The sequence below is a fragment of the Ictidomys tridecemlineatus genome, chromosome 6 (genome assembly GCF_052094955.1).
Source record: "Ictidomys tridecemlineatus isolate mIctTri1 chromosome 6, mIctTri1.hap1, whole genome shotgun sequence".
Lineage (NCBI taxonomy): Eukaryota > Metazoa > Chordata > Mammalia > Rodentia > Sciuridae > Ictidomys > Ictidomys tridecemlineatus.
Genome location: NC_135482.1, coordinates 3,960,884 through 4,028,769, shown reverse-complemented (window position 1 = coordinate 4,028,769; position 67,886 = coordinate 3,960,884). Strand labels below are relative to the sequence as shown.

General features: G+C 58.0%; 2 protein-coding genes and 1 long non-coding RNA gene across 4 annotated transcripts in view; 2 read left to right on the top strand and 1 right to left on the bottom strand.

Annotated features, from left to right (window-relative positions):
* Prr5 (proline rich 5) overlaps positions 1–6,111 on the top strand; it is a 9,113-nt gene extending 3,002 nt beyond the window's left edge. Inside the window, exons 3-6 of the mRNA XM_078052559.1 lie at positions 2,073–2,164; positions 2,486–2,626; positions 3,904–4,039; positions 5,321–6,111. Of these exons, the coding sequence (XP_077908685.1) occupies positions 2,073–2,164; positions 2,486–2,626; positions 3,904–4,039; positions 5,321–5,787 (836 nt within the window). The 3' untranslated portion in view covers positions 5,788–6,111. The remainder of the gene's footprint in view (positions 1–2,072; positions 2,165–2,485; positions 2,627–3,903; positions 4,040–5,320) is intronic.
* Positions 6,112–11,470: 5,359 nt separating this feature from the next.
* On the bottom strand, positions 11,471–16,152 carry LOC144378469 (uncharacterized). Its single transcript, XR_013440159.1, has 2 exons — positions 14,749–16,152; positions 11,471–13,408 (listed from the first exon to the last, which is right to left on the bottom strand). It is a non-coding gene; the product is annotated as an uncharacterized LOC144378469 (long non-coding RNA).
* Arhgap8 (Rho GTPase activating protein 8) lies at positions 15,305–66,988 on the top strand. Of its 2 annotated transcripts, none has more exons than XM_078052558.1 (8): positions 15,305–15,371; positions 32,631–32,770; positions 39,695–39,782; positions 44,333–44,464; positions 45,183–45,269; positions 55,452–55,550; positions 56,353–56,463; positions 66,180–66,987. In XM_078052558.1, the coding sequence occupies exons 2-8, from the start codon at positions 32,692–32,694 to the stop codon at positions 66,427–66,429; spliced, it is 846 nt and encodes a 281-aa protein (XP_077908684.1). In that variant the 5' UTR covers positions 15,305–15,371; positions 32,631–32,691; the 3' UTR covers positions 66,430–66,987. The 2 variants fall into 2 exon arrangements, with proteins under 2 accessions (XP_077908684.1, XP_077908683.1); XM_078052557.1 differs by lacking the exon at positions 15,305–15,371 and adding an exon at positions 15,420–15,736 and having other exon boundaries at positions 66,180–66,988.
* Positions 66,989–67,886: the final 898 nt, after the last annotated feature.

Here is a 67,886-nt window from a genome sequence, read left to right as displayed (position 1 = left end):
GGCCGAGGGCTGCTTCCCAGGATGGGAGGTGGCCGAGGCCCAGGCTGTCCAGCAGGAGCCCCGGGAGGCCTTGTGCCCACAGGGCGCCACCAGCAGCCCCGCATCCTTGGCCATGCTCCTGGGCTCTGGCCACACCCCGCCAGGCGTCCCTGTCCCTGCGTCCTGCTGCTCTCTGGTCACTGCCCTCTGGCCTTCATCATCCCTGTGGTCTCCAGGGTGTGGCTGGGAGCCCTGAGCTGGACCGGCCAGGTTCACTCCTGTCCCTGGGCTGCACGATGGCTCTCAGCACCCTTGAGCTGAGGAAGGACCTACCCGGGTGGCAGCCCTCATGGAGCCTGGCTGCCCCTGGGCCCAACAGCCCTCCCTGCACTGCTGACCCCGGATCCTGGGGTCTTGCCAGAGCAGACGCTCAGCTGCCTGTCCCCGCGACCCCATGGGGTGTTCTTCAGCCCACTGCACAGAGGGCACCCCTGAGGGCTGCTGAGGAGCTTCCTGGGCCACACAGCAAGGCGCAGAGCAGCCCCTGACCGCCCCACAGCCCCCAGGTGCCCCACTCAGCGGCAGCCCCAGTGTGATCCTGGCCCAGGACAAGGCTCCCCTCCCGGGCTGTCAGCCTGCGGCCTGGCGGGGGCCTGGGTTCTGTGTTTTACAACATCTGCTTTCCGCAGCGTTTCCGCCCCGTGGGCTGGAGAATGGCCTGAGCTCAGCGGAATACTGGCCTGGCCGGCGCCCAGGGCTGCCCCACGGCCAGCCCCGGGGACTGAGCGGCCTTTCTTCCTGCACGACACAGGGAACTGAGGGACTTTGTGTGTGGGCAGAGCTCTGCTGCGGAGCAGGCATCCGCCCATCCTGGCCTCCCTGCTGGCCGCCTGGCCCTGGCAGCCAGGTACGGGCCACCCAGGAGGTGAGAGCTGGCCTCCTAGAGAGCAGCGGGCAGCCACTCGGGAGGCAGGGCCTGCTCATGGGGCTGCCCTTGGTGCCCTGCACCTACCCGGTCCTGGGGGCTCGGGGTGAGGGTACAGGGCCCCAGGAAAGTAAGGCGAGCCGGACGAAGGCCCTTGGCTGGCCACCGCGTTCCCATGGAAACCCAGAGCTGGGCCGCCTGGCAGTGTGGCCTGGGAGGAGGCTGGCCACGTTCAGGGGCTCGCCCCCCTTCACTTAGACCCAAACACAGAGTCCCTCCAAGCAGCAGGGGCGGGGACACATGCTGGGGCCTGCTCCTTCCTGCACCCCACAGCCCAGGGCCCAGCTGTCTGCTGACTCCAGGCCCAGAGGCCAGCGCCCTGCAAGCTGTGTCTTCTGTAGGCGCCCAGAGCCAGCTTGGGGCACCTCAGCTGCCCTGTTCCTGGAGAGCCACCCAACCCGCTGGACAGTGCCACTCTGCCCCAGGCCAGCAAAATGCCCACAGAGCTTGCGGGAATGCCTGCTCACACACACCTGCTTTGGGTGTTCATGTACCAAGATCGCCCCCTTCTTTGGCAGCGACCCCCTGAACCTGGTGTGGATGTCACCTCCTCAGGAGCCCTCCCTGCTGACCTGGGCACGCTCCCCCTGGTGAAGTGGGCTTTCTGGCTTCACAAGCAGATGGGCAGCATGGCCAGGCCCTGCGGGGAGACCTGACACTGCAGCCCAGGTCACTGACCATTAATGTCCAGTGTCTTCTGGGCCCAGCTCCCTGCCATTAATGGGTCCTGATGTCCAGCATCGGGCCTGGCTTGGGCACGCGTTCGGCTGGCAAGAGGACAACTCCTCACCCGCCTGGCAGGGTCTTGCGGGGGTGGGGAGCCTGAGCTGCAGCTCCCGCGGGCACACCTGTGTGGCGGGCACAGGACTGGCCGCCTGGCACTGGACTGTGTGCTGAGCTCCTGGGCTTAGTCTCATGGGGTCCCACTGGCTCTGGCCTGTCGTGCTCCTGTTTTGTAGGTGGCAGCCTGGGCACAGAGGGCAGGCGGTGTCACCTGGGCAGGCAGCCCCAGGGCTTGGCTTGGGCCCTCAGCTCCTCACGCTGGGTGGGCAGAAGGATCCACTGGCGTCTGTCCAGGGCAGGCAGTGACAGCTCCTTGTGCCCACAGGACAGAAGCTGCTGGACTCCCTGGCAGAGACCTGGGACTTCTTCTTCAGTGACGTGCTGCCCACGCTGCAGGCCATCTTCTACCCAGTGCAGGTGCCCTGCCACGAGGGACAGGGTGGTGACGCGCTCCTGCCCTGGCCTTCCTACGCTTCTCGGGACCGGCCCCGGAGAGGCAGATCAGGAGGACCCTCCGAGCCCTGCAGAGCTGAGCAGCAGGCACCTGGCCCCGAGTGCAGGACTGTCCCTGCCAGGGGAGCCGGGAGGGCCCTGGGCTCTGTGGGAGGGGTCTTCTGGGAGGACAGGAGGTACAGGGGCCCTGAGGGTCAGTGGCCCGTTCCCGTGTCCTGACCTGTAACCGGGGTGGGCGGGGTGGAGGCCTCTTGGCGGCAGATGGGTGCAGCGCCCTGTCCGCAGGGCAAGGAGCCCTCTGTGCGCCAGCTGGCCCTGCTGCTGTTCCGGAACACCATCACTCTCAGCGTGAAGCTGGAGGACGCACTGGCCCGTGCCCATGCCCGCGTGCCGCCCGCCATTGTGCAGATGCTGCTGGTGCTGCAGGTGGGTAGCGGGGCCGCAGCCGGGCCACTGGGTGGGGCCTGGTGGGCACAGGCCGTGGGGGCACCAGAGGTGGAGCTGAAGGCCAGGGTTCCGGACCTGTGACTGGGGAGAGGGAATCTGTGAGGGACGGACAGACGAGGCCAGGAGAGGCTGCAGGTGCCCGGGAGGGAGTGGGCCAGGGCTGTCCTCCTGGGCGGACGCTGTGCTTACCTCCTGTGCTGGGGGCCCACACACGGGCAGGGACCTCAGCGTCCTCCCGTTGGAGCTCACCAGCCAGCACGGCCTGGCCCGCAGCAGGGCGGGACCCTGTCCAGAGGGCGGCGCCGGGCAGCTGGGCCTGGCGCTCCCCACGGCCTGCCATCACCACGGGAGGCAGCAGGCACTGGCAGCCCACCTCACAGGCAGGGAAAGAGCCTTGCCCGCAAGCCTGACCTCACGCTGCTCTTGGGCTGCCAACCCCTGCTCCTTGTTCTCAACCCCCCGGGCGCATGGAGTCCCTTTAAAGTTAGGGTCTGTCGGTCGGCCTGGGGGCAGGGGCTGGAAGGTGAGGTTGGTAGGGTCGAGAGTGGCGCTGGGCCGGAGGCCTGAGGTTGTCCTGGCTGCCGAGCTGGATGCCCACCATGGTTGGCGCTTCTAGCTGTCGGGCTGGGAGCTCCCAGGACCTCTCTGGGCCTGTTCCTCGTCTCTGTGATGGAAAAGGGGGTCAGGCCCCGCAGGGCAGGTGTGAGGGCCACCTTCTGTGGTGCTGGGAGCAGCAGGCAGCACAGGGCTGGGCTGTAGATGCCCCAGGGAACTCCAGGGAGGGAGGCGGCCATGGCCTGGGCGGCGCTGCCCCCTGGTGGCCGCCACGCCTCCTGCAGCCCTCAGATGGTCCCCACCTCCCCCAGGGCCACCCCTCCCACAGGCCTCTGCCTTGCCCCGCCTGTCGCCTCTCCTCTCACCTTGAGAGACCTTGTCCTAGTCTCTTGCTGAACTTGTCACCAGCCTTGTCTTGGTCCCCAACTGAACCTGGCCCCTGCTGTTTCTAGCCTTGGGTGGATCTGAGGTCATAGCTGCTGGCCAGCATGTGTGGAGGGCCTCTGCTGTGTGTCCCTGAGCCCCCAGGATCACACCTTCCCTGGGCCCCAGGGATGGGGTCTGAGTGTGTCCGCTCGCTGCCTGTGCCGGGGCAGCAGAACGGTGTGAACCCGCAGCTCGTCCCCCGCCACCCTCCGCAGGCAGAGACTGGGCATCAGGTGCTCGCTGCCTGTTCCTGTGTGACCTTCACTCTCTTGCAGGGGGTGCATGAGCCCAGGGGCGTCACGGAGGACTACCTGCGTCTGGAGGCGCTGATCCAGAAGGTGGTGTCACCGTACCTGGGCACCTGTGGCCTCTTCTCCAGCGAGGGCCCCTCCTCCCACTCCTGCATCCTGGGTAGGGGTCACCTGGGCCCTGGGCTGGGGCTGGGGTGACCACTGCCCCCGTTCTCCTGTGGACAGACAGGAAGTCCAGGGCCATAGCCCTGTTGGCCCTGCCGTGTGGGACGGGGACACACAGAGACCCGGGGGTGGGAGTGGCACCAGGCAGGGGCAGGGATCCCCGCAGAACCCCAGGGCCCACCCACGCTGTCTTGGGATGGGAGGCCGCCAGGCGTCAGCCCAGAGCACATGCCTGGAGCTGGGCGAGCCCTGGGCAGGTATTTGGTTGGGGGGGAGGGGAGCTGGGGCCACCTGGCAGGCAGCAGGAGCCGGCCACCGTGCTGCCCTGGTCCTTTCAGTCCATGGCCCGGCCCCACCCTCATGGGCTCTGATCCAGCGGGAAAGGGAGACCAGTGAGTCCCCACAGAGACTCTGGGCTGATAGGTGGCAAGTGTCCTGGGCTGAGGGGACAGTAGTGGTACAAGGGCCACTTTGGACTCCCCTCACATCTAGAGTGGCAGCCCCATGCCCATGGCCAGCTGCATCTCACTCAGGCAGAGACAGCACTAGGCACTGCCTGGAGCCTGGACAGGGGGACCCCAGCCCTGCTGAGGAGGGTCCTTCAGCCTCCGTGTCCAGGCAAGGCCCCGGACCACTCAGCCCTGCACCTGGTGGTCACGAGGGGACGGCAGGATGAGACCTTCCCTCCCCTGCCCGCCTTGTGCACAGAAGGCCAAGTTGTCCCCCTTTGCCCTCGCCCCATCCAGTCTGCTGCCCAGCACACGGTGGTCCGCAGCGGCCATCTGTGACAGGCTTTCCCCAGCTCCAAACAGCCTGACCCCCTGGCAGGGCCTTCGTCACAGCTCCAGCCACCCTGTGACTGCGTGCGCTTGTCCTCCCCTGCCCCGGCATGCCAGCCTCGGGTGGGCGGGAGCCAGGTGGCCCAGGAATGCACTGGCACCTAAGATTCTAGACTTGGACGGTGGCGAGGCCAAGGCCCAAGGTCACTGTCTGGCAGGTTCTTGACACCGTCACAGTCCAGGTGAAGGCCTGCAGCTGGGCAGCTTGCTGGAGGTGCTGCTGACTGCTCAGGCTGAGGCTGGGAACACAGGTGTCCCACACCCCTCCTGGCACGGGGGACTGAGAAGCGTGGCCGGAGCCCACGTGGCCCTTCCTGCAGGGTTAGTGCTGGGCTGGCAGCGTCTGCCCAGCAGAAGGGCCCTAGAGCACGTGGGGTCCAGGTGCTGGGGGCAAAGGCCAGGGGCCACGAGGCCTGAAACCCTGTGTCTCCCTCCAGAGAAGCGCCTGCTGCGCTCCCGCTCCGGGGACGTCCTGGCCAAGAACCCCGTGGTGCGCTCCAAGAGCTACAACACGCCGCTGCTGAACCCTGTGGCCGAGCACGAGGCGGAGGGTGCGGCGGCCGCCGGCCCGGGCATCCGCAGGCACTCGGTGTCGGAGATGACGTCCTGCCCCGAGCCCCAGGGCTTCACCGGCTCCCCTGGCCAGGGCCCCACGGGCACCTTCAGGGCCTCCCCGTCGCCCCACTTGGGTCCCTGTGCCAGCAGACTGTACCCCCCGGCCCAGCCGCCGGCGCCGGGCCCTGCCCGCGGCTCCCCACCCTCCTCCAGCCCCGAGACCCTGGTGGACCAGACGCTGGAGTCCGCAGACTCCGACTCCGAAGGGATTTTCATTGACTTTGGCCGGGGCGGCGGCTCGGGGGTGTCCGGCTTCGAGGGGGCGGGGGGCCGGCAGAGCGTGGTGTGAGGCCAGCACTGCGTGTCCGTGTCCGGGGGACCTGAGAGACTTTCCGCCCCAGCCTCACTAGCCCCTTTCGACCTTGTCACTGCCTCAGTCACTTTATCCCCTGGTCTGCGGGAAAGCCTTCCTGCCGCTCTGCCAGGTCCACGGGGGCGTCCCAGTGGGCGCCACCCAGGTGCCCAGCCGGCCTTGCCCAGGGAGGACACGGTGGCTGCCCCGCCCACCCTGAGTGCCAGGGTGCAGCAGACCCACCCTGCCCACACTGGGGCCACCGCCAGGCCCCCTGGGTGGCTGCCGGACAGGGAGGGGAGGAATAAACTTGTCTGCCCACCCCGGGCTCCTCTCTGCCCCCTCTCCCCCCAGGCTCCTGGTCCTCAGCCCTCCCCTGCTGCAGGGCACTCCCGGCCCAAGGCCCCGTCCATCCAGTTCCGGTCTCTGTCCATCCTGATGGACAGCCCGGGACAGGCCTGGAGCTGCTGAAGCCTGGGAGGAGGTCCGGACAGCTCTTCTCCGTCCCCCCGGGCTGAGCATGGGGTGGCCTGCTGAAGGACGCCTGGCCTGGGAGGGACTAGCTGTCCCTGCCCCACCGTCCCAGCAGGTTTTCCTCAAGGCCTCAGGTGGCCAGGTCTCCCTGCTGGCAGAAGCTGGGAAGGGGCCACTCCTGCCCCGAGGGAGAGCTGGGGGTGGTGCAGGGCCTGGCCGCGCAGTCACTCCGAGTGGGCCTCTCTGGGCCCCTTTCGAGGGCCAGAGGTTGGTGGGGGCCGTTCTGTACCTCGTCCACCCTGGTACCTTCAGAGCTCCCGGGAGGACTTTTTGCTGTGGGTGGGGAGGGAATGGCCTCCGAGTGGGTGAGGGACAGCCCAGGTCACAGGGTGGGGCGGGCCACCTATGAGATGCTGGAACATCTCGTAGAAACCCTGGTCCCCTGGCCCAGGGTGGGACTGCTGGGGCTCTCCAGACTCCTGGCCCAGGTGGCCTCCACATTGTCATCGTGACAGGGGCACATGCTGACCCCAGGGCTCTGGGGACAGGTGCAGTGGGGCCACAGGCCTAACCCTGAGGAGCCCTCAGCCCAGCCGAGGTCCCCAGCTAAGCCCCATCACCCTGTCCCCCACCCAGCCTGGGGTCCCTGATCCCTACACCAGGTGCCCATGTCCCCACGTCCTCTCTTCAGTGTGCCACACTGAGTTTCAGAGACAGAAGGGGGATCACAGGCAGGAAGGAGACCCCCGAGTCCAGCAGCAGCACCTGCACCCCTCGCTGTGGTCCCCTCTGGCCTTGGAAGAGACTGAGCTAGGTGGGACGTGGGGGTCCCGGCCACCCACCACAGTCCGTCTCCAGCCCCAGGAGGCCCCTCTGTCCCTCTCCCACCGTGTCCCAGCCCTGGAAGGACCCTGAGGTCCAGGGCTTGCCCAGGAGTGGGACGGCAGGTGGGCTGGTGCCGGGAGCTCATGAGCGTCACCTGGGCGCGGACAGCGGGCCGTTTGCTCTGCCTCTTAGGACGGGGTCCCAGGAACTTGTCCTGTGTCCTCTGTGCTGTGGGTGCCGCTGGGGTCTCGGGAGCCCCTGCCCCATCTGCTCCACCTCATTTCAGCCATGTGCTGGGGGTCCCCATGAGCAGCCCTGGGATGCCACCAGCCACCCTGTCGCCTTGGGGACAGATGCACCAAAAGCTGTCTAAAATGAAAAGTCCTGCTGAGAGCCACATCGGCAGCACGTGCGGTCCCCGGGGACGCCCCTTCCCACAGCAGGGGGGCCGCCCCCTCCACCTTCGACCCCGTTTCGGCTTCCTTCTGTGAAGGCCCGTCTCCACCCAGGGCAGGGCTTCAAGGCAGGACGGGGGACGCAGCCACTGCACTTGGGGTGACCCTCTAGGCCCACCCTGAGAGCTGGAGGAGGGTTATGGGGACCAGTGACCCACCCAGGTCACACGAGCCTTGTCCCAGTGTGGCAGGGGCCGCTGGGCGGGTCACTCAGGGAGCCAGGAGGCCTTGCCTACAAGCCCCCTTCTGAGAGTGGACATCTGCTCCGAGTGCGTGGGGACGGGAGAGCCTGTGAGAAATGTCCACCAGAAACCCCAAAGAGCAAGCCAGGGGCGGAGGCCATCTGTGACTTCCCACTCAACCATGCACAGAGGTGCACGCCTGCGATCCCAGCACTGGGGGGCTCAGGCTGGAAGATCACAAGTTCAAGGCCAGCCTCAGCAACTCTGCAACACCCGGTCTAAAAACAGAATGTAAAGTGGGCTGTGGGTGTATGTTGCTCGGTGGGTAAGCACCCTGGGTTCTGTGGAAAGGAGGGGGCACAGATTCTGGGAGTGCACCCAAAGGAATTGAAGCAAGGCCCAGAGGTGTTTACATCCGGGTTCATAGCATCCTTCTAGAGTCAAAGGCAGAGAACAGCTGAGTGGGTAAACAGAAGGTGGTATGTCCATACAATGGAATATTATTTAGTCTGAAAAAGGAAGAAAATTCTGATTATAGTAAAATTGGGTGAGTCTTAAGGACATTATACTAAGTAAGACAAGCCAATCACAACCACATGATACTGTGTGATTCCACCATATGAAGTACCAAGAGGAGTCGGAGTCATAGAGACCCAGTAGCAGTGGTTACTGGGGAGGGGATTAGAATTTCAGTTTTGCAAGATGGAATTCTGGAGATTACTTGGGCCGTTGAGCCACATCTCCAGATAGGGTCTCGCTAAGTTGCTTAGAGCCTCACTGACTTGCCAAGGCTGGCCTCAAACTTGTGATCCTCCTGCCTCAGCCTCCCCAGTTGCTGGGATTCCAGGTGTGCACCACTGCACTCAACAACCATGCGAACGTATTTAACACCACAGAACTGTACCTATCAGGAGGGGACAGGGCCTCGCTGCACTGCCCGGGCTGGTCTCCACCTCCTGGGCTCAAGCCAGCCTCCCAAGTAGCTGGGGCTACCATGTGGGCCCCCTGCTGGGCCTGAGCGGTGGACTTAAGAGGGTCAGAGTGGTGTACACTTTCATCCCAAATTCTTTTTTAAAAACGTGGACGGGAGGGAGGGGAGAGAGCCTTCCTCCCTGCCGATTCTCCAGGGCTGCTTCCCTGCCGGGCTCTGGGCTGCCCCAACCCTCGGCCCTCTGCTGCAGGGGCCCCGGGCAGTGCCCTAGAGGCCATGAGAAGGGCGAGGCTGCCAGGCGCCCACTGGAGATGGGCCACCAACAATGGTCCCTGCCTCCCCGCAGAGGCCTGTGCTTCCCAGGACCCTTGGGGTGGGAGGGGACGTGACCAGCTCTGACCAGCGAGTTCTGGCTGGAAGGGACAAGGGCCCTGGAGCCGGAGCATTGTCTGTGGACAGAGCCCTTCCTGGGCTCCGCCCCTCGGAGGGTGTGGGGACCGGCACGCTCCAGTGCTCCCGTGTGGCTGGCAGCCCTGGGGGCGCTCATCACGCGGCACCACCTGGCCAGACCCCGCCACACCGCCTCTTCCCGGCTCTAGAGGCCGGTGGTCCTCGAATGGGGAGGCCAGTGTGGGGCGTGGCCTTCTGTGTGCTGTGCACGTCGCAGGGCCGCCAGCACGATTCCGAGTTGGTCTCCGTGTGAGCCTGAGGAGGTCACCGTCTCAGTTCGTCCCTCCATAACAGGGACCTTTCCAGATGCCAAATTCTGGGCCGGGGAGATGGCCTTGCCCCTCCTCGTGCCATGGACGTCAGAGCCCGAGGACGGCTGTGCACAGATGGCGAGGCGCACAGCAGACCTGTGCTCCCTGGGTTCTGTGGCTCAGCAGTGGACTGAGGGTGTCCCCGGAGGCCCGCTGGGTGACCGCTGGTGCAGAGCTGCCCGCCAGCCGTGAGACCTAAGTGGTCTGCAGGAGTGTCGCCCGCCCTTCCCCTCACAGGACACTCCCAGCTGTGTGGGTGGAGGGGACAGCAGGTGGCATGACGTGGGGCTGAGGCAGAGGAGGAGCCGCATGGTGGGAGCCGGATGGTGGGAGGAACAGTGCCCCCCAGGGACAGTCCACAGGGACAGCAGCCACCCCAGGGGGAGTGTCCCATAAGACAGGTGCCCTGCTGCATCGGGGTGCCCCCACTGCCCGGGTGCCTCGCCAAGGGCGCCTTCATGGGCGGCACCAGACCCACAGCAGCCACCACCACAGTGACCAGTGTCCAGGGTCCTTGGCCTGCATCCTGTGGCCTCCCACCGCCCAAGCTGGACATGCCAGGACGTCCCCTCTCAGGGTGGACACCACAGTGGTGGAGCCAGTCACTGCCTGGGTCCTGGTGGCCAAGGGGGTGGTTGAACCTGTTGTCTCCCACCTTAGGACAGTGAAATTGGTAAGGAGGGGAATTCTAGTGACACAAGGGCATTTGAAAGGTGGCACCTAAAGGTGAAGGGGCGTTGAGAGCAGGGCTTGCTCAGCTGCCCATCACTGGGTGCCAGTCCCGGTGTCTCAGGAGGCTGAGGCAGGAGGATTGCAAGTTCAAACCAGCCTCAGCAGAAACAAGGCACCAAGCAACTCAATGAGACTCTTGTCTCTAAACAAAATGCAAAATAGGGCTGGGGGTGTGGCTCAGTGGTGGAGTGTCCCCCCCACACAAAGGAATTCAGTCATCAGGCCCAAGGGTCCCAGAAATCCACTGGAGAAACACACACACACACACCACACACACCCCTCTGCTGTCAGCTCTAGAATAAAGGGTCCGGGGGTTGGGTCTGAGCTTGGCCACCCAGCCGTGAAGCCAGCCCTGAACACACCGGCCCGTGTCCTGGCACACGGAGGAGAGGGCTGGAAGTCGGCCGTGGTCTCCTCTGGGTCAAGCTGGCTGCCACCCACGCATCACCTGGGAAATGTCCGCTCCGTGGTTTAATCAGGTCGGGACAGGCCGAGAGTCCGTGGGAGCCGCTGGCGGGCGAGCTATTTGGGGGAGAATAAAGGGGTTGCCAGGACCCTGGAGGCGGCCTGTCTTTCCTGTCTGCCACTCTTCACCCCCAGCGCTTGTCAGTGTGGAGTTTGCTGGGGGGGAACCAACTCCGACTTCACAGACATTTGTAAGAGCAAATTTAATAAAGCTGGGAGTAATGCTGCTCAGATGCAATTCTTCCTTTTTGCATCATTAGTCTTTCTTTTCTATTGCAAAGCATTTGAAATGCCAGGAGTTATTGTTATAGCAACAAAGGAAATGACTGACTGGTTGATGACTGATGAGAGGCGCTGGGGACCCAAGGAAGGCTCTAAGGGAGCGCCGGGCTGACTCCTTTTCTGTTTCCCTTTCCTTTTCTTGTGAACGGCGGCCTCGCCTGCATTCCTGGCCCCACAATCACTCTGCATCTGCTTTATTGCATGTATGTTAATATCACGAAGCCAGGGTTGTGGGATTTGTATGAGACTTTTCACAAAACACAGATGCAAGGAGGGAAGTGGCCTAACATCTCTTGATGTCATGAAATTAAACCGCCAGCCGACACTGACTGGGTGCCGGAGGGGGTTTCTCTTATTTTTGTCCAAAGTTGACTTTTTTTTTTTTTTAAAGAGAGAGAGAGAATTTTTAATATTTATTTTTTAGTTCTCAGCGGACACAACATCTTTGTTGGTATGTGGTGCTGAGGATCGAACCCGGGCCGCACGCATGCCAGGCGAGCGCGCTACCGCTTGAGCCACATCCCCAGCCCTAATTTTTTTTTTTAAAGAGAGAGAGAGGGGGGGACACAGAGAGAGAGAACTTTAACATTTATTTATTTTTTTTCTTAGTTCTCGGCGGACACAACATCTTTGTTTGTATGTGGTGCTGAGGATTGAACCCGGGCCGCACGCATGCCAGGCGAGCGCGCTACCGCTGGAGCCACATCCCCAGCCCCCAAAGTTGACTTTTAAAACACAAAACCTGAAAATCGTCTTTCTTCCCCAAAGGACCAATCTGACCATAGTGATTCTTAAAATTGATGTTCACAGGACTGGGGTGCAGCTCAGCGGAGAGCACCTGCCAAGCAGGCCCAGGCCAGGGTTGGAGCCCCAGCACCTCAAAAAAAAAAAAAAGGGTTTTGTATCAAGAGAGGAAAAGAGGAATCAACACAAAGCACTGAATGAAATGCTTCTCTGGGATAAGACATCTCCGTTTCCTTGTCATGTTTTGAGAGGAACAAATGTGCCACCTCGCTGGAGCTCAGACGCACTTGCTAATCAGACGTCACTGCTGAGCACAGGGGCGCACACCTGTCACCCCAGCAGCTGGGGAGGGGACCGTAAATCCAGCAATTTAGCAAGGCCCTCGGTGATCCAGCAGTTTCGGGAACAGCAGGTGAGGATGGTGAGGACGGAAGAATAATTCTGTAAAACGGCCCCTGGGCTCGCCCCTCAGGCTTTCTTTTCCAGGAAGCAATTTACCGGCCACCCTGCCTGGCCTAGGGGGACAGGACAGGTCACATTCCTCAGCAAACTACCTGTTGGCTGAGGGAGAAACGTAGGCCCCAAATGGTGTGGGTAAGAGAAACCCTACTCGGTGACTCCCCTGAAGGACGACACTTTTGGGACCAGATCCTGAAACTCTGGGAGATAAGAATCCTTCTTCCTGACCGTAAAGTCTGTGAGAACGGACGGTTAAGAACCCAGGTAGAGGGGCCGGGCCGGGGCTCGGCGGCAGAGCGCTGCCTGGCACGCGGGAGGCGCTGGGCTCGACCCTCAGCTCCACACACAAATAAATACCTAAATAAAGGAGAAAGGAAAAAAGAGTCCAATTGGGGGCCAAGGGGACCTAAAGTTGCGTGACAGTGGGGACTTGAAAGTGTGATGTCACCTGCTGTCAGTCAAAACTCAAGAGGGAAGGACTCTCTGGAACCTTCTCTGGGATCCCCAATAAAACTGGAGTGCAGGAGAGGCACCTTGTCCCTCCCTTCTCTGAGAGGACCCGGTCTCTCCCTGGAGAGTGTCCCTTTTCCTGCCCCTTCAAGGCTCTCCTGCCTGTTACTCGGAGCGACAAAATAAAACAAAAAAGTGGGGGAGGGCTGGGGACGTGGCTCCGTGGTTAGGTGCCCCTGGGTTCCATCCTGGTCCAAAAAAGGAAAAAAAAGAACAGAACCAGCCGTCACCGCACTTCCCTTTGCCCTGTCACACTCGCGTCCACCCCACATCCACCCTGGTCCTCTGGGTGGACGAGTGTAGAACCACCAGCCCACGCTGGGTCCTGACAGGCCACGGGAAGAGGTGGCAGCCGGGCGCTGAGAGGATGTGGCCAGGGCGTCCATCAGCCCGTCACCCATGTGGACGGAGGTGGTGCCCGCTGTGGAGGGCTGGCCCCAGGCACTGTCAGTCCCCACGAGGACTCTCTTATTTCATTGTTACCTTTAGCCAGTGGGGAGGACCGGCTGTCCTGACTCTGGGGAGGACAGCGTCTTGGGCTGTCTGACTTCCTCGCGCCCCCAGTGGTTGTGTATCTCAGGAACAACAAATTAGAGGTCTTCTGGGGTTTTCTTCTGCTGGTGTTGCCAGATCATTCGGCAATTTGGCCAAAAAGTGTAAGAATATTCTGTTAGAGGATGCCTTGACCCCGAGGAATGGAAAAGGCACAGTGGCTTCAACAATCGGAGAGTTGTTTTTGTGCACTTAGCTGAAGTCCAGGGGTCGGCCAAGCTTCAGGGTAGGTTTGATCCAGGAACTCTGAAATGTCACCAAAGGTATTCCTTGTCATTTTTGCTTCATCCTAAGCCTAGATCCCTTAGTGGTCACAGGATGGCTTCCTAGTGAAGGAGACAGGACATACTACCCCAAAAAACCCGCACCGTGGCATTTGAGAAAAAAGAAGCAGGAAGGTCCCTCTCAAGAGCCTTCCCATTTCCCTTCTTCCCTGATCATCTGGGAGGTGCCCGCTTACACCCAGAGGAAAGTGACATCCTTATCTCCCAAGACCCAGGGACACAGAGAGGAATCTGACTAGACCGGCAGGCCGACTGCCGAATCACAGTCCCGTTCCCCACCACCTCCTGCTCCGCACCCAACCTGAGCATCTTCATCTTCATCTCCTAGGAAGGCTCCGCATCACACACACACACATAGTTTGTACCCCGCGCTTTTGTTAATCTGCCTTTTGTTTTAGGGACACAGCCGTGAGCCCAGGGAAGGATGAGTAGGAGACTCTTGTCCCCAGGGCTCGGGCTCTCAGGGTGCCAAACTTCCTCATCCGGGTCGGGGGAGGGGCAGCCAGCAGGGTCTTCTCTTTCCCCACCCCCGCAGGCCATGTCCAGCAGGACACTCTGCCACAGTGGCCAGGGAAGGCCTGTGCTGGTGGGCTTAGCCCTGAAGCAGTGGCTGTGGCAGGGGCTATTTATGCCCATGGTCCCCTGCAGTCAGATCACCCCACTAGAGGGGCTGTAGGCCAATCACCCCAACTGTCTCGGCTGATGTGTGCTGGCTACCAGGGACCAGGAGATCCTGGAGCTGCCCACAGCCATGGGGGACAGCGGGGGACTGTGGAGCTGCCCCAGCAGCGTGAGGGATGGGGAGGATCCTCAGGAAGGGCCCCTGGCTGCTGTGCTGAAGCAGACGCTGGGAGGGGCCTGGCCGGGGGCTGGGTGAGGGGCGTGGTGGCACCTGAGGCCTTTGGAAGGAGGAGCCACCAGGGCTTCACCCTGGCCCACAGGTGGGTGCCAAGGGTTTGGAGGGGCCCATGGAAGAAGGAGATGGGAAGGCAGGAGAGGGACCCTGGAGCCCCTGAGCTGCTGGCCCAGACCTCCAGGCCCAGGTGTCCTGCAGGCTGGTAGAAGCAGGAGCCTGGGGAGGGGGAGGGGCCAGTAAGGGGTCATCAGGGTGCAGGCAGCAGCGGCTGGGTGAGATCTGCGCCCCTGGTGGACAAATGTGGGTGGAAGGAGGCAGGACCCTGGATGGATGTGGATCTTCAGAGGCCAGGGAGACCAGGATCAGGCCACTAGGAGGCACAGGCAGTGCAGCTAGAGAGGTGGGCAGCGGACAGGGCCCTGGCACACCCACCCTCCGAGCCCCACCTTGTGGAGCTGCACGGGAAATATCACAGGACATCGGGAGAGTCCTCTGCTGAGCCCCGGAGGGACAAGGCACCTCCGAGTGTTCTGAGTCCCCGGCTGGGGTCTCGGGATTAAGTCTCCCCAGTCAAGATCAAGTCCCCAGCATTCGACTCTCAGGATGGGGGCAGTGACGTGCCCATGGGCAGGAGGCGAACCTCCCTGCCCCTCAGTCTGGTTTAGGGCTGCCTCTGGGACCACCCAGCCCCTGTCGCCACAAGGACCCCTCAGCACCCGGGGTAGTGCGCTGGGCGCCAGGCCCAGAAGGCGCTTCTCGGGCTCCTGGGTGGTTTCCCCTCGAGTGCGCGCAGATCGCACCCTGGGCTCTTCGGATGGCGCATCCTTGACCTGGGCGGCGAGGAAGGCGCGCGGGTGCGATGCGGGAGGGACGCGCGAGGCGGAGGTCGGGTGCCAGCTGCAGGTCGGAGCTGGCCGGGAGGAGCCACCGGCGGCGGCGCAAGGCGGGTGCCAGGCCCAGGACGCGCGGCGAGGGCGAGAGCGAGGGGCGGGGTGAGGGCAAGGGGCGGGGCCTGCCCGGGAGCCGCGTCCGGGGCGTGGTCAGTGAGCCTGGGACGCGCGGAGGCCAGGTGAGTCGCGACGCGCTCGCTGAGCCCCCGGGGGACCGGCCCGCGAGGGGACGCGTGGCGCGCACGGCCTCCGGCGGCCCTGGGCGCGCTGCCCTCGCCTCTGCCCGCCCCCTCCGGCGCCCGGGCGTCCACCCCCTCCCGCCGTGTCCGTCCCCCCATCGTCCTCCCGTCGCCGCTCTTCCCGGACGAGGGGCGCTCAGATGCGCGGCTATCGCGCTGCACGGGCCCTCGGCTCCGCGCCCGAACCTGCCAGCTGGTGTCACCGCTCCCGCTTCGCAGATGAGGCGGCCGAGCGCGCGGAGTCAAACCGGGGCCAGGCCCGGCCGCCAGCGCCGCCGCACACCGCGGCCAAACCCGAGCCAGAGGTGCAGACCCATCGGCGGCCTCGGGGGCGCCCAGGGGGAGCCAGCGCTGGCTACTTTCGCTTTCCCTGAGCCCTGGCGCGGAGTGTCCCGCCTCTAGGGAGCTTTGGGGCCCCTGCAGGAGGACCACGGAGGCCGCTGGGGGAGGGGTGGAATTCCTGAGTCCTCCTTAGGCCCCAGTGGGGACCGCCTGGCTGCCTGGTGGCTGCCCACTTAGGTTCTGTGGCAGAGGCTGTGAATTCTCCGCTTCCTTCTGTCGGTGAGACGCAGTGTCCAAGTGAGAGCTCAGAACTTCACTGACTCAGCCATCTGGAAGCAGAGGTCCCCCTAGCTGGCCTCCGCGCGGGGGTTTCAGGACCGTGTTGTGAGGTCCTTGTGGATTGCCTTGGCTGACCCTTCCCCCTACCGCTGCCAGCAGGGGAGGGGCACCTGGGCTGAGCCCAGCCTGGTCCCTGGTCTCCGGGTTCAGCCCGGTGATAGAAGTCAGAGGCTGGGGAGGCCAGGGAGAGCCTCCTGCAGGAGGAGGCCTTCCGGCGGAACTGAGCAGGCAGAGGTGTCTAGATGGCCAGGAGGGTTCAAGGTGTGGTGGGGACAGAAGTGCCTTCGGCTACCTGACAGTGGGGTGGGGGTCCGTGATCAGTATCACAGAGTCATTGAAATGTGGAAGGCCAAGGCTGTGCATCCCTGGCAAAGTCCCGCTGCCCCAGGGGTGCAGATGGTCAGGGTGCAGTTCAAGAGGGGACGCAAAGAGCTCTGGTCACCTGGAGGTCGTGTTGTTCTCTTTCCCTCAGTGGAAGCCCACTCGTCCCCCAATTTTACCCTCATCTCACTGCTGGGGAAACCGAGGCACAGGCAGCTGGCAGGTGGGGGATGCGGAGGAGTCAGGAAGCACCCTGCTGGCCAGCCGGTCATCCCCTGCTCACCCTGCCTCCCGAGGCTGGTCTTTTCTCTGTCACGTTCACAGATGAGGAGAGGGCTAGTCACACTGTGGTGGGTGGAAAGCCAGGCTTGGGAGCCAGCTGTGGTGTGGTGACAGGGTCCCCACCCTCCCCACTGCCCCAGGTGGGAGCTGGCAGGCTGGTGTAAGGGAGACCCTGGAAGGCTGCAGGTGTCTGCCTTGGGGGTTCCCCGAGGACAGTGGGCCTGGCCAAGGGGCTTTCACTTGGTCACATCTCTGGGCATGTGTCTCCCCTCTCAGGAGCATCCTAAGCCAGCAGGCTGTTGTGGTCCCTGCCAGGCTGTGTGATCTGAAGTCAGCTGCCAGCCTCTCTGTCTGGGGACAGGGTTCTTACTCACAGGGTTACCGGGATGTTCAACAAGCGGGTAGCCCAAGGCACCTGCACAGGGCAGACTCCATTCTGAGTCTTTGTGTTACTGGCCGTGGGAGCAGCTCTTAGGGAGATGAGGAGCTGCGGGCAGCTGGTCCCTTCCCCGCAGGCCATATATGTGGTTCTGTCTGTAGAGCAAGAAGTGAAATGTCCATTTGAGGGGAGGAAGGAACTGGTCTGGCTGGTCGGGATTCCAGAACCTCCTGGGAGCGCCCCTCCCCCCTCCCCCGCCCCGCCTGGTCATAACCAGGGAACCCTGAAGGACACGGGCCGGCCGCCTGGGCCTGGCTGCCGGTTTGTGGTCTGCAGAGGACTGAGCCTGGGCCCCAGGAGCTGCCCAGTTCCTCCCGCCTGGGCCCTGTGCTGTCTGGGACCCCAGCCCTGCAGCAGGCTCCTGCCGTCCCTCCAGCCCCGGTGCCCACCCTGGAGGATACGCTGCGTTAATATAGAAGGTTTATTGATTCAGGTTTTCCTTTTAACTTATGGAGAATTTCTGATATTCAGAGGCAGCAGGATGAGGAGGGCCCTGGGCTGGGCACCTGCCTTTGCCCACTCCTGCCCACTCCTGCCCCTAGGTCATTTGCAAGTAGTTCCCAGACCTCAGGCTCCATAAATATCGTAGTGAGAATCGTCGTTTTTAAAAAATTATTTCTCCCAGCTTTATAAGGTGTAACTGATGAGTGCAAATCATCCGTATTCACGGGGCTCACCGTGAGGTTTTTAGACACGATGCGTGGCGAAATGGCGAGATCAAGCTCAAACGCGTCTTTTAAACTTGACTGCGATACTTTTATGCTTAAAACAATTAGCAAGAAGCCCTCCTCCCCTCCCGTGCCCACTCGGCCTGCAAACTCCCGGTCCCTTCAAGTATCACAGTTTCTTTTCGTTTTTTTGTAAAATCAGGATCCAAACGAGGCCCATGCGTTGTAGTCGCCCTTTCCGACCCCTGGAGCCCAAGCCTCTGCTCCCCGGGGACCCCCTCCACTTCCACACCCCCGAGAACGGGCACCTGAGACGAGCGCCCTGAGCTGGCCTCCTGGGGGGCCGTCACTGGCCAGTCCTCCTGGGAGCCGCCTGGTGTTTGCAGGTGGGGCTGACAGGTGAGGAGGCAGCGTCTGAGCAGGTGCCACTCATCGGGGTGACACCCTGAGCCCGCTGCTTACCCACAGCAGCCAGCTCAGGAGCCAGGGGCCTCCACCCAGAGGTCTGGGGTGGTGGGACTTGGTCACAGAGGACTCAGACTTGCCTTGAAGTGCCCGGAACCCGCTGCATTGAGGGGCGGCATTTGACCTGGCCCACCTGTAGCCAGGGCTTTCTGTGAAGCGGCATCTGCAGGTCAGGGTGAGTCTGGGGGGGCCCGGGCCCCTCTTTAGTTTCTGAGGAGGCTAGTGTCAGCTGTCCTTGAATTCAGACAGAATGACTGTCCTGCACCTTGGCAACCATGTCAGCAGGAGCCACCTCTGGATCACGGGTCTCTCCTCTGTGCAGGGGCCAGTGTTTCAGGTGCAAAGGCCCTGGGGCCGGAGCAGCTCAGTGTGTGGGAAGAGCAGTCCGGAGGCGTGTGGCTAGCGCAGAGGAGGGCCTGCCTGATGGGCCAGGTGAGAGGGTCCTCCGGACTCTGGCAGGGGTTTGGCTCTAGGAAGCCCTTGACCTGAAGAGGGCTACTTGGAGGACTTCTTAGGCCTTGGGAGGGTCAAGTTTGGAGTCAGGGGACAGGTGGGAGCCTGGGGTGTGGCTTGGGATGGAGAGCACAGGGCGGAGCGCCCCTCAGGGCAGAGGTGGGGTCCAGGATCCGTCCCCAGGCCTGAGTATGAGCCCCCAGCCGCCCCCAACTCGGGAACAGAGCGAGCAGGGCAGGAGGTGGGGGTGGCCCTCAGCAGAGGGTCCAGGGGCCCCCGGGGGTGGTGGTCAGGCCCCAGCAAGGTGGGGAAGCAGGTCCGCTCGTTGGATGTCCTGCCCGGTTCTAGGGCCTCATCCCCCAACTGGACAGTGGTGGGCACGGGCCACCTGCCTGCCAGCAGCAGGAGGCCCTGAGGTGGGTGGTCCGAGTGGTCAGTGGGGTCTGGTCCACAGATTAGTGGCACCGCGGACACAAAAGGGAGAAAATTGCTCGTCGTGGGTGCTGCAGCGCCTTCGCCTCCCAGAATCCGATTTCAGCACCTGAGACTGGTGTGACCCTGTGACCCTTTCTCCCTGGGCCTGGGGGTGAGGCCCTGGTGACCGTGGCCCTCCCGTTGTCCCTCCGGAGCCCTCTGTGAGACTGCTTGTCCCCTAGGAGAGCCGAGCTTCCTCTGTTCCCCACACAGCGGACGCGCCACTCAAATTAAATTGGGTGCTAATTTGCCCGAGGTAAGTAGGTGTTAATTGTAGCTGCAGCATTAAGATAATTGCTGGCAGGGCCTGTTTGTGTAATGTGCAAATATATTTTTACAGCAACAAACCATTTTGCTATGAATTATAAATAGAACGGTTGGGTGATTTGAAATCTGTTTTGCATGAGGCGCGGGCGGGCTGGCCCCGTGCAGGTCTGGCTCCCAGAAGGGCTGCGGCCCGCCCAGCCCAGCAGGAGCTGAGGGTCCTCGTCCCCACCCTGGCGTAGGCCTCTGGGCCGGGCAGCGAGGGTCAGGGGTGACAGCAGGTAGGGGACTCGGATCCCTGAGGCAGGCTGGGGTGCTGGGCTCATGCCCTAAAGCCCTTGTCCAGGAGAAGAGCCGTTCAGCGTCTGGTCACTCCTGCTGCTGCTTCTTCCCGTGTGTGGGGGCCACGCACACCAGGTCCTGCACTGGGTCCCAGGGTCCTGTCTGAGCTCAGCGCTCAGGACCCATGGGGACCATCAGCCAGAGATGAGCAGCCACCCATCCCTAGTTGAGAGCCGGGAGGGGTGGCCCTGGATGCCAGGGCCTGGTGTGGTCAGAGGGTGGACAGCGTGGACCCCAGGTGGGGCTTCGTGTTTGAAAAGAAAGGGGTCTGAAGCAGGGGGCCGGGCGCCTGCCTGCGAGCCGAGGCCTGGGCCCCGTCTCCCTGGCTCCTGCAGAGCCGGACACCCTGGCACTGCTGAGCAAGCCGGCACCTTCTGGTCCCACCCAGACCCTTTCAGCCACACCCGATCTATGTCACGATGGTGGCCCAAGGGGGGGTAGAGAACTTCAGAACAGGGCTCCTTCCAGAAACAGCCGTGCATTACTGGGTTGGGATTTTTTCCTTTCTTTTCTTTGGCGGTGCTGGGGATGGAACCCGGGGCCGTCACAGGCTGCATGAGTGCTCCACCCTGAGCCTCAACCCCAGACCTTTTTATTTTATTTTGAGACAGGGTCTCACTAAGTGGCCGGAACTGGCCTCCAACTTGCAATCCTCCTGCCTCAGCCTCCTAAGTAGCTGAGATAGCAGGAGGAGCTGGGATCAGAGGGGAGCGCCACCAGGTCCTGTAGGTTGGGACTTTCTGAAGGTCCTCCCTGGGTTGGGGTCCACCCACATTAGGGAGGGTCATGCTTCACTCCGCCACCTGATTCAGATTCGAATCTCACCCGCAAACACTCCTCGAGGCAGTGTGTGACCAGACACCTGCTGCACACCGAAGGGCCCCACAGGCTGCTGCAGCCGCTCGCCCACCCGTGACCCCGCTCCCCAGGGACCTCCAGCCAGTCTGCACCGCCCTGGGCTCCTGGGCAGCTGTGTGGCACGTGGGGGGTAGGACGCTGGCCTCCTGCCTCCTGGGCCCTCAGCAGCAGGACAGGCAGGGCTTCCTCCTTGGGCCCTCGATGGGTGCAGGGACCTGTCCACGCACATAACGGGCAGAAGGAGGCTGGTGGCCACTGGTCCAAGCCCACAGGCATCTTGGACACCAGAGAACTCACCTGGCCCCGCCGTAGGACGGTGGTGGGGAGGCCCTCGGACTGTCCAGCACCCCCTCGCCCCCTGCTGCAGCGAGGCCGGGTTCCCATGGCACGGGAGTCCCGCCAGTGCCCGGAGGTGGCTGATCCAGACAAAAGGTCCTGTGCTAGGAAAAGGAAAAGGAAGCCACTGTCACCGTGGTGGGGTCACTGTCACTGGGGCAAGGTCATTGTCACCATGGCGGGGTCACTGTCACCGTGGTGGGGTCACTGTCACCATGGTGGGGTCACTGTCACTGGGGCGGGGTCACTGTCACCATGGCGGGGTCACTGTCACCATGGTGGGGTCATTGTCACCGTGGTGGGGTTACTGTCACTGTGGCAGGTAGAAGCAGAGTCCAAGGAGAACACAGCTTCCTAGCCTCAGGGGCTTTGGACACTGTACAGCTGGGTGGCCTGGTGGCCCCTGGGTGGCCCCAGGTGGCAGATGGCTCTGGGACCACCAGGGCTTCACGGGGCCCTCGGGGGTTGCACGTGGCAGGGAGGACGGGAGGGCTGACTGCGGCAGGGGAAGGTTCCCTGGTCCAGAGCCTCCTGCAAGGCTTTGAAACAAGAATGTCCAGACGTGTCCCCCTCCTGGGACCGTGCCCCTGCCTTGGGGGGAGGGGGCCGTGTGGGCCTGGCCTCCAGAAGCCCACTCTGGTGCTGCTGTTTGGCTTGCGGAGGTTTGTGCTGAAGCATGTCCCTGACGGAGCCAGTTTCCAGGCTGGCCCAGGGGAGGGGCTCTGGAGGCTCTGGGGGAGGCTGGGGGAGGCTCTGGGGGAGGCTGGGGAGCTGAGGCTGTGGTGGAGTCCCGGCCTGGGGCTTCCTGCTCCTCCCAACATCAAGAGTGGGGAGCCCCTCCTCCCGTCGTGGGGTTTAAATGGACCGACAGGGTGATGGGGAGCCCCCAGGGACATGGGTGTCACCTGGGGATAGGAGCAGCCCTCATCTGTGTCCAGTGGCCAGGGCTTGCTAGGGACAAGGGACTCATGGCCTGACTGGAGCCCCCCAGGGCTTCTCCCCGCCAGGTGCCTTGGGCCATGTCTTGGGGTGGGTGAGTCGGTTCCTTGGCTCAGCAGGTTGGTGGCCCCCTCAGGGTGCAGGTTCCCGGCTGGGTGTTGCCCCTTAGCCCGGGCAGGTCCCCAGCCCGGGAAGCTGAGGTGGAGGAGGGGCTGGGCTCCCGACTGGAGAGGGGCCAGCGGGGCCCAGGCAGGGCACGTTGGGCCACCTGTCTGTCCCCCAGGGCCCTGCACCCCACCAGGGAGGTGAACCCCAGCCTGAGCCTGCACAGCGGGGCATGGGGTGGGTGGGGCTGCCAGCGACGTCACTGCTCCGTCCTCAGAAGCCGCGGCCCAGGATCAGGCGACGGAGGAAACACAGAGGTGGGCCCAGGGAGGGCTGCGGGCAGAGGTGGCAGCAGGTCAGGGTTCTGGCGTGAGACGTGTGTCTTTGGGGACTGATATGGACCCCCATGGTCTGTGAAGCCTGGAGCAGGGAGGAATGTCACCCAGGGGCCTTGCTGGAGGTAGACGGCCCAGAGCTGTGTGTGTGTGTGTGTGTGTGTGTGTGCCTGTGTGTGTGTGTGTGCCTGTGTGTGCCTGTGTGTGTGCGCGCGCCTGTGTGTGCCTGTGTGTGTGTGTGTGCGCGGGCGCGCACCCTTCTTCCCTTCTGCTCGGGGAGGCGTCCCCAGCAGTGCCCTGGCAGCCCCTGGGCTTGGCCGCAGGTCAGCGAGCAGCTGGGCAGGTTCTTGCTCGTCTCACGGCTCAGATGGGGCAGAACTCGGGGCCAAGGCCACACAGCAGTGTGGCAGCAGGGTCCAGCCCGAGGGAGCAGGTGGCCGGGCTCCCGGGTGCTGGTGGGCGGAGGGAGGAGGCTGGTGGAGACCCGGCAGGGAGCCCAGAGAAGGGCGGCTGCGGACATGGCAAGGGTGGCGCCTCCCCTCTGCACCCCAGCACCCCCCCCAGGGGACCCTGCAGTGGCGCCGGAGCCCAGCATGAGCTTCGCAGGGACAGACCCAGCGCCGGGGAGAACTGTGGGCAGGGAAGACCCTGTCGCCCAGGCGGGCGGGGGAGGCTCAGAGGAGGCGCAGGGCTTGCTGCGGACCTTGGGGACCCTGAGCGGCCCCTCTGAAGCCTCCTGGACTTCATGGGGCAGAACCAGGGCTGCCTCCTCAGTCCTGTCCCTCCCCCTCTGCTGCTGAGAAAGTCCTTGAGACCCTGGGAACGCTGGGGACACCTTGCCAAGAACAGGCTTATCCCTCAGTTTGGAAACCGCAGGGTGCATCACGGCTGCTCGCTCCCCGCCCCTGCCCCTGGGCTCCTGGGCAGCGAGTGGAGGGGTGTCTCAGCACCGTGCATCTCCTGGACACACAGCATCTCCTGTGTGGCCCAGTGCCGTTACCGCACCTGGGAGAGTCGGCGGTGACTCCTTAATATTGTTGACGACTCAGGCCACCTGCTCCATGTGTCTAGGAGCGTTCAGGCTGGGGAGGCTGAGGCAGGAGGAGTGCAAGTTCGAGGCTAGCCCGGACAACTTAGGGAGGCCTTACTTCAAGATTTAATAAAAGGGCTGGGGATGCAGCTCAGTGCGAAACACCCCTGGGGTCAGTCCCCAGCACCATAAACAAAGAGATGAATACCCTAAAAGCACTGAACCAGAACCCCTGGGCCTCCTGCCCTGCATGGGCCTCTCTTAGGCTTCCTTCCACCTAAATGGGTCCCCTTGGCCCACCTGCTGTTTCTTAAATGACTTCGTTCTGGGTCTGATTTCCCCACCGTGGTAGGGATTTCCTGTGCCCTGAACACTGTTGCTGGGGCTCAGTGAGGGTCAGGCTCAGCCTCCTGGGCGGGCAGCCTTCCCCCGCTGGAGCTTGCTGTTGGAGGGCGCTGGCGGGCGGCCTGGGATCTCGGGCCGTCCCACTCTTGGTGCTGGGTTTGCTGGTTTGGCTGAGCTGGTGACCTCCAGGGTCCCCACCCTGAGCTGCATTTTCCCCTGCAGTGGGAATGACCTGGGTGGGCATCAGCTTTGGCCCTTGGTGGACGGCCTGTTCCCTGTCTCCCTCACCGGATGGTTCTGATGACTGCCCAGGTCTTTGCCTGAAGCTGTTGTATCTTTTTTCTTTTCTTTTTTTTGTACTAAGGATTAAACCCGGGGGCCCTTTACTACGGAACCATATCCCAGCTCTTTTTATTGTTTATTTTCAGACAGAGTCTAAGTTGCTGAGGCTGGCCTCAAACTTGCAATCCTCCTGCCTCAGCCTTCCAAGTTGCTGGGATTACAGGTGTGCCCCACCATCTCCAAACTTGAAAATTGTTGGACCTTAAATGTGTCTAGCTATTTCTGGACTCTGTGTGCTCCACCGATCTGCATGCTGCAGGTCTCTCTTTATGACAACACCACACTGTTCTGATTATGGTAACTTTGCAATAGGTTTGAAATTGAAGTCTTTCAGTTCTCTTTCTTTCTAAACTTACTGTGGCTCTTGTAGGTCATTTTCAGTTGCACATAAATTTTGGAATCAGTTTATTAATTTCTAGGAAAAGTCCACTAGGGATTCCTTGAGGATTGTGTTTGATTCTACAGATTGGTTTGAAGAGAATTGACATCTTTAGAGTACTGTGTCTTTTAATCCATGAACATAGTATACTTACCCATTTATTTAGACCCTTTGATTTTTTTTTAACATTTTGTAGTTTTTTTGTGTGTTCAGATCAGACACTTTTTTTTGTTTGTTTTTATCCCTAGGTATTTTGAAATTTTTTATACATATATTGTTAGTGAACTTTTAATTTTAATTTCCAATTTGTTCGTTGCTTGTATTTAGGAATATAATGGATTTTTACATATTGACTCTTCTCCTTAATCTTTTTTGTTCCCCTTGTTTATTGGCTCTAGTAGATCTTTTGTAGACTCCTTAGGATCTTCTGCTTAGATATCATGTAGGGAAAGTTTTATTTATCTTTCTTTCCAATTTGTGTGCCTTTTGCTTTTTTTCTTGTTGCGATGGGTGGGACCTTGTGTAGACTGGTGCACAGAAGTGGTGAGGAGGACTGTCACTGCTCTGCAAGTTTGGGTCTTTCACCATTGAGTATGATGTTAACTGCAGGTTTTTTTGTAGTCACTCTTTATCAAGTTTAAAAGATCTTAATTTTGCTAGTTTTTGTTATTGAACATATCTTTAATTTTGTCAAATACTTTTCTGCATTTATTGAGATGCTCAGTCCCACCCACCCCTGTTTCTATGGTGAACTGTGTTGATTTTTTTAATGTTAAAACATATTTGCACAACTGAAATAAACTCCACTTGGAAACGGTAGATTATACTTTTTGGATATTGCTAGCTTTGATTTGTCAATATTTTGTTTATGATTTTCATGTTTATGTTCATGAGCAATATTGGGCTATAGTTTTGTTGTCTTTGGTTTTAGCATTGGGGTAACGATGGCCATATAAAACCAGTTTGGGGTATTTCCTTATTTTCTGGCAGAGTTGTGCGTCGGTCTTGTCTGGGTTGGTGAATGTATTGGCGCAGCCACTTGGTCGACCCCCTCACGGTGTCTGGCCGTCTGTAGTGTCTGTAGTGCTGTCTCTTGTCTCGAGCTGTAGCATTGGTTCTATGTCTGTATTTGAGGACATCTACTTTGTAAGCTCAGGGTTCTAGTCATTGAATTGAAGTACCCAAGTGCTTTTATATGGAATTGTGCCCTTCTCATGGACCCTAAAAGCTCAGTTTTAGCTAATTACACCTCAGCCAGAGTGTTTTCCAGAGTGCTCTTTGGGACAGCTGTTGGTGACATCAGGATGGTCTGGCTCTAGTGGAGCCATGTGAAATCTGCCTTTTAAATTACCTTTTAAAACGGTAATGATGATGGCCGTGAGAACATTCACTGCCAACCCGCCGTGTGACGGGCAGCTTGTTGCATTATCTCAATGAATCCTCGTAATATCTCTGTGAGAAGGGAACCTTATTGTCTCCGTTGTCTTTCCTAAAGTAGGAAGTGGAGATGCAGAGAGGTCGGGGTAGCTGCTGAAGCTTATCCAGGTGGTCTGACTGTGTGCCATTGGATCGTTTTCCTGGCTGCTCTGTCTTGGTCAGTCGGGAGGGGCTCATGTTTAATAGGCACCCCGAGGTCCCCGATGTCCTACCTGCCAGCTGAGCTGGCCTGAGTTACGGCTCAGCAGAGCTGGGGAGGATCCAGCTGCCTGGGTGTCACCCTCTGGTGGACCTGGCCACCTCTCCCCTCCAACCTGCCTGACCATGACGTGGGGACAAACACCCAGGACAGTGTCCAGACTCCGAGGGACATGAGTCTTCCCTGCAGGGAAGCATTTAGTACTTGGGCTGTTTTTCCCCCAGAGGTCGTAGTTGGACAGCCTGTCCTTCCACGTGACGTAGCTACTTTGGATGTGGGGAATCAGCTTCCTTGGCCGCCCGCACCCTCATCCACTGCCCAGTTGGGCCACATTTCCACCTGCTCACCTTTGACCTCGAACCTTGCCCCACCAGAGGCTGGCAGCCTCCTTATCCTGGCTGCTCTGGGAGGCCCCTCTCTTCCCCGTGTGTGAATCAGGGTGGAGGAGTCCCCTCCAGAGCCAAGTGGCCACGTTGGAGACACCCATCATCTGAAGGTGTCCCCGAGGAAGCCATTTCCAGAGACTCCCAGAGTCCTCATGGATCCGCAGGCCTCGTTGTGCTGATTTGATTATTTCTCTCTCTCCAGGACAGTGGGGCCTCCGAGGCCACGTCCCCCCCGGGTGCTGTGACTCTCTGTGACAGTCATGAGGTTCCATTGGTGTAAATTTTATTCTGAATTATTGAGGCTTTATTGAGTCTCAGCTGCGGGCGCTCGGGAGAGACGTGCGTGAGCCAGGTCCAGGGGCAGCGGGCTTCTGTTGGGGCAGGACCCATGGCACCGTCCTCCTAAGGCACAGGGCGAAGGGCACCTCTGGGTTGCTTTGTGAATCTCCTCCTGAGAGCCCCTCCCTCAGCCCACCCACGGCCCTACCCTGTCCCCTCTGTCCAGCCCCCACCCCATCCACGCTGATCCCCCCTCAGTCCCCACGGGGTGCCCGTCCACCTCCATCGCAAGTCCACCTGCTGCCAGGGCTGCTGGTGTCTGCCAGGAGCCCCCAAGGCCACCCCACACCACCCTGCCCTGCAGACCTGTTAGGGTCTGTAAACAAGTCAGGATGGCGCCTGGTATTTTGCCAGGGGGAGTGGTTTGTGAGGTGGCGCCAGCGAGCCATTAAGTGTGGAGATTCCTGATTGGTTGACTGCTGTATCTAGTTTATGTTAATTAAGATAAGCTGTGTGGAATGTATATATACCCCTCCTGTCCTACAGTAAACGGCTCCCACTCCTGCTGTATCAATGTACACAAGTTATTCGTCACCCCCCGGCTATTTTGCTGCAGGCAGCCGGACTGCGGCAGAGCCAGCAGATTGGACTAGCATGTGTAAATCTGTGCTAAATGGAGGACAATATTTGCTATGGAAGGTTGCCAATGAGGAATTTTGCATGGAGACGGCTAGGCGAAATGCAGCAGCCAGTTACCTTCAAAGAAATCTAGATATGTTGTTAGGAAAAGGACCTTATGAGGGTCAACGGTAACAAATTGAATATTATGCTGCTATATATGCACAAATTGCTGCAGACGCAATTAGGGCATGGAAGACTTTACAAGGACATGGAGATTTACAAGGTCAATTATCTAAGGTAATACAAGGAGCTAATGAACCTTACACTGAATTTATAGATAGGCTTATTCAAACGGCTGCCAGAATTTTTGGGGATACAGAGCAAGCAATGCCATTAATTAAACAACTGGCTTATGAGCAAGTGAATCATTGGTGCAGAGAGGTCATTAGACCATGGAAACATGGAGATTTAAACACATATATTATGTAGAGACATTAATGAACAAGGGCAAGTCTTGGCAGCTGCAGTACAACAGGCTTTAGATGCCAGGCCAAAAACATGCTACAATTGTGAACAAACAGGACATTTTAAAAGGAGTTGCCCCATAGGAGGAGAGTTTAACAAAACTAGGTATCAAAGGAGTAGAATACCGGGTATTTGCCCACGATGCTGTAGAGGGAGACATTGGGCTAATGAATGCCGTTCTCAAACCACCATAGAGGGTACTCCGTTATCAAAAAACAGACAAGGACCAGGTGTTTACCCACGATATCATGGAGAAAGGCATCAGGCTCCATTGCCAAAAAACGGACAGGGGTGCCCAATGCTCCGGGGCCCATGACCACAAATATATGGGGCACTGGAGGAACCCAGCAACACCATCAGGGTATGCCTAGGACACATTGTCCATTAGATCCCTCACTAGACAAACCAGAGGGAGTGCAGGGTTGGACATCTGTGCCTCCGCCAGAGCAGTACTATCTCCAGAGATGGGAGTTCAAATCATTCCCACAGGAGTAAAAGGTCCTCTTCCCAAAGGAACAGTAGGCTTATTATTGGGACGCAGTTCTTCTACTCTCAAAGGACTTATGATAAGTCCTGGGGTAATTGATCCTGATTATGAAGGTGAAATAAAAATTATAGCCAGTTCTCCAAGAGGTATATCAGTAATTTCACCAGGAGATAGAATAGCACAGTTGTTAATAATACCCAGCCTACATGATAGATTTTCCAGCCATACTGTAGAAAGAGGTTCCAGGGGATTAGGCTCCACAGGTGTAGATTGGGCTATGCTTTCTTTAAATTTAGATTCTCGCCCAATGCTAAAACTAAATATTCAAGGACATGAATTTAATGGGCTACTGGATACAGGTGCTGACCTTAGCATCATCTCTCGACAAGAATGGCCAAAACATTGGCCATTACAACAAGCCACTCAAACGCTTCGAGGCCTAGGAGTGGCGACTAATCCCCATAGAAGTGCAATGGTATTAGATTGGAAGGATCCTGAAGGATGTGAAGGAACTATACAGCTATTTGTATTGGATCATCTTCCTATAAATTTATGGGGACGAGATGTCCTAGATCAATTAGGTTTGACATTAACAAATAACATCAATCCAAATGCGCCCACTATTAGGGCTAGACAAGGTTTTAGGAAAGAAAAAAGATTAGGAGAACAAGAACAAGGTATAGCAGCACCAATACAAATAGATCAAGGAATAAATAGACCTGGATTGGGTTTTCAGAAGGGGTCACTGAGACAATAAAAATTACATGGAAATCAGAAAGACCAGTATGGGTTCCTCAGTGGCCCCTGACTAAAGAAAAGATACAAGCAGCCCATGACCTGGTCAAACAACAATTAGCGGAGGGACATATACAACCTTCCGTATCTCCCCATAATACTCCCATTTTTGTCATCAAAAAGAAATCTGGTAAATGGAGATTATTGCAAGATTTAAGAGCCATTAATAATGAGATGGTTATTATGGGATCTGCCCAATCAGGGATTCCTCAATTGTCTGCTTTGCCAAAAACCTGGTATGTTTTAGCTATAGATATTAAAGATTGGGTTTTTTTTTTCAATTCCAATTCATCCTGAGGATAGTCCACGTTTTGCATTTACTATCCCTGCACTGAATCATGAAGGTCCCGATCAGAGATATGAATGGAAAGTACTCCCTCAAGGGATGGCTAACAGTCCAACTATGTGTCAAATCTATGTTAACAAAGCAATCCAGCCACTTAGAAATCAAAATCCTGAACTACAAATATTTCACTATATGGATGATGTATTGTTAGCACACAAAGATAAAACACATTGCTAGAATGTTATGCCACACTTACAAACTTATTAAAAAATTATAATCTAGAGATAGCAATAGATAAAGTACAATTAAATTTTCCAATTAATTATTTAGGAGTTCTATTATCCTCAACCATGGTCCGTCCACCAAAAATTCAAATACGAGTAGATCAACTCAAATCACTTAATGACTTTCAAAAGTTATTAGGAGACATAAATTGGATAAGGCCTTATCTAGGCATACCAACAGGAGAGTTGGGACCTTTATTTGATATCCTAAAAGGTCCATCAGATCCAAATTCACCCCGCATGTTAATGCCTGAAGCAAGAAAGGCATTAAAAACCATTGAAACATATATGGAAAATATGCATTTGGATAGAATTGACATAAGTTTGCCTTTATTATTTATTGTACTGCCAACAAAAAATATTCCTACAGGAGTATTTTGGCAAGAAGGTCCATTATTGTGGATACATCTATCTTATTCTCCTAACACTATTCTTACTGGGTATCCTGAGGCTGTAGGACAGGAGGGGCATATACACACTCCACACAGCTTATCTAATTAACGTAAACTAGATACAGCCGTCAACCAATAAGGAATCTCCACACTTTGTGGCTCGCTGGCGTTACTTCACAAGCCACTCCCTCTGCAAAATGCCAGGCGCCATCCTGACTTGTTTACAGACCCTAACAGCCCCCTGTGCGTGCCCCCCCATCGACCCCTCATCCCACACACAGGGTCCTGAGCAAACACAGCAGAGCTGCTCTCTGCCACTGGGGAGACGAGTGACAGTGGCATCTGCCGCCAGGTCACAGGATGGCCATCTCTGTGGAGGGGCACGGTAGGCTGGAGGCAGGGGAGGAAGTCATTGTCCACTGGCTGTGGACAGTGTCACTGATCTCCTGCCCCACGGCCACCCTTGGGGTGGGGACCTTGCTGTCCCCGGCCAGCTGGCCCCACGGCACCACGCAGGCTGGGTTTCAGGTCCCCTCTGGGCACTGGAGGGCCGGGGACTCTGCAGCTGTCCTCCGCCCAGGACCCGCCCAGCCTGCCCGCAGCAGGAGTCCTCTGCGTGTCCCCTGGGGCCAGGCCCATCCCCAGGCCTTGCCTGTGGAGCGGGTCCTCACCCAGGTGGGGACCAGCCTGCACCAAGCCTGGAAACAGAAGACGCCCAGCCCAAGCCCTGGTGCCCACCCATCAGCACCACCTCGTGCCTGTCACCACGGGTCCCCAGCCCGGTGTTGACCCCTCATGGATGGAGTTGTCCACCCTCTTTCACGTCTGACGCTCCACGTGACTGCGAGGCCGCCCCACGGTGTGGAGCCGTGTGGCCGCAGCTCACGTGCACACTGTGCAGGGCGCCCCCTGTGGGGCAGCTGTGGGCATGACTCCTTTCCCGGGTGGGTGTCCCTTGGGGACCGTCGGTGGCCGTGGTGCGGTGTGAACCAGCCCACGTGTCCACGTGTGTTTGTGCCGCCGTGGGTTGCTGAGTCTGGGAACTCAGAGCTTATGTTGTGTTTAATTAGACAAGTTCGGATCAGATGCCGGTGTTCAGACACCGCGCGAGGTTTTCATTTTAGGGAGAAACGAAAACGCAGCCGGGCCCTGGAAGGGCGTCCCCACCCCACCCCCGCGGGCTTCTCCCTGAGAGTGGGCAGACGCCCCTGCCAGACCCTGGTGGTGGCAGCCTTGGGCCAGGACAGGATGGACTGGCCCAGGGCCCCTCCTGCTGGGAGGGTGTGTCCAGGCTGGACCTGTAGCAGCTGGTGGAGGGGGAGGGGCAGTGGACACATCCTCCTGGGGACCCACTTCCTGGAGGTCATACATTCACATGCTCAAAAAACCTCGCCCTGTGCAGCAGGCAGGAGGCCCCTGGGCTCCCTGGGTAAAGCCCAGCCGCTTGCCAGGCTCCCAGGGCTGCTGTGACAAATGACCATGAACTTGGTGACGTAGAAGTTACTCTTTCACAATTCCGGGGCCAGAGTCCATGATCCAGGTGTGGCAGGACCACACTCCTCCTGAGGCTGCGAGGAGGGGCCTTCCTGCCGCTTACAGCTCCTGGTGGCTCCCGACGTCCCTGGAGCGCTGGCCGCTCCATCTCGGTCTCTGCCTCCGCCACACCTCGAAGCCCTCTGCGGGCTCTCCTCATGGACACCAGCCGCTGCATTAGGATCCCCTGCGTCTACAATGACCTGACCCACTAACTGCCCCCAAGACGCTGTTTCCAGATCAGACTCAGCCACATCGGGGACTGGAGCCTACGCCCACCTTGCAACCCCAGTCCCCTTCTCCTTCCAGCGGGGACTCCCCCAGGGCTGTGGCTCGGCAGCTCCCTCCTGCCTTGCCACTCACTCCAGCCCTCCCAGGCTTGGCGCCAGCCTCCTCCGCGGCCAGGCAGGCAGCTTCTTGGGACCTGGGTCAGAGAGCTGGAACTTAGGTCCCGACCCACCGCACTGTGGCCTCGGGCAAGTCGCTCTCTGGGCCTTAGTTCCCACTCCTGCCAGTGTGGAAGAATTCATCTTGGGTCTTATTTTCCTCCTCCATGGTGCTACTCACTGGGTGAGCATGGTGGGTACTCAGCTGAGTTAGAGTGCACCATGGATGCCCGGCACAGGTGGGCATGTCGTGGATTTGTGTCAGAGCAGGTACAAAGCAGAGGCAGGTGACTGTCTTAGAAAAGGACTTCAGGCCAAGTGTGGTGCCTCATGCCTGTGATCCCAGCAGTTCAGGAGGCTGAGGCAGGAGGATCTCGAGTTCAATGCCAGCCTCAGCAAGAGCAAGACGCTAAGCCACTCAGACCCTGTCTCTAAATAAAATACAAAATAGAGCCGGGGATGTGTCTTAGTGTTCGAGTGCCTCTGAGTTCAGTGCCTGGTACCCCAAAGAAAAAGGGCCTCAGAAGGGTCCCCCACTCCCCTCCTTATTCGAGAACGTGACTGACCTCCAACGCTTGCTGTCCACTGCAGGGCTGCGGAGACCGGGAGGGGACCTCTGCGCTGGGTGCTGGGGGAAGGCCCTGCGTTGCCCATGGCTGGCCAGGACTCTGCACTGAGCACAAGCCACCCGTTCTACGATGTGGCCAGACACGGCATCCTGCAGGTGGCAGGTAAGTCAGATCAGGGCCCTGTGGGGTGGACAGGCTCTCTGACCGTCTGGCCTCTCCTGGGCGATGTCCAGAAACGAGACGGTGATTGGCAGAGACACCTGCCTGTGCTCTGAGGGGGCAGTGACACCTGTCAGAGCGTGGCTGGGAGCTCTGAGGAGCTGAGGGACCGTGCTCCGTCACTCGGAGGGGCAGCAGCCCCGGCTGCAGGGCACGGCCAGGCTCCTGGCACAGAGCAGCAGGCCTCTGCACGGGCTCCGCAGACCTCAGCCCGCCAGTGCCCGCCGGAGGGACCCACACTGCAGCACCCAGCCTGGGCCTCGGATCAGGGACCCTCTGCTTGAGCTTCTCAAGTGAACAGTGACCCCAGCCCCGCTCCTGGGTCCCCTGCAGTCACACCCGTCACCCTCTCATCTCCAAGCAGCTTGGGTCCTAGAGAGGTAGGAGGCAAAGAGAGGCCAGCGCTCGCTGGAGACCCAGAGCCAAGGAGAGGGGGCATCTCGGTGTCCACTGACACAGAGGAGGGATCAGAGGTGGGGCTGGACGGCACCCCATAGCTCCAAGACCCCCAGGTCCTTTTGAGAAAACGCTCAGGGCCAACATTGGGGACACGGATCCGGAGATCAGGTGCCAAGGAAAGGCACAAAAAACATGTTAGTGTTTGTGTGAGATGGGCTTGATGTTAACTTCCGATGAACAGATGAGTAGCTATTCTCAGATTCTCTGTTCTTTTTTTTTTTTTTTTTTTTGGTACTGAGGATTGAACTCAGGGGCACTCAGCCACTGAGCCACGTCCCCAGCCCTATTTTGTGTTTTATTTAGAGACAGGGTCTCACTGAGCTGCTGAGTGCCTCGCAGTTGCTGAGGCTGGCTTTGAACTCTTGATCCTCCTGTCTCAGCCTCCTGAGCCTCTGGGACTACAGGTGTGCACCCCCGCGCTCAGCTGACCCACATGTTTTTAAAACACTCCTTGAGATTCTTAATAGTAGCCCCTAGAGGACTGTTGGGTTCTGAGACCTGGGAGTTGGCGGGGCAGTGACCACCCAGCTGGGTGCCTGAGTGCAGTGTGGGTGGCGGTCTAGGTCTTTACGGGGTTAATTGATGGGTCGAGCTGGTCAGCTCTCCCTCCTGCTCTTTGCTGGTTTCCGTCAACCGCCAGTAGGAGCGGGTCCTGGTCTGAGCTCCCGGCTGGCCTGTCCAGTCCTTGGGTTCCGCCCTCCTTGGCTTCCCGTGCTGGACGCTGTGCAGCTGGGAGGCGAACACCTGGGCGGCTGGTCTCACGTTGTCCTGGTGTTGTTCCTGGGTGGCTTGGTGTCCTCCGGCTCCTTGTCCTGAAGTCTGGTTTTCACATGACCGCAAAGCTGTGTGGCTTTCCGTCCTTGGAGCCGGCAGGGCTTGCCCGTCCCCGCCTCCCTGCCCGCCACCCAGGTCGCGGCCTGTGGGGGCATCTCTTCACCAGCTCATCACTGGGACGTTAGCGTCCACGAGAGAGGGACGCAGGGCTCGGCCCGCAGCGGCTGACCGGGCCATCACAGTGGCTGGGGGCGGGTCACCCAGAGGACAGACTTGGAGGGTGCTGTGGGTCCTTCAGTGTCATTAAGGGGCTGTGGACACGCCTGAGGTTGTGCCCGGGGTCCTCCCAGAGACACCGTGAAATGCCGCTTGGCTGGTCCACTGCTGCAGGGTCCCTGGAGTGGTGTGTGGCCCTGGTCCCCAGGCCCCAGACAGCTCTTCTGTTTTGGAGCAAAGTTTTCAAAAGGAGCTTCTTAGAAATGTCACCATCTTCAAAGAGCAGGTGACGGCCTCGGGCCACTCTGAGAAGCCCTGGGGAAGCTCACAGGAGGCGGAGGGGACGGCAGGGTCAAGAACCCCTCGCTTTAGAGAGGCCATCGGTCCCAGCCTGGGGGGCTGAGGCCTCCTGAGGCTCCTGAGGCTGCTGGCACCAGGGCCCCCGGTGGGGAGCTGACCCGGCCTCCCTGCCGCCGCCCCTCCTCCCGGCCGCACCTCCTTCCCTCATCTCTAACTCTGGCTCCTGCTCCTGAGTGGTCCCTAGGGACAGTTCACGGTCCCCTTTCAACAAGGGCTTGACCATGCCCTTCAAGTCCAGCCAGACCTGGCTCCCTGACAGACGGGTTCCTCTCGGGGCAACAGCCGGACCACAGCCAAATCCAGAGACTTGTCAAAGCAGTTCTGAGGGCCGGGCCGGGGCTCGGGGTGGAGCACTTGCCCAGCACGTGTGAGGCCCTGGGTTCCGGCCTCAGGGCTGCGTATAAAATAAAGGTCTTGTGTCCATCTACCATGAAGAAAATTTTTCACTGAGGTTTTTTAAAAAACCTTTCTGGGGCTGGGGATGTGGCTCAGGCGGTAGCGCGCTCACCTGGCATGCGTGTGGCCCAGGTTCCATCCTCAGCACCACATACAGACAAAGATGTTGTGTCGGCCGAGAACTAAGAAATAAAAAATAGATATTAAAAAAAAAACCAAAAAAACCCTTTCTGAGCAGTCCCTCACAACCTAGGCGTTATGTGTCTGGCTAAACGGAAGCTCCGTAGAATTCTAACCCAAGAGCGGTGTTTCATAAATAACACTGACCTCGGTATTTTAAGAAGAGGTGATGGTTGGGCCGGGTGTGTTGGTGCATGACCATGATCCCAGCCACTCAGGAGGCTGAGGCAGGAGGATTGCAGGTTCAAGGCCAGCCTCAGCAACTTATGAGACCCTGTCTCAAAATGAAAAATAGAAAGTGGCTCAAGGCTGAAGCACCCCTGGGTTTACTCTCCAGGACCAAAAGAAAAAGAGAAGTGGTCTTTGTGGGGAAAGCGTGTTTGGGGGTCTGAAGCCTGGATCTGGGGCCCAGGCTCAGAATGAGGGCAGGAGGCGGGAAGCAGGTGGGAGATGGAAGGCTCTAGGCCCAGGGACCAGAGGAGGCGGGAGGCACAGTCTCAGAGATGCGGAGGGGCAACTGGCAGGGAAGAGAAGGAGAGGTCACCCAGGATCCTGTGCTGGACCCAGAATGCGCCCTCCTCACAGAGCCCCGCAGGCAGCTGGCCTCCTGCAGGACGCAGACCAGGCCCTCACATCTCCTCCACGTCTGCGGATATGGCTGCGGCCTTGACAAAAGCTGGAAACAGAGGCCGACAGCTGGACGAGCCTGGGCCTGCTGCGCTCACCAGCCTGGACCAGCGGGCGCCTGGAGGAGAGGCACAGGGAGGTCCTGGGCGCTGGGCTCCTTCACGCACACCCCATCCCGGGCCGCGAGGGAGCTGCGCTGGGAGCAGCGGAGGGGAAATCGCGGATCCACCCTGGGCCTCTGCGTGGGCTGCATTCATTTCCTTCCAAGCTGCGACCTCGCGAAGCCTTCTGGATCCGCGCGCGACCTGTGTTCCCAGAGCACAGCGAGGGGTTTCTCACCTCCACTGAGGTCCTTGGTGCAGATGCCACGGTGACGGTGACGTCCCGGCTGCAGCAGGAATGTTCCAGGGAACCCTCAGGGCTGCTGAGGACGCCCGTGTCCGGGAACCGGGGAGAGCAGACCCTCGGTGGGGGAGCAGAGGAGGCTCTGGGGCAGGCGGGGGCTGCTCAGAGGCAGCGGCTGCAGGCTGGCCCCCTGCCCGGCCCTCGCCTGGCCTCTGGGCCTCAGTTTCCTCTCCTGCGAGGTGACAGGACGCAGCCCTCCTGAAGCGCCAGGCTCCTGCCGTCACGAGCGCTGTGTGCGGCTCGCCCGGGCTGTCCAGTGGGCTGGCTCCCCTTCCTGCAGCCCCAAGGTCAGCTTTATTACTGTCCCCAACAGGGAGGCTGGCCGGTCATCTGGGCGTTGTGGTGGCTGAGGAGGAGAATCCAAGGTGGAGGCCGGCCGGGGCAACTTAGCGAGACCCTGTCTTGAAGTGCAGGGTTTTTTTTAAGGGCTGGGGATGTGGCTTGGTGAAGTCTTGCCTGGCACACGTGAGGCCTGGGTTCCATCCCCAGGACCAGCACAAAAAAAAACCCTATTGATGTGAAAATAAAGTGCCAAGTTGTTGCCCTTTAGGGTTTTTTATTTTATTTTTAGTTTTGTGAGGGTTGGGGTTTAAAAGCTTCGACGGCAGCTCGTCTTCACAGTCCAGTATCATGGTATCCATGGACCCTGCACATAGTAGGTGCTCAGTAAGTGTTTTTGAAGGGAATGAGTGAGAAGGATGCGGGTGGAGACAGGGGACTGGCCCGAGTGGGCTCAGGCTCCTGTCCACTCCTGCCGGTGCCTTTGCCCTGCTCTGCCCGGGGGCCTCTGTCCCCTCTCTCTCTGGTGGTGGACGGCCTCCAGGCATGGTCAGCGCACCTGACGCCCCATTGCTGGAACCCATCCTTCCCTGCCCTCTTGCCCCGTCCCTGCACCCTCCCCATCCCCAGGCCCCTGGCCAGATTATAAGGCATGGGGCACAGTGGTCTCTCCTGACCGTCTCAGTGTGCAGCAGCCGTGGACGTTTGGCTTCCTGCCTCATGTCCCCCCAGAGCAGGGGGCACAGGACCCACGCTCCCATCAGGCCTGCGGGGCGTGTCCCTGGCCACCTCCCTGGGCCTCTACTTCTCCAGCCCTGGCCTTCCTGGCCCTGTTTATCCCCAGTGGTCACTCTGGGGTGCTCACAAGCCTCATCTGTCTCCTGGCCTGACTCAGCCCCACCTGGGCCCCCCCATAGCCCAGTGCCCCCGCGTGTCCCTGTCCGTGCACTGGGAGGCCCTGCTGCGGACCTGGGCCTGGGGGCCTCCTCACAGGGCCTTCCTGCCCCGTCACTGACCCCAGGTCGGGGATCCCTGCGTCCCCCACCCCACCTCACTCTCTCTACCCAGGGGACCCTGCCCCATGGCCTGAGGCCTTCCAGTGACCCGGCAGATCTGTCCCAGCCTCCTCCCTGACCCCCACTGTCAACAGGTGCAAGTCCACTCTTAGCCCTCCTTGTCTGGGGCCCTGACCCCTTCTTCCCTCTCCTGTGTCCCATTGCAGCCCTGCCGGTCCTGGCCGACCCGGGTCCTGAGTCGCTCCCGCCCGCTGCCCTCAACCGCTCCTCCCCCACAGCCGCCTCTCGCGGGCGCTCAGTGCTGCCCTGCAGTCCCCTGTGGGCAGCACAACACACCTGCCTGGCCTGTGGCCCTGGATTGAGTCCTTGGAGTGTCCCCCGGGGCTTAGATAGGTCATGCTGTGAGGTCGCTGGGTGACCAGGTAGGCTGCTGAGGTCCCAGGGGTGGGGCTTTGGACCCTGGGGGAGGGGCTGGAGACTGGCCAGTGACATTGGTCAGTCACCCGAGGAAGGAAAGCTCTGGCCAGGGCTCCAGCACCTCCCTGGTGGGTGGTGAAGCGTCCTGTGTGGGGAGGGCGACCCAGGCACTCCCTGGCTGCACCCTGTGGCCATGCTGAGTTGTGACCTGCCTTCCTAGGGCCAGCCGGCCTCACTCAGGACGGTTCAATTTAAGATTTTTTTTTTGTACTGGGGACTGAACCAGGGGCGCTTAACCACCGAGTCACGTCCCAGTGCCCCACCCACCTTATTTCTGAGACAGGGTCTTGCTAAGTTTCTTAGGGCTTCGCTAAGTTGCTGAGGCTGGCTTTGAGATTGTGATCCTCCTGCCTCAGCCTCCTGTCTCGCCACCTGGGGGTGAATGTGGCAGCGCCACTAAGGAGCTGCGGGCTCCCCCTCCTGGAGCACATTTAAACTTCAACACCACGTGTGCCTGTGGCCGCAGGCCTCGGGGGCTCGGGGGGACAGGAGAGGGAGCAGCGTGCACACTGGGGTGGCCAGGTCTGGGCACTTTCTGTCCCAGATTCCCCCTGGGGCCCCAGGATGCCCATGGAAGCCAGGCCGCCCTCCGACCCCGCCTCAGCAGCTGACCGAGGCCTTAGCCCTGCACTGTCTGCTGGGTGGGCCTCCGCGCCTGTCCCCAGGGCCTCCGCGCCTGTCCCCGGGGCCTCTGCTGCTCCCTCACCTATGACAGGTGGGTGCTGCAGGTCTGTGGCCGGCTGCGGGGTCAGGAGGAGGGGTGACGTCCAGGTGGCAGGAGGCGCTTTCAGGAAAGGAGGGGCCTGGTGGCCCACCCGTCTGCCTCAGGGCGTCCCAGGATTTGGTGTCCCTCCCCTGCTGCCCATGGCCTTGGCGCGTGTCTGAGTGTGCTTTCCGGTGTCTCGTGTTTGGTTGTGAGGGAAGCCATGGGTGCGGCAGCCAGGGCAGCCTGCTCCGTCCGCCCTCGTCCCCAAGCCAGGGCTGGGGGACAAGGAGGCTCAGGGGTCTGGAAGCCAGGGCTGTCCCCAGCACGTGACTTAGGCCCCTCCCAGCCTTGCTGAACCCCGGGGTCCTCCCGCTCAGCGCCAGGGAGTGGAGAGAGGAAGGCTGTGGGGCTCGGCCCTTCCTCCTGGCCGCGGGTGTGGGTGGGGGGCTGCAGCAGGAGGGTCCGGCTGCAGAGTGTGCCCAGCCTGCTGCCCCAGGTGGAGGCAGGCAAAGCCCAGGGTCCTGGCTTCTTGGTCTCACTGAGCACCTGCTGTGAGCCCCGCCCCAGAAGAGCACCCGTGTGGCTGTCCTGCATGGAGCCGGCACAGGTGTGTCAAGAGGCCATGCTGGACAGGGCTGACCTCTTCTGAGAGGGCCCGGTCCTGGATGCAAGGTCCTGTCCAGGGTGACTACTCTGGGCCACCTGCCGCCTCCTGGGCCCGGAGCTCGAGGGGAGCCCTGGGGTGGGGGTGTGGGGAGGAGGGGCGCGCAGAGCAGCCGATGTGTCTGGATTGAAATCCGAGGCCACCAGCCAGCGGTGAGGCCTGGCCCTGGGACCTACCCGTGGGCCTCAGTCTTCCAGCGCACGCGCGGCCGTGAGGACCCCTCGGTGACAAGCGGGGGGGCTCAGGGCTGCGCCTGGGGGTTTCCAGGGAAGCTGGGCCAAGGCTCACGTGTGTGTCTGTTCCCACAGGGGACGACCGCTGCGGGAGACTCATTGTCACCTTCAGCTGCTGCCGGATGCCCCCCTCGCACGAGCTCAACCACCAGCGGCTGCTGGAGTAAGTGTCCCCCCCCCCCGCCATCCCCCCCCCCCCGCACGCGCCACCCTCCCCACGTCTCCTGCCCCCGTCACCCCCCTCTGCTCTGTCGACTGGTGGGCACTGAGCTCTGATCTTCCTGAGCCTCCCCCAGGTCCCCAGGGCCACCGTGGCCATCACCAGCACCATCTGCCGGTGGGGGCTGGTGGGCTTCCTCCTGGCCCGGCGCGCGCCCTCCCTGTGACGGGTCCTGGATGTGGAGGGGACCCTCCAGGTGAGATGGCACAGACGGCCACCCTGCTCCTTCCAGGTGCACGGATCTCCCTGGGGCTGTGTGCGGGCCCCGTGGCTGCCGCCTCAAAGGACGGCACCCTGCAGCCTAACCCGGCAGCACCCTGTCCTCCTGCCCCGCCACATCCCTCCCACCCTGCCTCCCGCCGTCTTCCTGGGTCTGTTTGGTCTCCTCAAGACACCAGCCAGTGGCCTAGGCCACCCTTGTCCCACACGACTCTCCTGGAGACCCAGTTTCCCACGAGGCGAGCCGGGTGCATTCCGGGTGGAACTGGCCCTGTTTAAACCTGGGCTGGCCTGGGTACGTGCTCACCGTGCCGACCCCACTGGGGGCCACCCTGTGGTCTGCGTGGGGGCAAGGCTGGGGCAGTGGCCTGGGCACAGGGAGGAGGTGGGGGTGGCCGTCTGGGGGGCTGTCCAAGGGCCCTGCAGCGCTCGCCCACACACCCACAGCTGTCCAGGAGGGCACCTGCTCCCCCACCTCCTCAGCCAGCCCTGGCCCATCTCCGGAGTGTCATGTGCCTGTGTGACAACAGAGGCCGCTGGGCCTGCTCCCTGCCTGGCCCAGAGCACGGCCACATGGGGGCCCACGCCTGCCACCACCCCCAGACCCCACTCCTCCCGTGAGGCCGCCCGGCTCACCCAACAGCAGTCCAGTGGGGAGGGCCGTGGCCGGAGCCCCCAGCTCAAGATGAGCGCACGGCTGGTCTCAAGCGCCTGGAGGGCTCTGGGCTGCTGGTTCTGGGGAGTCCCCTGACCCAAGGCCCAGTCTGGCCCCGAGGGTCTGAGGACCTGCAGGGAGCAAGCCCTCGGGAGCCAGCACAGCCAGGTGCAGGGGGGCTGGGGCCGCCCTGGGCGCCAGGAGGGGTGAGCCAGCTCCTGGTGTCACAGGGCCCATGGGCAAGGAGGGCCACCAGGTCCCCAGGCACCTCCTCCTGGCACCTCTGATTCAGCACATTCCCATGTCACACTTTCCTCCTTGAGGCAGGGGACCAGTGTGCCCAGGGCAGCGCTCTCTGGGGCCACTTCCTGCTGGAAGGGGCCAGGGTTGGTCACTCTACAGAGACAAAGGTGTCCCCAACACACAGGAGGAACGGGGGTGGTGGCCAGGGCTGGGAGCAGGAGGAGAGGACGATGCTTAGTAGGTCCAGGGGTCCCTTCCGGGACGATGAGACAGTCCTGGAGCTGAATACAGGTGGCAGCACCATGCGGTGAACGGACCTATGGTTTCTGGGATGCTCGTGTTAAAGTGATTAATTTTACGCAAATTTCACCTCAGTTGGGAAAAAGCACCTGTGACAACAACCAGTTGACACACCGGGCTCTTCGGGGGCCTACCCAGGGCACCTTTGTAGCTGGATGGGAGTTGGTGTGAGCCTCAGGCCCAGTGGTGCAGGTTGTCCACTGCCCACGGGCACCCAATGGGGCTGCCACGCACTGTGCTCTCAGCCAGTGCCGGACAGCGCGCCCAGAGGAAGGGCTCGGCAGGGCCCCGGAGCGTGTCCTTCCTCGGCCTTTATGGAGACGTGACAGGCCCTACGCGGCCTCCCTCCGTCGCTGGGCTTCCTGCAGCCAGATGCGGGTCCTATTTTGAGATGGTGAAGAAGAGTCCACGTGGTTGAAGCCCAACCCGTGACTTAGCTAGTGACTTCCTGTGCTGAGCGCGGGCAGATGCCGCGGACCCCAGGAGCTTCTGAGAGGGAGGAGCTGGGGAGGACGGCACAGGCCGAGGATCGGGCACTCCAGGGAGGGCCGGAGTGGGCTGCACGGTGGGTCCCTCGTCCCCCTCCCTGGAGAAGGTGTCCAGGATGCAGAAGTGCTGTCCTGAGGCCTGGGCTGGCTCATGCCACCATGGCTTCCTTGAGGGTGCTGGAGACTAGGCGCGGGGGAGCAGAGTGGGGGTGAGTGGCCTCCTCTCCTGGTGAGCACAGACCAGCGCCGCAGGGGTCAGAGCTGCGCCATGTCACCCGGGCAGACGGGGTGGGAGCAGGTGCAGGTGGCAGCAGGTGGCATCAGGTGGCTCTCGGGCAGGACAGGGTGGACTTGAGCCTGCTCAGTTGAGACCCCTGGCCAGTGCACCTCCAGGAGACTCAGGTGACCTGTCTGTAAATGGGGACAGTAGTCCAGCCCCACAGGGCCATTGGGAGCATCAATGAGCAGACGTGCGTTTGGAGGGTTCTTCCTCTGGAGGGGCCTGAGCCGCTTGGACTCTGCAAAGGAGGAACTGAGCTGCCCGGGCTCCGCGCGGTCCTGGCGAGGAAGGGCGGTGGAGCGCCTGCACACGGGCGAGCCGCGGGTCCTCCTGGGGGTCCTGGGAGCGCCTGGCCACACGGCACCGCCCACGGCCTCAGGAGCTGGGCTGCCTTCCCTGGGCGCCGCGGGTGGGTTCACTCCAGGCAGGAATGACGTGGGGCGAACCCGTGAGCTTGGTGACACTGTGGGCTTGGTGACACTGTGGGCTTGGTGACTCTGTGGGCTTGGTGACACTGTGGGCTTGGTGACCCTGTGAGCTTGGCGAGACTCTGTGGGCTTGACGACACTGTGGGCTTGGTGACTCTGTGGGCTTGGTGACACTGTGGGCTTGATGACACTGTGGGCTTGGTGACTCTGTGGGCTTGGTGACACTGTGGGCTTGGTGACACTGTGGGCTTGGTGACTCTGTGGGCTTGGTGACACTGTGGGCTTGGTGACACTGTGAGCTTGGTGACACTGTGGGCTTGGTGACTCTGTGGGCTTGGTGACACTGTGGGCTTGGTGACACTGTGAGCTTGGTGACTCTGTGGGCTTGGTGACACTGTGGGCTTGGTGACTCTGTGGGCTTGACGACACTGTGGGCTTGGTGACACTGTGGGCTTGGTGACACTGTGGGCTTGGTGACACTGTGAGCTTGGTGACACTGTGGGCTTGGCGACACTGTGGGCTTGATGACACTGAGCTTGGCGACACTGTGGGCTTGGTGACTCTGTGGGCTTGGTGACTCTGTGAGCTTGGTGACACTGTGGGCTTGGTGACCCTGTGGGCTTGGTGACCCTGTGGGCTTGGTGACCCTGTGGGCTTGGCGACACTGTGAGCTTGGCGACCCTGTGGGCTTGGTGACCCTGTGGGCTTGGCGACACTGTGAGCTTGGCGACCCTGTGGGCTTGGCGACCCTGTGGGCTTGGCGACACTGTGGGCTTGGCGACCCTGTGGGCTTGGCGACACTGTGGGCTTGGCGACCCTGTGGGCTTGGCGACACTGTGGGCTTGGCGACCCTGTGGGCTTGGCGACACTGTGGGCTTGGCGACCCTGTGGGCTTGGCGACACTGTGGGCTTGGCGACACTGTGAGCTTGGTGACTCTGTGGGCTTGGCGACACTGTGGGCCTGGTGACACTGTGGGCTTGGTGACTCTGTGGGCTTGGCGACCCCGTGAGCTTGGCGTCAGGACCAGCTGCCAAAGTGATGAGGTCCCTCGCAGATGGCAGGATGAGGCCTTTCCGCGGTGACCCGAGGACAGTGTTCTCCAGCTGCAGCGGGCGGATTGTGCAGCCCTGACGTGATGGGAGGGAGGTCTGGCCAGTGACAGAGGACGGATGCTGGGAGGCCCCTCTGGGGAGGACGGTGCTTTGGCGGCCCAGCAGCATGGCGGTGCTGGCGCTGGGAGGGCAGCCCCTGGCTGGAGTCTCAGCCCATCCTCTGTGGCTGCTCCGACAATGACCCCAAAGCCGGTGGCCTAAGACAGAGCGGTTTGCTCTCCCAGGGTCCTGGTCTGGGTGCAGTCGGGGCTCTGGAGACCGACTCCCCCAGTCCCTCTGCAGCCTGTGACTGTCCCGAGCCTCCTCTGCTTCCCGGGCTGTGGGCAAGTCCTCCCTGGCCGGCCCCCTCACCCTCTCCACGGGGCCTTCTCCCCGCCGAGCCACCCTTGGGTCCCTCTGTTAAGTGTGTGTGACGGCATCCAGAGTTCGCCCAGCTGATCCCGACGAGCTGCTCCTCACGAGACGCTCGACTCAGCCGCGTCTGATGAGTCACGTCCCGGGTTCTGGGGATTTGACGGGCATGTGTTTGGGGGGCCATGCTTTGGCCTACCATGTCCACCTATCAGCTGTGTGACCTGGCAAGTGGCTTCACGTCTCCGAGCCTCATCGAGCCGTTGAGGGCTGGGCCCTGGCGTGTGGGATCTCCAGGGCTCTGGATGTGACCCTGGGTGGCCCGGTGCCGGCTCTGCTGGGTGGCCAGAGAGGCCGACGTGCCCTCCACGTGGGGGCAGGGAGGCCCTCACGTCCCTGTCTTGTGTGTGGTCCAGGTACCTGAAGTTCACGCTGGACCAGTACGTGGAGAACGATTACAGCCTCGTCTACTTCCACCACGGCCTCCACGGCGGGAACAAGCCGTCCCTGGGCTGGCTGCAGAGCACCTACAAGGAGTTCGACAGGAAGTGCGTGCCAGCCTCGGGCACTGGGCAGCCACCGTGCGGGCTGAGTGTGGCGGGTCTCGGCGTGCAGTGGGATGGGCGGCTGCTGGGTCTGGCTTTGGAAGTGGACAGCTTCCACCTGGAGGAGGCCACGCAACCCTGGGCAGTTAGGTCACGTGTCGGTGCCCGGCAGCTGGCTCTGTGCTGTGGGCTGTGACCAGGAACAATTCAAAGCAAAAGGTCACGTCACCAGATCCAGGTGGAGGCTGCCCGCCCAGCATGGGGGACTGTCCACACTCATACAGAGGCCACTGATAGGTGGCACGTCTGGCTGGGGAGAAGTGCTGATCCCGGTCAGCCATCAAGGGCCAGGGCCGGGGCCAGGGCCGGGGCCAGGGCCGGGGCCGGGCGGAAGGCCCTGGTCAGGTTCACTGTGTCAGATGGAAGCCACTGGCCTGTGGGCTTCTGCTCGGGAAGGTGGACGGGCTGGGGCTCAGACCAGGCTCCGCACAAGCAGAAAGCTGGGCCCTGCAGGGGCAGCGCCTGCACAGTGACCTCGTCTTGCAAGCGTGCCTGTGGGGCGGACGGGGGTCCTGATCCCCCGAGCGTGAACCCCTGGTTTCTGGCTCAGCATTCTTAAATGTTGGGGGGAGGCCCGAGACCCCGGCTGCGGCTCTGCCCCCGGCTTCAGCTGGGAGCGACTCTGAGCCGCAGCCCCAGGGCCCCCTGGTCCCCTCCCCAGGTACAAGAAGAACCTGAAGGCGGTCTACGTGGTGCACCCCACCAGCTTCATCAAGGTCCTCTGGAAACTCTTCAAGCCGCTCATCAGGTGGGTGTCACTCCTGTCAAGGACTGGGGGGTCACCTTCACCGCAGGTCCCACCTGGAGGATGGCCACGGGTCTGGGCCCCCTGCCTGCCCAAGGGGTCTGTGCTGAGTCGCAGGCCAGGGCGTGTGCACGACCCTCTGAGGGCCGTGGACAGGAGCGCTGGCCCCGGGTGCCTGGGTCGAGAGCCTGGATCTTACCCCCCCGACACCCGAGCACCCACACGGCGCAGCTGCACTGGGGTCCCCAAGACCACACCCAAGTTCAGTCGTTGACCCGAGGGCCATGGACACAGAGAAGCTGTCTTCCTCTCCGTGTGGCCCAGCGCAGAGGAAGCCTGGCTGGGCTCAGAGTTGGCTGAGGGACAGTGCCAGCCCCTGCTCCCCTCCACAGCGGCACCCTGCAGGCAGTGCGTGACTTCCGCCATGACCACGTGTGGCACGGGGAGCGGGTGCTGCTCACGAGTGAAGCGTGGCCAATCCTTGGGCCCAGGGGGTTTCTTGGGGTTGGTCCCGTAAACCTGGAGTGACCACTGGCCGACTCAGTGACTCAGCTCCTGCGAGGTCAGATGTAGAAGCCCAAGCCCCACCCGAGCAGATGGCTGGTGTCCACCATGTGGTGTCCCCAGGTCGCAGATGCAAAGACATTCTTATCAGATCTTCCAAAAGCTCAGAGGCCACCCCCAGGAGCAGGGCAAGGGCCACTCCCTTCACTGGAGCAGACAGGTTTGGACACTCGGCCTGTGGTCAGCCCCTCCTGCCGGCAGCCAGAGCCAACGGCACAAAGAGCTGGACCTGAGGCCTCAGCCGACCTCGTCCCTGGAGCTGGACTCTTTCCCACCTGACGCTCTCGGTGTGGGTGGGCAGGCTCGGGGCTCTGCCAGGCCACGGCGGCATCTTCTCGCCGCCCAGCTTGGCCCCTGCATCAGGCGCCCACTGCCTGGAGCCACATGGCGCAGCTGGGCAGGGAGCACACCCCAGGCCTGGCTTCTGCGGGCTGCTCTGGCCTGGCCTGGACGGGCCCAGGCCAGGAGGGCCCAGGTGTGCCCTGGAGGTTGGGACATCGGAGGGAGGAGGGTGTCCTGGAGGGTCAGGGGGACTCGGGAGGCCTCCCAGGAGTGGCTAAGAGCAGGGTTGCCTCCCAAGGGAGGTCACCCTTCCCCGGCCCTCTCTGGACACGTGGGCACAGATCCCATGGCCTTCGCTGCCTCCTCGGGGCCTGCCTGCCTTCCCCCAGCAGACCCTCCTGTGGTGGCCTGACAGCGTCCCTCCCCCCACGCTCATCGTGGTGGGCAGGTGTGGGGCTCTGTGCCTGGGTGGGGAGCCCAGGTGGAGCTGGGTGGGCATCTTCCAGGAGGTCATCGGCCTCCAGAGACCTGGGCCCCTGGCCCTGGCACTGCCCGCCGGCGGGTCGCCTCCCCGGGGCTGAGCCGCTACATCTCGTCCTGCCCCCGGGGGCCTGTGTCTCTGTCAGCACACCAGCCCTGGGGACCCTCTTCACTGCAGCGGTCAGCTGAATAATGGCCCCAACAAACCTGCAAAGGCGTCCCCTCTGTGGTACCAGGCACCTTGCAGAGGTGATCCAGGTCCCCAGCTGGGCCTGAGGACGTCACAGGTCCCGTGTTCCTGTCCCAGCCGAGGTCTGAGGGGGCGAAGTGCCGCTCTGCCAGCCGTGGGGTGGGGGGGAGAGCCACGCCACGGAGCGTGGGCCCAAAGGACAGAAGTGGACCCTGCCTCCCGGGGAGCCCACCCCGCACCTCCGTGACATCACCACCGAGACCTTTGTGGCCTTCACCCACAGACCTGCAGGGAGTGAGTGGGTGGCGTAGGCCAAGGTCTGTGGTCATTGGCTGCTGAGGCCACTGGGCACTGTCACAGCTCTCCTGGCTGCTGGTCAGCCCCCCGCCCGTCACTCATATTCTGAAACCTCAAGGTCCCCCCCGCCCTGTCACTCACCCGTGGCCCGTGATCCTCGTGGTCCTGGGAGCAGGTGCACCCAGCCCCACCCACTCCCCTGGGGCCCACCCTGCCTTCTGAGGCTCCGGTGACCATGGGCCCACGGCTGCCCCTCTGCCCGCCCTCCCCACGGGCCCCACCGGTGTTCTGCAGCACGTGGCCTCGCTGGTCCTGCAGACACGGTTCCCTTGCACCCACGGGTGCCAGGCCCCAGCAAGGCCCGTGACATGGAGCCGGGTGAGAGGCCTGCAGAAATGAGCAGCTGGACAGGCTCGGGGCTGGGGACGGGTCTTCAGGGCGCTCCGGGCTCCCCCGATGTGGAGGGCTGACTGGGACCGAACTCTGTTACGAGGTCACAGGCGCCCTGTGTCACAGGGCCCAGGAGGAGGGAACCGTGTGGCCCTGAGTCCCCGGCAGTGGGCCCGAGTCAGGTCCTGGGGAACGCAGGAGGTGTCAAGGCCAGAGCTGGCTTGGCTGGCCTCCTGGTCCCAGGCCTCCCCACCTGGCCGCCTGCTGGAAGGGAGGTCCCTGTGGGTTTGTGTTGGGCCAGGAGCAGTGCCCAGGGGGCCCCTGACAGATTTGACAGCGAGAAAGCCAGTGCGGTCACCCTGCGGTCCAGGGACAGCTTCAGGCGGTCCAACTCCAGGTGCTGCCACTCGCCTTAGGAAGCCCGAAGGTTCTAGAGACCTCGAAGGTCTTCAGGGACGCGGCAAGGTCCCCTGTGCCTGAGGTTGGCCACCGCCGCCTGGGATGGTTCTGGAGCCACATTGCCTGGGTCACCTCTGTCCTGCTGGCCACCCGCTGCTCTGCCTGGGCTTCCCCATGTGGCCAGAAACACCACTTAAGTCACTCCATGTTACAACAGTGACTTCCTGGGGACCTTTGGAATAGGACCCGCTGGGCCCCAGCAAATGTTCCTTGTTGGGGCTGGCATTGTTTAATCTTTTAATTGTCCTTTTTTCTTTGATTTATTTATTTATTTATTTATTTTTATTGTTGGTTGTTCAAAACATTACATAGTTCTTGATATATCATATTTCACATTTTGATTCAAGTGGGTTATGAACTCCCATTTTACCCCGTATACAGCTTGCAGAATCACATCAGTTACACTTCCATTGATTTACATATTGCCATCCTAGTGTCTGTTGTATTCTGCTGCCTTTCCTATCCTCTACCATCCCCCCTCCCCTCCCCTCCCCTCTTCTCTCTCTACCCCCTCTACTGTAATTCATTCCTCCCACTTGTATTATTTTTCCCTTTCCCCTCACTTCCTCTTATATGTAATTTTGTATAACCCTGAGGGTCTCCTTCCATTTCCATGCAATTTCCCTTCTCTCTCCCTTTCCCTCCCACCTCTCATCCTTGTTTAATGTTGGTCTTCTTCTCATGCTCTTCTTCCCTAGTCTGTTCTTAGTTACTCTCCTTATATCAAAGCAGACATTTGGCATTTGTTTTTTAGGGATTGGCTAGCTTCACTTAGCATAATCTGCTCTAATGCCATCCATTTCCCTCCAAATTCTATGATTTTGTCATTTTTTAATGCAGAGTAATACTCCATTGTGTATAAATGCCACATTTTTTTTTATCCATTCGTCTATTGAAGGGCATCTAGGTTGGTTCCACAGTCTTGCTATTGTGAATTGTGCTGCTATGAACATCGATGTAGCAGTGTCCCTGTAGCATGCTTTTTTTAAGTCTTTAGGGAATAGACCGAGGAGGGGAATAGCTGGGTCAAATGGTGGTTCCATTCCCAGCTTTCCAAGAAATCTCCATACTGCTTTCCAAATTGGCTGCACCAATTTGCAGTCCTACCAACAATGTACAAGTGTACCCTTTTCCCCACATCCTCTCCAGCACTTATTGTTGTTTGACTTCACAATGGCTGCCAATCTTACTGGGGTGAGATGGTATCTTAGGGTGGTTTTGATTTGCATTTCTCTGACTGCTAGAGATGGTGAGCATTTTTTCATGTACTTGTTGATTGATTGTATGTCCTCCTCTGAGAAGTGTCTGTTCAGGTCCTTGGCCCATTTGTTGATTGGGTTATTTGTTATCTTATTGTCTAATTTTTTGAGTTCTTTATATACTCTGGATATTGGGGCTCTATCTGAAGTATGAGGAGTAAAGATTTGTTCCCATGATGTAGGCTCCCTATTTACCTCTCTTATTGTTTCTTTTGCTGAGAAAAAACTTTTTAGTTTGAGTAAGTCCCATTTATTGATTCTAGATGTTAACTCTTGTGCTATGGGTGTCCTATTGAGGAATTTGGAGCCCGACCCCACAGTATGTAGGTCGTAGCCAACTTTTTCTTCTATCAGATGCCGTGTCTCTGATTTGATATCAAGCTCCTTGATCCATTTTGAGTTAACTTTTGTGCATGGTGACAGAAAGGGATTCAGTTTCATTTTGTTGCATATGGATTTCCAGTTTTCCCAGCACCATTTGTTGAAGATGCTATCCTTCCTCCATTGCATGCTTTTAGCCCCTTTATCAAATATAAGAAAGTTGTAGTTTTGTGGGTTGGTTTCTGTGTCCTCTATTCTGTACCATTGGTCCACCCGCCTGTTTTGGTACCAGTACCATGCTGTTTTTGTTACTATTGCTCTGTAGTATAGTTTGAAATCTGGTATCGCTATACCACCTGATTCACACTTCCTGCTTAGTATTGTTTTTGCTGTTCTGGGTCTTTTATTCCTCCATATGAATTTCATGATTGCTTTCTCTATTTCTACAAGAAATGCCATTGGGATTTTGATTGGCATTGCATTAAACCTATAGAGAACTTTTGGTAATATCGCCATTTTGATGATGTTAGTTCTGCCTATCCATGAACAGAGTATATTTTTCCATCTTCTAAGGTCTTCTTCAATTTCTCTCTTTAGGGTTCTGTAGTTTTCATTGTATAAGTCTTTCACCACTTTTGTTAGGTTGATTCCCAAGTATTTTATTATTTTTGAGGATATTGTGAATGGGGTGGTTGTCCTCATTTCCATTTCAGAGGATTTGTCGCTGATATACAGGAATGCCTTTGATTTATGCGTGTTGATTTAAATCCTGCCACTTTGCTGAATTCATTTATTAGCTCTAATAGTTTCTTAGTAGACTCTTTTGGGTCTTCTAGGTATAAAATTATATCATCTGCAAATAGTGATAATTTAAGTTCTTCTTTTCCTATTTTTATGCCTTTAATTTCTTTCATCTGTCTAATTGCTCTGGACAGTGTTTCGAGAACTATGTTGAACAGGAGTGGTGAGAGAGGGCATCCCTGTCTTGTTCCAGATTTTAGAGTGAATGCCTTCAATTTTTCTCCATTCAGAATGATGCTAGCCTGAGGCTTAGCATAGATAGCTTTTACAGTGTTGAGGTATGTTCCTGTTATCCCTAGTTTTTCGAGAGTTTTGAACATAAAGGGATGCTGTACTTTGTCGAATGCTTTTTCCGCATCTATCGAGATGATCATATGGTTCTTATTTTTAAGTCTATTGATGTGGTGAATAACACTTATTGATTTCCATATATTGAACCAGCCTTGCATCCCAGGGATGAATCCTACTTGATCATGGTATATAATTTTTTTGATATGTTTTTGAATCCGATTCACCAGAATTTTATTGAGGATTTTTATATCTAGGTTCATTAGAGATATTGGTCTGTAGTTTTCTTTCTTTGAAGTGTCTTTGTCTGGTTTCGGAATCAGGGTGATGTTGGCCTCGTAGAATGAATTTGGAAGTTCTCCCTCTTTTTCTATTTCCTGAAATAGCTTGAAAAGTATTGGTATTAGTTCCTCTTTAAAGGTTTTGTAAAACTCTGCTGTATACCCATCCGGTCCTGGGCTTTTCTTAGATGGTAATCTTTTGATGGTTTCTTCTATTTCCTCAATTGATATTGGTCTGTTTAGGTTGTCTATATCCTCCTGACTCAATCTGGGCAGATTATATGACTTAAGGAATTTATCTATGCCTTCACTATCTTCTATTTTATTGGAGTATAAGGATTCAAAATAATTTCTGATTATCTTCTGTATTTCTGAAGTGTCTGTTGTGATCTTGCCTTTTTCATCCCGTATGCTAGTAATTTGAGTTCTCTCTCTTCTTCTCTTCGTTAGCATGGCTGAGGGTCTGTTGATCTTATTTATTTTTTCAAAGAACCAACTTTTAGTTTTGTCAATTTTTTCAATTGTTTCTTTTGTTTCGATTTCATTAATTTCAGCTCTGATTTTAATTATTTCTTGCCTTCTACTTCTTTTGCTGTTGTTTTGCTCTTCTTTTTCTAGGATTTTGAGATGAAGTATGAGATCATTTATTTGTTGGTTTTATCTTTTTTTAAGGAATGAACTCCAAGCAATGAATTCTCCTCTTAGAACTGCTTTCAATGTGTCCCATAGATTCCGATATGTTGTGTCTGTGTTTTCATTTAACTCTAAGAATTTTTTAATTTCCTCCTTGATGTCTTCTAAAACCCATTGATCATTCAGTAACCTCTTGTTCATTCTCCAAGTGATACTTGATTTTTCCTTCCTTCTTTTATCGTTGATTTTCAGTTTCATACCATTATGATCAGATAAGATGCATGGTATTATCTCTACCCCTTTATATTGTCTAAGAGTTGCCCTGTGACATAATATATGATCTATTTTTGAGAAGGTTCCATGTGCTGCTGATAAAAAAGTGTAGCTACTTGATGTTGGGTGGTATACTCTATATATGTCAATTAAGTCTAGGTTGTTAATTGTGTTATTGAGTTCTATAGTTTCCTTATTCAACTTTTGTTTGGAAGATCTGTCCAGTGGTGAGATAGGTGTGTTGAAGTCTCCCATGATTATTGTATGGTGGTCTATTAGACTCTTGAACTTGAGAAGAGTTTGCTTGATGAACACAGCTGCACCATTATTTGGGGCATATATATTTATGATTGTTATGTCTTGTTGGTGTATGGTTCCCTTGAGCAGTATGTAGTGTCCTTCTTTATCCCTTTTGATTAACTTTGGCTTAAAATCTATTTTATTAGATATGAGTATGGACACTCCTGCTTGTTTCTGCAGTCCATATGAGTGATATGATTTTTCCCAACCTTTCACCTTCAGTCTATGTATATCTTTTCCTATCAGATGCGTCTCCTGTAGGCAGCATATTGTTGGGTCTTGTTTTGTGATCCATTCTACTAGCCTGTGTCTCTTAATTGGTGAGTTTAAGCCATTAACATTTAGGGTTATTATTGAGATCTGGTTTGTTCTTCCAGCCATATTTGTTTATTAATGTTACTAAACCTGATTTGTTTTCCTCTTTGATTATTTTCCCCCCTTTACTGTCCTACCTCCCACTGTTGGTTTTCATTGTTGTTTTCCATTTCCTCTTCCTGTAATGTTTTGCCAAGGATTTTTTGGAGAGATGGTTTTCTAGCTGCAAATTCTTTTAACTTTTGTTTATCATGGAAGGTTTTAATTTCATCTTCCATCCTGAAGCTTAATTTCGCTGGATACATGATTCTTGGTTGGAACCCATTTTCTTTCAGTGTTTGAAATATGTTATTCCAGGATCTTCTAGCTTTCAGAGTCTGTGTTGAGAGATCAGCTGTTATCCTGATTGATTTTTACCCCTAAATGTAATCTGCTTCCTTTCTCTTGTAGCTTTTAAAATTCTCTCCTTATTCTGTATGTCGGACATCTTCATTATAATATGTCTAGGTGTGGATCTCTTATGATTTTGCACATTCGGCGTCCTGTAGGCTTCTAGATTTTGGGATTCTGTCTCATTCTTCAAGTCTGGGAAGTTTTCTCGTATTATTTCACTGAATAGATTGTTTATTCCTTTGGTATGGAGCTCTGTGCCTTCCTGTATCCCAATGACCCTTAAGTTTGGTCTTTTGATATTATCCCATATTTCTTGGATGTTCTGCTCATGGTTTCTTAGCAGACTTGCTGAGCTGTCTATGTTCTTTTCAAGTTGAAATACTCTGTCTTCATTGTCTGATGTTCTATCTTCTAAGTGATCTATTCTGCTGGTAGTATTCTCAATTGAGTTTTTAAGTTGGTTTATTGCTTCCTACATTTCTAGGATTTCTATTTGTTTGTTTTTTATTACCTCTATCTCCCTGTGAAATTGATCTTTTACTTCCTGGATTTGTTTATGTAGTTCCTTGTCAATGTGATCTTTCGTTGTCTGATTTTGCTGTCTCATGTCTTCCTTGAGACTCCAGATCATCTGAAGCATGTATATCCTGACCTCTCTGTCTGACATTCCATCTGTTGCAGCTATTACCTCTTCTAGAGTTGAGTTGACCTGCATTGCCTGTGGTCCTTTCTTTCCTTGTCTTTTCATACTGCTGGCGTTTCTTTCTGCTTGGTGAAACTGTTGTGTTTTTGAAATTTTCCCTCTATTTATTTATATTGCTCTTGTATAGTTGAAAAATCTCCCTTGCAGGGCAGGTAGTGGCTGTGATCCTCCTCCAATTGGGGTGATCTGTCTACCACGCTGGTGGGCCGCTAGGTCTGCTCTGCTGGTCGGTCGAAGGTCCGCCTACCCAGCAGGCGCGTGGGGCACCTCTGTCACTCAGCAGGTTGCTGGGCCTAACCTGCCGGTGGGTCGCAGGTCCGCCTACCTTGCAGGTGCGGGGGGAGGAAGCGGCCTCTTTGATTTAATTACAACGTCTACTGCGCCTTATGTGCCAGGCGCCCCCTCTGAAGTCAACCATATTCTCCCTATTTCAAACAAGAGAAGGTTGATGCTCAGAGAGGTTGAGCAGCCTGATCTAGGTCACACAGTAAGGGCAGGGGCTGGGATTCCAACTCTAGCCTGGGTCCTTCCACCCCTCATCCTGCCTCAGGAATCAGGGAGGGTTGGGGGCCCTGGAGCCAGGACTGGGATATGCTGCCTGTTGGCTGTGTTTCACTGGGCAGTAATATGACCTCTCTGAGCCCTGAAGTCATTTGAAGATGGAAGAATTGTATGAATCTGGCAGGAGAACTGTGGTCTCCGGCAGGGGCCAGACTGTCCCTGAGTCCTGTGGAGTCTGAGTGGACAGGTGGCAAGGACACTCCGTGGGACCCTCCCCCCCTAGTGCTGGAACCCAGAGTGTCCTTTGTGTGCATTACTCCCAGCACTTGGTGGCTCTTCAGCCCCCCAGCCTTCAGTCCGGGTCCCCAGCCTCCTGCAGAACAGCAGCCTTGAGTTCAGGGCCGGCCAAGTCACCCAGTAAAACCCACCAGGGGCCAGGGACCCAGCGCTGCTTCTCCCTCCTCCACTAGGGGGAGCCCATGCACACAGATGGGCCTCCCTCTGGTCCCCTGCAGGTGGGACAGGCTCAGGCCACCAGCCCAGGCAGCCACGCGGGGCCAAGTGGTTCACTCCTACTCCATGTAATTTCCTGCCGCGATCCCCCATTTTCTGGTTGTTTCTTCAGTGGTGAAATTGGATTATTTTAATTTCACAATGTATACCGCACTGAGAATGCATCAACACTTATTTCAAGGCTTGCAAATTGTCATAATAGTAACGAGTTTGGTTTTGCTGACTCCATAACTCCCTTCCTGGTAACTGCGATTCCGCCCCCACATCCATAGTTGTGCCTCTGGAATACGCACACAGGGGAGGCGCTGCTCCAAAAGTACAAGAGAAAACCAGCCTGGGTCCCGCAATCGAGGAAGCTGGCCTTCATTAATATGATCGTCACGGGGACTGGGCGTCGCCCAGGTGCTGGCCATGGACGAGTTTGTGCAAACCACCTCCTTCTGTCTCACGGGGCGGGGCCCATCCTCACAGGGTCTGGGCCCCCAGAGGAGGCCCCCAGAGTCGTCCCTGGTGAGGGACAGGACCGGGTTGCTGGATGCAGCCAGGGCTCCTCCGGCTTTATGGCTGTGCTGGCGTCCTGTGTCCCCAGGGACAAGCCTGGGGACTGCCACTTGGTCACTGCCTTTGGGGACACTCTCAATGGGGAGGTGTCAAATGCAAAGCCATGCGCCATCCAGGCCCAGCACCCTGGATCCCAGCACCCTGGGTCCCAGCACCCTGGGATCGTGCGCCAAGCCCACAGAGCTCCCGGTCTCCTCCGTTTGTGCCGACTCAGGGTTGATTCAAGTTGGGCACATTTTATTGATGGGCATGGGGATGGCACTGGGCACATGGCAGGCCTCAGGATGGGACAGTCCCATCTCCAGGAGCCGCCACCTGCCCTCCCCAGGCCCTGCAGGGCCTCTCCTGCCGCCTGACTCCTGCTGTCTTCTGCTTTCCTAGTCACAAGTTTGGGAAAAAGGTCACCTATTGCAGCTCTCTGAGAGAGCTCCGGGAGCACCTCCAGTGTGACCAGCTGCCCATCCCCCAAGAGGTGCTGCGGTGAGTGCCCGCCAGGCTGGGGGCTGGGGGCATGGGTACTGGTGCTGGGGACTGGGATCTGGGGGCTGGGCACCACTGGGGACTGGGAGCTGGGGCTGGGGGACTAGGGGGCTTGGGGCTGGGGCTGGGGCTGGGGCTGGGGCTGGAGGCTGGGGGGCTGGGGGCTGGGGGGCTGGAGGCTGGGGGGCTGGAGGCTGGGGGGCTGGGGCGAAAGGGTCCTTGGAGGACCATGACTGGACCCTGAGGCCATGAGGACCATGGTTGACTGTGGGCTTGGGCAAGACCCCAACCCGGGCTGCACTAGGGTCACTGGGGTTGGCTCCCAGGGGGTCCCATTGGGGCAGTTTTGTGGGGGAGACCAGTGTCCCAGCTGCAGCTCTGGGGCCCAGTTGTGGTCTGGGGTATCCAGGACCGTGCAGGCGGCCAGTAGCATCAAAGGCAGGGTCCCGTGGGTCCCCAGGAGACGGGGCTTGGGAGGGTGTGAATCAGGCTCTGGGCAGCCAGGGCCCCCAAAATGGTCCAGGGACCCTGCAGAAGGACCCAGAGGACACATGAATCCTGCCCTCCGGGCGGGGCTGTGGACCTGGGTTTTACCCTGATGTCCCCGGTGTGTGCTCTGGGCTCCAGAGTCGGGGACCCTGGTCTGAGGGCAGGACCCGGTTTTCTAGTCCTGATCTGGGCTGTGCCCAGTGACGACCCAGGGCATGTCACTGGGTCGGGTCCCACCCAGCACCTGGAAGTGGCCTCCCGCAGCCATGGGCTGTCCCCTGCGATGTGTGACTTGCCTCTTTTGTGTTCCCAGGTATGACGAGAAGCTCCGTGACCTGCACAGCGGGCTGCCGCCTCCTGCCACCAAGAAGCCACCGCCCCGGCCGCCTCTGCCCACCCAGCAGTTCGGTGTGAGTCTGCAATAGTAAGTGAGCCCACGTCCACCTGCCCAGCCCTGGAGGCTCTGGGACCAGGGACCGTCCTGGACCCCTGTCTCCGGTGGCTGAGCCCGACCCTGCAGGGCCAGCGCAGCCTGAGGCCACCACGGAGGCCCGCGCTCCCGGCTCCTGTGTCTGTGCCCGCGTGTGGGACCCAGCGACCGGCAGAGCACCAGGGACCTGGGGCCGCCCAGTGCCCTGGGAGGTTCTGGCTCCCTGCCCTCCAGGCCGTGCCGGACCCTGCTCATGTGACTGGCTCTGGCCAATGACATCACAGCAGAATTGGGGGGCCCTCGGGAAGGAGTAGTAAGAGCTGGTGCCCCCACTTCTCCCCGCACCCCCCGGGCACCCTACCCACCTGCGCCACACAGGGCAGGAGCGAGAAATAAGCTGACGGATTAGACTGCCAAGGTCCCCAATTGTCCCCTCAGCACGGCCTCTCCTTCCTGACCAAGACCTTATTAGCCATGACTTGAACTCGCCCCTCCTCTCAGCAAGCTTCGTGTTTCTGAAGTGAACAGCCTGAGCGGGCTGGGATGCTTTTCTTGGCACCAGGATGGAACCCAGGGCACCTACCACTGAGCCACACCCCAGCCCTCCTTTGTGTTTTATTGAGAGATGGGGTCTTGCTGAGTTGCTCAGGGCCTCCCTAAGTTGCCGAGGCTGCTTTGACCTTGCAATCCTCCTGCCTCAGCCTCCCAAGCTGCTGGGATCACAGGCGAGCGCTACTGCGCGGGGCTTACCATCTGTCACCTTCAGGGACTCCGAGAGCCACCCCACCCCCCCTCCCTCTGTCCCCAACTTCATCTTTTACAATCTGTCTCAGTGGTGCCTCCTCCAGGAAGCCCTTCTGCCCTGGCGTCCTGGCTGCCAGCAGGGCCTCCCCGTTCCAGCCCTATCCCAGCAGCTGCGGTGCTGAGCCAGCCGGGTCATGAGCTTGTCCCCCCGCCCGTACCCCTTCTCTGGCCGTGGAAGACGAGGCTGCTCATCCCACAGCTCTGGGGAGGTCGGGTCAGCCACAGGATGGCCACCCAGAGGGCAGTGAGTGTCCTTTTCCGCGCGTCCGTCTTGCGTGTTGGAAACTCACGTGGGATCTGGTGGTTACCTAAAACTCATGCTCCTGGGCCCGCGGTGGGCTTGGTGAGTAGGGGGCTTGCCGCCCCGCCCTCCGGGGCTCTGGGCCAGGCAGGACGGATCTGGCCCTGAGCACCTGCCCGCTTCCCTTGGCCTGAAGCTGCTGTCCCCTGGCGGGGAGAGGGAGTTTGCAGAAGAGATAGGATAAGGACCTTGGGGCAGGGTATTGTCCTGGGTCAGGGGTCCCCTAGGGACCTCAGCTCCTCGAGGCCGCGGGTGGGGTGGGGGGGGGACAGCGGCTTCTGTCCTGCACTCTGAGAATGGGTCGGAGCCGTCACAGCAGGGCTCTGCTCTAGCTGCCACCTTGCTGTGCCCTCTTGACCCCAGGGCCAGTGGGGACTGTGAAAACCAGCTCGTGAACAAGCAAAGCCGGGTGCAGCTCCGAGGCAGAGGCCCGGATTCGGTTCCCAGAACCGAACACACGAAAAAAAACTCAGTTGGTTGTGTCTTCAGGGAACGGGGAGTGACAAGGGCGACCCCGCGAGCCCCGCTGCCCTGGCCAGGCCTCCAGGACCCCCGTCCCTCACGGTGCAAGCCGCCTGTCCCCGGGCGAAGCTTCCTGTGCGCTTTTGAACTTAACTCAGCAAATTAACATTGGTGAATAGGATCTGGTTATGAATTTTAATGACTTCCATTCATTCCCAGTCCAAACAAATTACCTATCTGGTGCTTTATTCAATATGTTTATTGCCATTTTATTACCCTCATTGGCAACCAAACAGCATAAAATATTAATTTAAAGAGGCAGTCGTGTGGATTCTCTCTCCAAGTGGAGCGCGGGACAGGTCGACAGCCTCTGTCCCCGATTCTTTCCTGCACCTGGAGGTGAAGCCCTGGCCGGCTGTCCCCGGGGGACCCTGCTGCCCAGGGCTCTGCCGGCTCCCAGTCCTTCCCCTCCTCCAGGAAGCCCTCCCGGTAGCTCCACAGACTGGAGGCGAGCTCCCGTGACACTTGTGTGACACTCGTGTGACACACACCCCTGCGTCCTGGGCCAGGCACAGCAGTGATCAGTGGCTGGGTGAGGACTGACAGTGGGCCCAGGACTGTCCAGCCCAGGGTCATCTTTTTAAGTGTGTGTTCACAGGCCTGGGTCACCGTCATCTAATTCCAGAGCATTTTCGTCACCTCGAAAAGGGCCCTGTGTCCTTTAGCCGTCACTCCCTGTCCCTCCCCCAGCCCCTGCCACGTTCGGATCCACCTTCTGTCTCTGGATTTGCCTGTTCCAGACATTTCCTATACACAGTCAGCAAGCTGGGCACGGGGACGAGGGCACCTGTGGTCCCAGCTCCAGGGAGGCTGAGGCCGGAGGATCCCTTGAGCCCAGGAGTTGGAGTCCAGCCTAGGCCATGTAGGGAGGGCCCCATCAAAATAAGTAAGAACACGCACGTGTGGCCATTTGCCCCTGGGCTCTTTCCTGGCGGTGTATTTCCAAGGTCTGAAGTGACGTGCCCCTGGTTACGCAGGTGTCTTCATTGCTGGTGGTGAACAGCGGTGGGTGAATCGCGGTGGTGAGCAGTGGGCTGCTTTTGCCTGTTGGTGGTTTTAGGGCTCAAGATCCACGCACAGGTCTCCCAGGAGGGGTCGCGGGGCCTCACAGGATCTGGGCTGAACTGCTCCCAAGTGCTGCCCCACCTGGTCCCACCAGCAATGTCGGTTCCCTCCTGGCTACCGCGTGGCGCATCTTTCTCCTGTGCTCAGTGGTCATTTGCATATCTCCATGGAGATGTGTCTGTCCATCAAACCCTCTATTTGCCTTTTTCTTGTTAAGATAACATTTGATCTATATATTATGGCCTCCAGCTCTGTGGAAGATACAGTTCACACGTATTTTCTCCCATTCTGTGGGTTGTCTACACCTTCTTTTTTAAAAGTTTATTTGTTTATTCTGAATTGTTATACATGGCAGAGAATGCGTGTCGATTCACCGTGCTCATACGGAGCACAGTTCTCTTGTCTCTGGTGGTTCACAAAGTAGAGTCACACCACTGTGGCTTCATACCTGTACCTGGGGTAGTGATGTCCATCTCACTCCACCGCCTTTCCTACCCCCTGCCCCTCCCTTCCCTCCCTCCCCTTTGCCCTATCCAGAGTTCTTCCCTCCCCCCATGCTCCCCCATCCCCATTATGATCAGATCCACACATCAGAGAACACATTTGGCCGTTGGTTTTGGGATTGGCTAACTTCACTTAAGCATCATATTCTCCAACTCCACGCAATGCCGTGATTTTATTCTCTTAATATTCCACTGTGCATATGTGCCACAGTTTCTTTATCCATTCACCTACTGCAGGGCATCTAGGTTGGTCCCACAGTGTAGCTGTTGTGAATTGTGCTGCTATAAACATGGATATATATAAACAACACACTATTGCTTTTAGTAGGCTGTTTTTAAGTCCTTTGTTTATAGTCTGAGAAGAGGGATAGCTGGGTCAAATGGTGGTTCCATTCCCAGTTTTCCAAGGAATCTCCATACTGCTTTCCATGTTGGCTGCACCAATTTGCAGTTCCATCAGCAATGTAAGAGTGTGCCTTTCCCCACATCCTCGCCAGCACTTATTGTTGTGTGTATTCTTAACAGCTGCCTTCTGACTGGAGTGAGATGAAACCTTAGAGTGGTTTTGATTTGCATTTCTCTAATTGCTAGAGATGATGAACATTTTTTCATATATTTGTTGACTGATTGTATATCATCCTCTGTTCAGTTCCTTGACCCATTTATGGACTGAGTTATTTGTCTTTTGGAGTTTAGCTCTTTGAGTTCTTTATATTCCCTGGAGATCAGTGCTCTATCTGAGGTGCTTGTGGTAAAGATTTGCTCCCAGGATGTGGGCTCTCTATTCACCTCACAGATTGTTTCTTTTGCTAAGAAGCTTTTCAGCTTGAATCCATCCCATTCATTGATTCTTGATTTTATTTCTTGTACTGCAGGAGTGTTATTAAGGAACTCAGGGCCTAATCCGATATGATGGAGGTTTGGGTCTACTTTTTCTTCCAGTAGGCACAGGGTCTCTGGTCTAATTCCTAGGTCCTTGAAGCACTTTGAGTTGACTTTTGTGCATGGTGACAGAGGGTGGCTTAATTTCATTTTGCTGCATATGGACTCCAGCGTTCCTAGCACCACGGTTGAATAAGCTATCTTCTCCCCAATATATGTTCTGCCACCTTTGTCTGGTATGAGAGAACTGTATTTATGTGGGTTTGTCTCTGTGTCCTCTATTCTGTAGCATTGGTCTACAAGTCTATTTTGGTGCCTTTAAAAATATCTATTATTATTATTATTACTATTATTACTTTTGGTGGTAGGTGGACACAATACATTTATTTATTTATGGTACCAGGGATTAAACTCAGGGGTATTCAACCACTGAGCCACATCCCCAGCCCTATTTTGTATTTTCTTTAGAGACAGGGTCTCACTGAGTTGCTTAGGGCCTCACCATTACTGAGGCTGGCTTTGAACTCATGATCCTCCTGCCTTAGCCTCCTGAGCCACTGGGATTACAGGTGTGCACCACTGCACCCAGCTCATGCTGTTTTTGTTACTATTGCCCTGTGGTATAGTTCAAGGTCTGGTGTAGTGATGCCACCTGCTTCACTCTTCTGCTAAGGATTGCTGTTACCGCTGTTGACCGGTGACGAGTTCTTGCTCCCCAATGTTGAAGAATAACACCAAAGGAGCACGCCGAGGCAAGGTCAGAGTAGAAATTAGAAATTTATTAAAGGACAGAAGAAAAGACTTCTCCCGGAGGAAGAAGGGGACCCAGAAGGTGGAATCCGTGGAAGTGCGGTTGTTTCCCCTTTTTATAGTTTTGGTGATGGAATGTAGGTTGGAAGGCCTGAGGGGTGGGACACAGGTGGGCCTAATTATCACCTTTTGGGATGGGATTATCACTTCTCTGGGATGGGCTATTTCCAAATCTGTTGGGGCTGTTGGTTAACACTTCTTTGAGGTGGACTTTGGCCTAGGGCCTTTTCAGGACTTCATAAACATTCCATGAGTTGTCCTGTTTTCCCTGAGTCATTCCCAGCATGGCCTCCATTTTAGATTTCACTCGATATTAGACCTGATTTACCTAACTACACTGACTACCTAACTTTAAATCTGGCTTCATTGCTTTGGCTATTCTGGGTCTCTTATTTTTCCAGATGAATTTCATGATTGCTTTTTCTATTTCTATGAGGAATGTCATTGGGATTTTTATTGGAATTGCATTAAATCTGTTTAGTGCTTTTGGTATATGGTCATTTTGACAATATTAATTCTGCCTAACCAAGAACAAGGAGATCTTTCCATCTAGAAGATAAAAAAAGACTTCTTTAATTTCTTTCTTTAGCATTCTGTAGATTTCATTGCAGAGGTCTTTCACCTCTTTTGTTGATTCCCAAGTATTTTATTTTTCTGAGGTATTATAAATGGGTGGTTTTCCTAGTTTCTCTTTCAGAGGATTTGTCACTGATGTATAGAAATGCCTTTGACTTATGGGTGTTGGTTTTATATCCGGTTGCTTTGCTGAATTCATTTATTAGTTCTAGAAGTTTTCTGGTGGAATTTTTTGCATCCTGTAAGTATAGAATCATGTCGTAGGCAAACAATGATGGCTTGAGTTCTCCTTTTCCTATCGGTTTCCCTTTAACTTCTTTCATCTGTCTAATTGCTCTGACTAGAGTTTCAGAGACTGTGTTAAATAGAAGTGGTGAAAGAGGGCATCCCTGCCTTGTTCCAGTTTTTAGAGGGAATGTTCCAATTTTTCTCCATTTAGAATGATGTTGGCCTGGAGCTTAGCATGAATAGCTTTTACAATGTTGAGATGTGTTCCTGTTATCCCTAGTTTTTCTAGTGCTTTGAACTGAAGGGGTGCTGTATTTTGTCGAATGCTTTCTCTGTATCTATTGAGGTGATCATATGATTCTTATCTTTAAGTCTATTGATGTGATGAATGACATTTATTGATTTCTGTATGTTGAACCAACCTTGCATCCCTGGATGGACACCACTTGATCATGGTGCACTATCCTTTTAATGTGTTTTTGTATGCGATTGGCCAGGATTTTATTGAGAATTTTTGCATCTATCTTCATTAGAGATATGGGTCTGAAGTTTTCTTTCTTTGATGTGTCTTTATCTGGTTTTGGAATCAGTGATATTGGCCTCAGAAAATGAGTTTGGAAGTGTTCCCATGTTTTTCTATTTCATGAAATAATTCGAAGAGTTTTGGTGTTAGTTCTTTGAAGGTCTTGTGGAACTCGGCTGTGTATCCATCTGGTTCTGGGCTTCTCTTGGTTGGTAGCTTCTGATGGTGTCTTCTGTTTCATTGCTTGAAAATCGATCTGTTTAAATTGTTTATATCGTCCTGATTTGGGCAAATCGTATGAGTCTAGATATTTGTCAATGTTTTCTATATTTTCTATTTTATTGGAGTACAAATTTTCCAAATAACTTCTAATTATCTTCTTCTGTATTTCTGTAGTGTCTGTTGTGGTATTTCCTTTTCATCACGTATGTTAATAATTTGAGTTTTCTCTCTCCTTCTCTTCATTAGCATGGCTAAAGGTTTGTCAATTTTATTTATTTCTTGAAAGAACAAACTTTTTGTGTTGTCAATTTTTTCAATTGCTTCATTTGTTTCAATTTCATTGATTTCAGCTCTGATTTTAATTAGTTCCTGTCTTCTACTGCTTTGGGGGTTGATTTGTTCTTCTTTTTCTAGGGCTTTGAGATGTAAAGTTAGGTCCTTTATTTGTTGACTCTTTCTTCTTTTAAGGGATAGACTCCATGCAATGAACTTTCCTCTTAGAACTGCTTCATAGTGTCCCAGAGGTTTCACTCTATATTTTTAAAAGTGTTTTTGGTAGTTGCCCCGAGGCCTGGAATTAACAGTTTGTCACCCGCGGGGCCTGATTCATAACAATTGTGATCTCAGTTGTGGGCAGTCCTGTCCCTTCCCCCATCTCGTGCTGTGACTGTTGGGTCATGTATTTTGACACAGATTTATCGTCCTTACTCTGTGCGTGGCCTTTTAAATCAGGGAGGGGGGACCCGCAGTGCAGGCCCCCCCCCCCCCCCGCCCACTCCCTCCACCCGGGCGCTCACCGTGGGCCACCTGGACTGTGCTTGCTGGTCCTCATGCAGAGGTGGGCCTTGCCGCTGGAGAAGGAATAGGAGAGCTGTGGGGCTTGCGTCTCCAGGGAGCAGGTAGCTCGAGGGAGCTGTCCCTGTCCCCTTCCCCACTGGAGTGACTTGGTGGTGAGATTTGGGGACATCCTTCCGGCAGCTCTTTAGAGGGCAGGACCCTGTGGCCTTCTGGCTCCGTCTTCTCCCCAGAGCCCAGGTTTGAGCTGAGCCAGGGCCTGTCCTGGCTTTGCCTTCCTGGTCCTCATGCCCTCAGGACACGCTCTCTTTGGTCTCGGGTGCCCTGGGCTGTCGCCAGGGTGTGGCCTGCGCTTTCTGATTGGCCTGGGAGTGGGGCGCTGCCTCCTCTGGCTCCAGGGGCTAAGCCCCCTGTGCCAGCCCGACTTTCTGGGAGCCCCAGGCGTGGTTTGAGGGCTCCGTTCATGGGCTGGGACCTCAGTGCTCAGCGGCAGAGCTGGGAGGTCAGCTGGTGGCTGGCACTGGGCACAGGGAGCGCAGTTGATGTGTCTTCCCTGGGGTGACGTTCTCCCCTGGGGAATGCTTCCTCCCTGGCTGTGCCCACCCCACCTCCACCGTCCTCCCGTCCTCCCGAAGGACAAGGCAGCAAAAGTGCTTACAGAAGCCAAGCCCAGCACCGGGCTCTGGGACTCCCACCTCTAGGACTGTAAGGAACAGATTTATTTTCTTTATAAATGACTCTGTCTCAGGTGTTCTGTGATAGCAACAGAAAGTGCACTCTGACCCCCGCCCCATCAGCTAATGATACAGCTCCTCATTTCTTGTTCTCTTTCCGCCACCAAAGAGGCCCAGCTCTGTGGGTGTCGGCCACAGCATTCCCGAACCTCGTCCCACCACCCCAGCCCCCACCCCTCACTGAACCCCCATCAGGGTCATCTGAAGTTTTCCCGGTCCGCAGCGGTAAAGACGTTCCCTGCAGTTCTTTGTTTTGGGGGGTGGGGTAACCAGGGATTGAACTCGGGGCACTCGACCACTGAGCCACCTCCCCAGCCCTATTTTATATTTATTTAGAGACAGGGTCTCACTGAGGTGCTTAGCTTTTCGCTTTTGTTGAGGCTGGCTTTGTACTCAAGGTCCTCCTGCCTCAGCCTCCTGAGCCGCTGGGATGACAGGCGTGTGCCACCGTGCCTGGCACCTACATGTCTTTTATAGAGAATTTCCAGGGTGAATCCCCCATGGCTCTGTAGCCTTGCAGCAAAAATTTTATTTCCTTCAATATTCAGGGAAGCTTTGGGGCTGATAAAAGACATGTAGGTGCTCAGGGACGGGCAGCCGGGGGCTGGCCGGAAGCCCTGCTCCCCGCTTTCCAGGGTGACTGCAGCCTCCCCCACCACGGCCTCCCTTCCTCCCTGCTTCTTTGCAAAGTGGGAAGACCAGGCTCTGCCCCTCTCCCACGGGGCGGGGACAAGCCAGGCTTTTGTGTGGCCCGTCCCCAGTGCCTTCCCTGGGCAGGCGGCTGTCTGAACTGAGATGGGGGCCGCCTCCGGACGCTGCGCTGACCAGCCAGTGCCCAGAACCCCTCCTGCCGCTGCCCAGCGTCCAGCTGTGAGTGTCCCCGCCTCGTGCTCTCCGGGAGCCCAACTCTGCCGCTGCACGGAGATGCCCGGGGCTGGAGGATGCCCGCTGCTGCCCGGGGATCCCTGCCCGGCCAGGAGGCCCCGCGGCTGCCCTCCAGCCCCAGCTGCCCGTTATTCCCCCACTGTCCCCGGCTCTGCCAGTCCACTGAGCAGGGCCACGCGGCCAGGCGGGGTGGGAGGCATCCAAGGGTGGGCTCCTGGGGAGCCGTTGTGTCCCGCCAGGGCCTTCTGCCCGTGAGCACTGCGGGCGGGTGGGCGGGGACAGCGAGACTGGCGGGGACTTTGTGCCCTGGGCCCTGGGGACCCGCTCTGGGCTTGGACCTGCTTCCCCTGCGCCGTCCCTGTCCACTCCATGGGCCTCACGGGGACCCCTGGAGCAGTGCCATCTGCAGAGCTGGCCCCTGACCCGGGTGGCCCTGGGCAGGTCACTGCTGCTTTCTGGGCCCACTTTCCGCCTGTGAGATGACCGCCCTGTCCCCCGGGGAAGCTGCTCAGCCCCGTCAGGACCGAGTGTGGCTCCCTGGGCTTCGCTCGCAGACCTGCAGGGCTGGGCCTGGTCTCTGCTCCCCGGAGGGGCAGGGCAGGAGGACAGGAGTCCGGCCACAGTGACCCAGCTCCAAGGGCAGGGCCCGCCTGAGCCGACCACACCCGTCTTCCCCACGGCGGCAGGGACGGGACCCTGACCCTTCGTGGGTTTGGTCCCTCTTTCTCCCCTGCCTGACCCCTGGGGCGGAGCTCCTCAGTGCCCTGGGGAACCTGGGAGTGCTGGGCGGGAGGCCAGAACCTGGTCCCCCATGTCGCCTGCTGAGCTCTGTGTGAACTGCTGCTTCTGTTCCCCCTCAGCCTCAGAGACAAGAATCAAGGAGCGCTCATCCCCCCGGTGCTGCAGCTCACGGTGACGTACCTGCGGGAGAAAGGTGAGGGCCAGCGTCCAGCCAGGGCACGCGAGCAGCTGGTCCCCGCCCAGAGGGTCAGGGTCCATCCTGAGCATCCCACAGGCCAGGGGCTGGAGGAGCTGGAACCAAGCAGGGGGTGGCCGGGAACAGAAGGGCAGAGGCACAGGGGCTCCAGTCCCCACTCCCCTGTGTGTTAGCTGTGTGACCTAAGCCAGTGGCTCACCGTCTCTGGGCCTCGGTGCCTTCGCCTGTCCATGGGGTTAGTAGCTCCTGACTCAAAGGCCCATCGTGAAGCTTGGCTGAGAAGATGCGTGTGAGGCTGTCCAGCACTGGCCTGCAGGACCCCGCCCCAGCTAGGGCTGCCTGGACTCCTTGTTTGCAGGTGCCCTTGACGGGGTGGGTGTGGCCAGGACCTGGACCTGGAGAGCCTGGTGGCCCCCGGGGGCTGCTAAGGCCAGGTCTCAGGTCCCCGGGGAAGGCGCAGGACACGGGCAGGGCCCACGGTCTGCAGCCAGGATCCCCGCAGCCCAGGGTGGCCTCTGGCTGGAAACGGCAACACAGCTGCGGGTCTGCAGGTTGTGACGCCCGGGGTGGAGTGTCCTTGTCACAGAAGGTCCACGAGCAGCCGCCCTTGAGCAGGGGCTCTGACTGCATCAGGTTCTGGCTCTACTTTCAGGTGGCCTCTGTCTCGCTGACCAGGGGTGGTCAGCGTGCACTTTGGACACAGACCGAGAGGACCTCCCTGCTCCCTCCCTCCCTCCCCCTTCCTCCCTCCCCCTTTCCTCCCTCCCTCCCGCCTCCCTTCCCCTTCCTCCTTCCCCCCCCTTCCTCCCCCTCCCTTCCTCCCTTCCCCTTCCTCCCTTCCCTTTTCCTCCCTCCCCCTTCCTCCCTCCCTCTCCTTCCCCTTTCCTCCCTCCCCCTTTCCTCCCTCCCTCCCTCCTCCCTCCCCCTTCCTCCCTCCCCCTTCCTCCCTCCCCCTTCCTCCCTCCCCCTTCCTCCCTTCCCCTTCCTCCCTCCCCCTTCCTCCCTCCCTCCTCCCCCTTCCTCCCTCCCTCCTCCCTCCCTCCTTCCTCCCTCCTCCCTCCCTCCTTCCTCCCTCCTCCCTCCCTCCTCCCTCCCTCCTTTCTCCCTCCTCCCTCCCTCCTTTCTCCCTCCTCCCTCCCTCCTTCCTCCCTCCTCCCTCCCTCCTTCCTCCCTCCCTCCTCCCTCCTTCCTCCCTCCCTCCTCCCTCCCTCCTTCCTCCCTCCTCCCTCCCTCCTTCCTCCCTCCCTCCTCCCTCCTTCCTCCCTCCCTCCTCCCTCCCTCCTTCCTCCCTCCTCCCTCCCTCCTTCCTCCCTCCCTCCTCCCTCCTTCCTTCCTCCCTCCTCCCTCCCTCCTTCCTCCCTCCTCCCTCCCTCCTTCTCCTCTCCTCCCTCCTCCTTCCTCCCTCCTCCCTCCCTCCTTCCCTCCCTCCCTCGTTAGCTGTTCAATTCCTTTATTATTAGAAGCAGCCCAGGCAGGAACTCACCTGTGTTGGGTGGGGGTGGCCTCCCAGGTCCCCTCTTCCAGGCCCTGGTGGCCCTGGGGACCACATATGGGCTCTGCCTTTTGGGGACTGTGGGTCCTGAGAGTCTGCACTGTGCCTTGCTCTGCACGGCTGCCCTGGGACCACCAC

Excerpts from the sequence above, each read along its gene's own strand:
- Arhgap8 (XM_078052557.1), top strand. The coding sequence starts at position 15,651 with ATGAGGCGGCCGAGCGCGCGGAGTCAAACCGGGGCCAGGCCCGGCCGC. Across the intron at positions 45,270-55,451 it reads CTCTTCAAGCCGCTCATCAG|TCACAAGTTTGGGAAAAAGG; the intron begins GTGGGTGTCACT and ends CTGCTTTCCTAG. Across the intron at positions 55,551-56,352 it reads ATCCCCCAAGAGGTGCTGCG|GTATGACGAGAAGCTCCGTG; the intron begins GTGAGTGCCCGC and ends TTGTGTTCCCAG.